At 44.2% G+C, this 72,089-nt stretch overlaps 1 protein-coding gene across 1 annotated transcript; it reads right to left on the bottom strand.

Moving 5' to 3' along the window:
• Nucleotides 1–17,797: 17,797 nt before the first annotated feature.
• On the bottom strand, nt 17,798–32,686 carry LOC123410073 (monothiol glutaredoxin-S10-like). The gene is made up of 5 exons (XM_045102961.1): nt 32,307–32,686; nt 32,106–32,179; nt 19,886–19,960; nt 19,596–19,622; nt 17,798–18,178 (listed from the first exon to the last, which is right to left on the bottom strand). The coding sequence occupies exons 1-5, from the start codon at nt 32,546–32,548 to the stop codon at nt 18,099–18,101; spliced, it is 498 nt and encodes a 165-aa protein (XP_044958896.1). The 5' UTR covers nt 32,549–32,686; the 3' UTR covers nt 17,798–18,098.
• Between the last annotated feature and the right edge of the window lie 39,403 nt (nt 32,687–72,089).

A 72,089-nucleotide genomic window follows, 5' to 3' on the forward strand; every position in this document is an offset into this window, starting at 1 on the left:
AAATTAGCTAAGTATTTATTTTTGTAGCTAAATGGGCTAATTATGTCATTCTAGAGGAAAACAAGCTAAGTATATAATATTAATGAGCTAACCAAGGTTCTTATCTATTTTGAGCTTATTATGTCTTTTAGGAGCTTAATTAGTCATTTTAATGAGCTAACCAAGGTTCTTATGATGTTTTTACCTAACTAAGCTAATTATGTCATTTTGGAGGATAATTAGCTAAGTATGTCTTTGTTGGGGAAAATAAGCTAAATTGAAGAAGAAAGAGAAGAAGCAAGAATAGAAGAAGGAGAAGAAAACAAAGAAGGAGAAGGAGAAGGAGGAAGAGAAGAAGAAGAAAAGAAGAAGAAAAGAAGAATAAAAGAAGAAGAAAAGAAGAAGAGAAGAAAAAGGAGAAGAAGGAGGAGAGAAGAAGGAGGAGAAGAAGGAGAATAAGGAGGGCTCCTTCTCCTTCTTCTCCTCCTTCTCCTCCTTCTCCTTCCTCTCTTCTTCTTCTCCTCCTTCTTCTTCTTCTCCTTCTCCTTATCTTCTTCTTCTTCCCTTCTTCTTCCTTCTTTTAATTTCTCCTATTCTCCTCTTCTTGGAGCTAAATTAGCTAAGTATGTATTTTTGGAGCTTAATGGGCTAATTATGTCATTCTAGAGGAAAACAAGCTAAGTATATAATATTATTGAGCTAACCAAGGTTCTTCTGCCATTTTGAGCTTATTATGTCTTTTAGCAGTTTAATTAGTCATTTTAATGAGCTAACCAAGGTTCTTATGATGTTTTTACCTAACTAAGCTAATTATGCATTTTGGAGGATAATTAGCTAAGTATGTCTTTGTTGGGGAAAATAACCTAAATTGAAGAAGAAAGAGAAGAAGCAAGAAGAGAAGAAGGAGCAGAAAAAGAAGAAGAAGGAGAGAAGATGAAAAAGAAGAAGAGAAGAAGAAGAAGGAGAAGAAGGAGAAGAGAAGAAGAAGGAGGAGAAGAATGAGGGCTCCTTCTCCTTATTTTCCTCCTTCTCCTTCTTCTTCTCCTTATTCTTCTCTTCTTCTTCTTATTCCTTCTTTACATTTTTCCTATTTCAATTGAGCTTATTATGTCATTTTAGAGCTAAATTAGCTAAGTTATGAAACTAGTGGTTTCACTAACCATTTTGGAGCGAAATTAGCTAAGTTATGAAACTAGTGGTTTCACTAACCATTTTTCCTAGTAGAAATCAAGTAGGAGCTTATTATGTCATTTTGGAGAAAACTTACCACAGTGGTCATCAAGGAGGAGAAACACCACGTTTGCTCGCGTCGGCTTTGTTTGGAGACGGTTGCCATGGAGAAGGGTCGTGCGGTGCCGCTTGGGAGTTATTCTGCAGAAAAGATAGTTTGCAATGTCTCAGTTAGCATCATGACACTCAATTGTCAATACTAGTTTATAATGACCATTGAAATGAAACTCACCGTGCCAATCACAGAGAAGACGGGCATCGATGGAGGGGCTTGACCTGTCTTCTTGCACATAGACTGCACATTCAGTTTTGAAGAGGCAGTCGTATTAGTTAGTAATGAAACATACATTACACACATGATTTGGCTAATGTAAAAAAAGAAGCTTACCACAATAAGCTCGTACATGGCCACGTGAGCCGCCTCATTTCGGGACCTCTCCTCCTCAATCAACTGAGCCGTGGTCCGGTCCCTCTCCTCAAGAGCAGCCTGAAGAGTAGCCTGGCTTGCCAATCATCCTTTCTCAAGAGCAGCCTGGTTTGCATCTCTCTCTTTCTGAAGAGCAACCTGCAACACCATTCCTCGTTACCAGAGTAATGATCGATGGCCACACACACAATGAAATGGATGAAAGTTTTCTGAGTCCGTACAACTAACCTCGATGGCAAGATCGACTGGTCGTGGACGAGGCGTTATTTCAAGACAGGAGCTCGACTGGCGCACCTTGATCTCCGGGAGAGTGAGTGGACAACGTATTATCCCATCTCCAATGGCTATCGAGCCATGGGGCCTCCCACCAACAGATATCATCACCGGCTCTGGATCCAAAGGTTCCTGGCTCGGGTTAAAGTACTCCCCTTTCCAAGCCTTCCCCGTGTCCTTGTATTTCACGAGCTTGTGGTAGGATGAGATGTTGGTGAAGTTATTTGGATCATCCAGGTCAGACTGAGAGAATGCCTTCGCCTTCTTGTACAAGGCGGTATGGGCCATGCCATAAAGGTCGTACAACTCTGGCATCTCCGTCTTATTGTGATGCACCTAAAAGAGAGGAACAAAGTATTAGTAAGGGGCTCAAGCTAGCATGAAGAATGAATTGCATGAATCATGAAGCAAACCACATACCCAGTTTTGTCCGAACTGAAGTAAGTTGGTGCTGCCTTGATGGTGTGGCACACCAACCATTTGGCTACGATGATCCTTCGCATTGTCGAGGACGGCTCGCCAGTTGATTGTGCACCACTCATCCACCAACGCGTCCCAACAATCCATCTTATCCGCACACCATCTTGGGGGCACCTATAAGTTATTAGAAATAATTTTGAGTGCTACACCTATGAATCAAACCAACAAAACTACGTACAAGGCCTAAGAATAGGTAATTACCTTCATGTACTGCTCCTTCTTCAGATACTTTCCGCGGCACTCCTTCTTCTGCTTCTTAATACCACGCGTGGCGTAGTAGTCTCGAATGGCCTACGGCCGAGCCTCGTGGCGTAAGCTCTGTAATAACCGCCTACACTCGGCCTCGATAACCTTGGTCGCCTCCTCCTCATATCCCTCCTCACACCTATAAAAGGTCTGCAATCAAACGAGACAACACCGATTAGTACAATAATTAGCTATATTGTTAATTTTAGATTGTGTAAAAGGATAATTTACCCAAAAGTTGTTGATCACCATCTCGGCCCTCGTGTGGCAGAAGACACCATCTATAATCTCCTCCGACGGGGCCTACGCAGCCTGGTAGTGCTCCTAGGTAAATCCTAGTGTAGGAACCTAACCCTCACCAGGCAACGTAACAAACCCTGAGAAATTTGTCCGGCAAAGCACACCAAGGACGTTGTTCGGCTTGCGGACTCCACCATGGTGTTTCCATCCCCTGCAGTATGATAAGGTCAACGCACTAAATATTTGAAGAAACTTGAAGGCAGAAGCTAAAAAAATAGTAAATGTACTTACCTATCCCCTTCAGGCTTAATCACCGGCCTCTACTCGCGGGTAGCCGGTGCGACCGGGAGACGTGTACTACCACGCTTGTACACGGTGGCCCCGTCCACCTGCACGTCGCCCTCACTATCCGTAGACTCATCCCTGCCATCAACAGAACAGCCACCCGGACCCTAGGTCCAATCCGGCACCTCGGTCCGATCCGGCCACGCACCCCATCCGGACGTCTCCACGTCGGTCGAAGCGTGTATGGCAGGAGTCTTCTAGGACGTAGCCTCAGGAACCGGAGTCTCGTGGGTCAAAGGCACCTCGACCAGAGGCTGATCCTGGACCGGAGTCTCATGGGTCGAATGCCCATCCACCCGAGGATCCTGGACCGGAGTCCCCATAGCCTCCTCCGCAAACGGGTCCACAATAGTAGTCATGTGCTCGGATTAATGAGATGGTGGTGGTGGCGAGGACGACGCAACGGTCTGCCTACCTCTTCCGCGGCCACCACCTCTCCCTGTACCCTTCTCCTTCTTCCCTACCCGACCAGCAACTCTCCTAGTGGGCAATTCCGCCGACGAAGAAGCACCCGCAGGTGGTGTCCTCAGACTGTCTGCCAAGGCTCTACGGAGAGATAGGGGTGGAATGGAAGTACCACCCCTCGTGCGGGCCACCGAAGAAGAACTCGTCGAGCGATCTGGACCCGCGCCCACCATCTTTCAACACCTGCTGACCTGCCATGATAAGGACTAAAAGAAATTAGTACAACATAAAAAAATTGAATAACTGACATGAATAATAATATGTACATATATAATTTAAGTTGGGAATCTTACAAACTAATAATCATCGTCAATAAATGCATCATCATCATCACTATCACGCATGTCTTCATGAATGACGTGCTCATCGGGTTCAATGACATGAAGTTGTGGAAGGCCTTTCTGTAATCGGTCAAGCATTGACAGGTCATCCGCATCGGTAACCTCTTCTAGTTCCAGCTCTGCTGGTTCCGGCTCAGGGGTGAAGTCGGATTCATTGTCGTTGTCTACTTCCATGTTCTGGGGTGAAGCACGGCGGTTCTTGAAACGTTTCTTGGAAAGACATGTTTCTTGGAAGAATTCTCCATCATATGTGTCTGGGTTAATGTGAGGTTCATAATCATCTTCATTTGGGGGAGGTGGTCTAACACGTGGTGGCACTTCATAAACAACATACCAACCTTCCAGATTCTTATCAATTTGGCATGCCCACGATAGATAGAAAACTTGGGTCGCTTGTTGAGCCGTAATATAGACATCGGGAACATCTAAATGGCTGTTTGGATTGATTTCGACTAGTCTTATATGTTCATGAGTCCTTCTAGTCTCCTTCGGCTGGAACCAATAACATTTGAAGACTACGACGTTCGGTGGGTTTTCACCATAGAATTGAAGTTCATAAATTGCTTCAACTCTTCCATAATACTCGATACCACCTTCGCCGATAGCAGAGACACAACAATTTGTAGATTTCCGGTCGGCATAGATAGCTCTTTGCCAAAGGTACGAAAGAGATACCCGTTGATGTTGTATTTCTCAAATGAACGGACCTTATAGTCAAAACCATTAGCGGCTTGTCTCAATTTGGCGTCCATAGACTTTGAATTAGCCTACAAGTTTAATACGAAACGATTATTGCATTAGCCGAAAGTTAGACCAAGAAATGTAATGGTCCATTATTGATAATTACCGTTTGTTTGAACCAAGAGATGAAACCGGAATAGCCGCCTCCATGCTTTGCCAGAAGCTCATACTCTTCGATGGAATCATTTTGGATCACCGCTCCATCCGAGAATTTGGCGCCGTGTTGGCTGTATGAAATATCCGGGAATAAGAGCAGTTCAAAGGAATTAGAAGTTACAGAAAAATGTGCTGAGAACTTACTCAATGTACGGCCGCACTTCTGTTAGGTTGTTGAAGATATACAATGAAATGTTTCGCCATTCTTCGACATCGAACGTTATTGGTTTCGAAGCACAGGCTGGTGTGAGCTATCCTTTGAATAGGCAGAGGTTGGATCCACCATTTTTAGGGTCTCCATCATTGTACCAAGGCTCCGGATTATGCAAATGATGATTTTTGGCTTCGTAATGAATGCCTCAGCCATCGATGCTTCAATTCTCCTCAAGATGGCCTTGCGGATGCTAATAATCGTTGGAGCGATGTGGAGACACAATGCTCCCCAAGATGCCACTAAGGCCACCGTAATCTCCTCACGCCCTCACACAATGCAAGATGTCGTGATTCCACTAAGGGACCCTTGAGGGCGGTCACCGAACCCTTACAAACAAGGTTGTGGCAATCTCCAAAACTTAATTGGAGGCTCCCAACAACACCATGAAGCTTCACCACAATGGCATATGGCTTCGAGGTGACCACAAATGCTTGCGGCAATCTCCACAACTTAATTGGAGACCCCGACGCTTGCCCGGAGCTTTACACCACAATGATTGAGCTCTGAGGCACCACCAAGCTTCTAGGGGTACCAAGTACCCAAGGGTAATAAGCTTCTCAACTTCTGACTTCCATGTATTACCGTGGAGAACTCAAACCGATGCACCAAATACAATGGCAAGGGCACACGGAGTGCCCAAGTCCTTTTCTCCCAAATCCCACCAAAGCAACTAATGCTAAGGAGGAAAATGAGAGGAAGAACGAAGAAGAACACGAAGAACTCCAAGATCTAGACCCAAGGGGTTCACCTCACTTAGAGGAGAAAGTGATTGGTAGAAATGTGGATCAAGATCTCCTCTCTCTTTTCCTAAAGAACTAGCAAGAATCATTGGAGGGATTGAGAGTTAGCAAGCTTGAAGAAGGTCAACAATGGGGGAAGAACACGAGCTAAAGATATAAGGTTCAATGGGGAAGAAGACTCCCTTTTATAGGTGGGGAAAAATCCAACCGTTATGCTTCACAGCCCGCACAAAGCGGTACTACCGCTCATGGGAGCGGTACTACCGCTCGGTAGGTTCACCAACCATGCTGAGGCCAAAAAGGATGCGCAAAAACAGTCCGACGGAGCGGTACTACCGCTCTAGCGGTAGTACCGCTAGGGAGCGGTAGTAAAAAATTACTACCGCTCTCGGGGCGGTACTACCGCTCCGGGGGCGGTACTACCGCTACACGAGCGGTACTATCGTTGGCACCATGAGCGGTACTACCGCTGGATACTCAAACTGCTCTAACTTTCGCATACAGACTCGGACTTCGACGAAACCAAGTTTGTTGGAAAGCTAAAAACATGGTCTAACACAATCTTGATAGAAATATCAATAAGAAGCAAGTAAGAAAAGGCCCACAAGAGAATGGTGAGAACCCTTCTTCGAATAAGACCGGTAAAAACTCCCAACATCGAAAACATCATAGAAGATGCATATGGACTCCCTTTTCGATGAACTCGAGCTTGTCATGAAGAAGACCATAAGCTCTAAAATTAACAAAGAGAAACACCAAATAAGAACCAAGAACTATGATGCAAGGATGCAAATGGTTTGATCTCTCAACGAACGATACGATCAAGCTACTCACTTGAGAGTCCCCCTTGACAGTACGGCAATCTATCCTAAAACAGAAAACCTATCAAGGGCAAACCTATACCTTGCACCTCGTCCTCTTGAGCTAGATGACGATGATCTTGGCTTCCTCAAGATGGACCACCTTTATTGATTGCGTTGGCTTGATGAAGACTAATTGATTGCTCCCCCATACACACAACGGGTGAGCCGCTCTTCAGCATATCTTCACAAGTCCATTGCCACCATCCTCCACCACTTGACGTCATCCTCCATTGGTTGTATGAGATCTTCCTCTTGACGCAAGCCCATGGAAACACACTGAACCCCACATAGAACTCTCACGAAGACCATGGGTTAGTACACAAATACGTAATGGACAATGATTACCATACCATGGGATCACTTGATCCCTCTTGGTACATCTTGTACACTTTGTGTGTTGATCATATTGATTTACTCTTTGTCTGGCGATCTTGATCAACCTTGTGTCTCTGTGACCATTCTTTGGATAATACCTTGAATACCACCTTGGTCATCATATAAACTCCTTGAACCCAACAGATGGACTTCAAGAAGTGCCTATGGACAAATCCTATAAATATAACTTACGGCAACCATTAGTCCATAGGAATTGTCATCAATTAACAAAACCACATATGGAGAGATATGCTCTAAGAATCTCCCCCATTTTGGTAATTGATGACAACCACTTCAAGAGAGTTTATATAAGGAAATAAGCATAACCAAGCGCACACATACAAAGCAATAATGCATGCGTGCAAGATGTAAATGCTTACGCAATAAAAGCAAAACCCTCTGAACATATCCAAAGTAAAGTCTCTAAACTTCTCCTCCATTGGCATCGATTGCCAAAATGGATGAAAAGTTTAGAAAGCCAATATAGTAGGTGGTCCTCCCAAAAGTGTGTACTTCTCAGCAAATGAGTGCAAAGAAATACACAAATACAATGATAAGTAGTTGAGGGAAAACAAACTATATTGAGGACCCAAAGATTGCAAAAAGAAGGATCGTATGGCACAAAGACATACAAAATAGAAGCAAGCAATCAAAAGATACCATATGGAACAAACAATCACATGGTCCTTCGAACCACATGAATAAAAGATACTATGATAAAGGCAAAGGAGTGTTTTATCAAAACTAGAGAAGCTCCCCATGATTTGTGCACTAATAAGAGATTTTTGTATTTGATACAAGTGCACAAAATAGGATAGTTGCTCCCCCAAAATTAATAAAAACACACAACGAGTGCAAGAAATAGATGAGACAATAAACATATCACTTGCACAAAACAAATGGTTGACCAACATGTAAAAGAAGCAACTTAAGATAGGCTCAACCAAAATAATGGGTGTGAGTCATGGCAAAGCACTTGAGAAGACTAAGATAAGGATGAGCATTACTCATCAACATAGTCTTGATGAAATGAGAAACAAAGTGCAAGACATATCCTTCCCACACACACACACTGCTAGAAAATGGGTTCACAAGCTTACTAAAAAACAAATCGAGAACCAATGCTTGTGACATCCCATGGTGAAGATAGGAAATAATAACCTGGTCAAGAGGAGGGATACCAATCGAAATGGCAAAACCCTCATCAAGACAAGCATGAGGAAAAATAATCTTCATCACCAAAGAGTGCATCAAGATGCAAGAATATAAGATACGCACTCAAGACAAATCCTTTCACGAAGCCACCAAAAACGGAAAAAGGAAATGCAATGGTGGACGTGAAAGAAAAGAGGATATCAGTTAGAGAAGTAACTTCTCTCATGTGTAAAAGATTCTAGGTAGAAGGCAATCATGATGATATATATCCACAAAGAAGGATGTACACATGAAATGGTTTCAAGAAGGAACAAACAAGATATCGAAAAGGAAGTCATAAATATATCAATAAGGTATTTGCTTGGAAGCATAGCACATGGCCTAATATTTTCTTATTGTACAATATGAACTTCCAACATACGAATATTAAAGACATCCCAACTAGCAATAAGACATCATCGTTTGGATGCTTTGAGAAAGGAAACAAGTACCACAAGAACGAATCAAGAGATTCATGCCAAGATGCAACCTAGAGAGAGAGAGAGAGAACCACGAGAAGAGGGTATAACCCCTCGTGGTCCCGAAGGCGCGGTAGTGCCGCACGTCATCACGGTAGTACCGCCTGGCCAGCAGTTGTAAAATTTTACTCCCGCTCGCTGGGCGGTAGTACCGTTCGTCCAACGGCAGCAGAAAAATACTGACGTGCTGGATGCGATAGTACTGTGTCGGTGCTGCTACTGCATGAGTGCAGAGTAACACATCTCTAGCGGTAGTAGCGTGGCTGCCCACGGTAGTACCGCTCAGCCAAGAGAAGACATGTTCGGGCCTTGCAAGGAATGTATGCATGAAGTAGATACTTGTTACCGAGACATCATTGGATTGATGTAGTAGATGGTTGTTCATTGATCATCCTAACTAGGCTCCATTAAGCACACGGTGTCAACACCTTCCTTGTAGGTGAGCCGAGCATCCAATGCATCTCCAATTGTGCCTAGAACAACAAACAAACAAAATGGTGCCCAAACTCATTGGGGCCAAAGAGTTAGAAAACCAACAATACATAGGACAAACTCCACATAAATATGTGCATATAGATATGAAATTGAATTTCATGCACGGTTTAGCCAATTTATGACAAGGTGGAGTTTCCCCTATATATCGGGTCAAGGAAAGAAAGCATGCAAAAGAAGCTATATATAGTAAATATGCATGCTCAAGGCTCTCAAGAATCAACTCAACACAAAGTTGATAAGTCACCAAAAGACAAGGTATCAAGTGATAATAAGATCCCAAATGAAAAACTATCACTTGAAGGATATCAATTAAAAGATACCTCAAGGAATGAGATATCCATTGACACGTGCCAAATAAAAGGAAACAAGATACCAATTGAAGGAAAACAAACATGAGGTATCTAGTTTCCAAAAGTGAACTAGGTTCCAAACAAACCAAACCCTCGAAAAAAATTCATAATGGCACAAAGCATCATAAAGATCAATACTTGCCTTCCATCAACACAGTTGATGGGGATTAAAAGATTTTATGATGGACGAATAAAGAGAGTGTTCTAAACAAAATAGGATTACTCCCCCAAGGGATGTACATTATATAGAATTTGCATTTAAATACAAAATGCACAAGATGGGATCATCACTTTCTCTATATCTATAAAAACACTAGACATGTTAAAGTAGATCCACAAGACGCAAGGAAGACAAACGAAACACAAAATCCAATGTAAAGACGATTAGCAATTTCTACCACATGATGGGAATACCAATTGTCAAGGACAAAAAGTATTTTGGGAATAATACTCATTGGTAGATCACAAATATATCCAACATCATCTTTTACCCCTAAAACGCAAGCAAATGACACTTGTAGAGATAACATGCCACCTAGGAACAAGATAATTTACAATATCAACACTAAGTGGCAATACCTGAAATGTAAACATTTTCTAGGCTTGTAATATGCACATAGCATATTACTCCCCCATAATGTGATAACCCAACAATATTAACAAGTGGCAAATTAAAACCAACAAGAGATAATTAATGGACCATATAGAATTTGAATTTCTCATGAGTAAGACATACCACATAGAAACTAGATAATCCTGAAATATCAATACTAAGTGGTATTCCCCGTGTATACACATTTATAGGATTGTGAGGTGTGCAAAGCACATCACTCCCCCACAATGGGATAATCCATTAATCTCTCACAAGAGCCAACAAAGATACAAACAAGATGCGAAAAGGCTCAATACAAGACTCACATCTACATGATGTGCAAACCAACATACACATACTCGATTACTCAAGATAAGCAAGTTGGAAGCACAACATATACAAACACATGCAAGGTACAAAACCACAACATGCAAAGGGGCAAGTAACTAACAATGTAAACAGTTTAAGTACAAGTTACCGTAAGGATGCACATTGGATATAAGATAGAAACTCGATAATCCAAATGACTTGGCTTGAGATAATATGAATGATAAAGACCCCTTAATTCTTAATTATGTATCAAAGTCTCCAATGTCCTCCACAATCACCTATTGATCAAGTGTGAGCTTGTTGGTCCCCAACCATGTTGTGTCCTAAGAGGTTAGTCACAATAGGCTAGCTTGGCAACCCAAATGGTACTTTTCTCGACACCACTTTGAGTACCAACAAACTTGGCAAACACATTGCCAACCTTATCCTTCCCAAGAGAATAGATATCATCAATAATGATTGGGTTGGATAAATTACCTCTCGTGCAAGAAGAAGCGAAGTGACCCTTCTCACAACATAAGTAGCAACATCTACCCTTTAATTTCTTCCCTGTTCATTTCTCAACATGAGGAGTGTTGGCTTGGGTCTTCTTGGGAAGAGGCCTTTCTTCAACTTGTAGTTGAGTATGTGATTGAACTTGTGGTTGCTTCCCTTGTTGCTTGTGACTTTGGGACTTCTTCTTTAGTGGGCAAGATCTAACATGGTGCCCTTCAATTTTGCACTTGAAGCAAATAATCTTGGACGAATTCTTGACTTGTTCTTGGCCCTTCTTCTTGAAGTTTTTGGACTTCTTCTTGTTGGAGTTGAATCCAAGTCCATCTTTGTCATTCGGGGATTTTTGCCCGCACAAGACATTGTTGAGTGTGGACATCCCTTCATGACTCTTTTCCAAGTATTTCTTCAAAGAAGTGACTTGGGCCTTGAGCTCTTCGATTTCCTCTGCATGGTTAGTATCAACACAAGTACTAGAGGAAGTATCAGATTCATTGTTAGAGCAACAAGGAAAGGAAAGTAATTCATCACAAGATGTAGCAACATTATGAGTAGAAGAATTACGAGGACTAGCACATGGCAATATAGCATTTTGACTAGAAGTAGTGCCATTGTCCACATGAGGCTCACTTGATGTTACCTTGGTAGTAATAGCCTCACGAGCTAATTTTAGCGCATTACGGGATGCTAGAAGATCATCATGAGAGCTTGTGAGCATTACATGACTTTCTTCCAATTTCCCATAATTGCTAGATAGCAACTCAAGTTGAGCCCTTAGCTCAACATTCTCCTTTACAATGGATGCTTCACACGAACTAGAGTTAGTAGCACAAGCATCATCATTAGCAATAAGAGGAGAAGGCACCTTGGCAAGCTCTTTAGCATATGAAGCTTCAAGTCGAGCATGAGACTTGGTAAGTTCGATGAGCGAACTCTTAATAGCCCTTGAGCCATTTTCGAGGTGCTCATTGTCCTCAAGGAGTTTAGCATGTGCAACTTCAAGCTTATCATTTTTAGTTCTAAAATCATTAGCCACCTCGAGAGCTCTATCATGGGATTCCTTTAATCTAGATAATTCTAGAGCAAAGGTTTCCTCAAGAGATTCCTTGGTGGTTTGTTCATTTTCAAGAGCTTGAGATAGCTCTGCGGTCTCATTAGCGTAATCACGCTCATGACCTTCCATTATCTTAATGGTGGCCTCATGCTCCTCAAGATGAGCTTCCAACTCCTCAATGTATTTCTTGCCCTTAGTGGCAATAGACATGATTTCCAAGAAGTTTGAACAAGCAAGTTTATTCTTATAAAGGGATTTAAAAATCATTTCACCCTTAATTTTTAAGGATGCAATATTATCACTCTCTTCATCATTATCCTCATCCCCATTATCATCAACATCATCATCATGAGATATATTGGGATTCAAAGTAGGAGATACCTTTGAAGCCTTAGCCATAAGGCAAAAGTGAGTAACAATAGATGATGATGTAGGATCCCTTGAAGCATCATTCAAGGCCACATCTTGTTCCATGGAGTGATGAATTTCCTCTACATTGTTAGCACAACAACTCGAGGAAATAGATACATTTTTATCATGGCAACAAGATATAGGAAGCATATCATCATGAGATTTAGTCAAGCAGTTTTTACATGATATGCAAGGACTATAACCACAAGCATGTAAAACACTTAGAGTGCTCGAAGTGTTAACTCCCAAAGAGGAAGCAAAATAATATAGTGATGAAGGATCATCAACAATAAGCCCACTATCATCATTGCAATGATCTCCACTACTCACCATATCATTACCTTGTGGCGATCCACATGTATGTGAAGTAGATGAAGTTGAGAAGACCACACGACCGGAGGTGGAGGGAGAACAATCATTCCCACAAATCTTGGAGATACCATATTTGTCTTGAAGCTTTGTCCACAACTCATGAGCATCCCAGAATGGCATGAGTTGAAATATAACTACATTGCTCAAAGCATCAAAAAGCACATTAGAAGCTTGAGCATTGAGATAAGAGTTTTTATCATCCTCTAAAGATATATTTTGAGAATCCTTTGTAGGAGAAAAAGCTATATCTACAATTCGCTCCAAGTTTGGGTCCATGACCCTAAAGTTAAGCATGTGAATTACCCAAACATCAAAATTTATGCCATCGAATCTAAGAGTGTTAGAGAATCTTAAACCCCTAGTCGACATCCTTACTCTCTAGGTGGTTAAACCTAATAAAGAGAGACCTAGCTCTGATACCAATTGAAAGGACGTGGATGTCGCCTACAGGGGGTGAATAGGCGCTTTAAAATAATTACAGTTTAGGCTTGAACAAATGCGGAATAAAACTAACGTTTAATTTGTCAAGCACAAAACCTAAAACAACTAGGCTCAACTATGTGCACCAACAACTTATGCTAAGCAAGATTAACAACTAAGTGATAGCAAGATATATGACAAGAAACAATATGGCTATCACAAAGTAAAGTGCATAAGTAAAGGGTTCGGGTAAAAGATAACCGAGGCACGCGGAGACGATGATGTATCCCGAAGTTCACACCCTTGCGGATGCTAATCTTCGTTGGAGCGGTGTGGAGGCACAATGCTCCCCTAGATGCCACTAAGGCCACCGTAATCTCCTCACGCCCTCACACAATACAAGATGTCGTGATTCCACTAAGGGACCCTTAAGGGCGGTCACCGAACCCGGACAAACAAGGTTGGGGCAATCTCCACAACTTAATTGGAGGCTCCCAACAACACCACGAAACTTCACCACAATGGCACATGGCTTCAAGGTGACCATAAATGCTCGCGACAATCTCCACAACTTAATTGGAGACCCCGACGCTTGCCTGGAGCTTTGAACCACAATGATTGAGCTCTGAGGCACCACCAAGCTTCTAGGGGTACCAAGTACCCAAGGATAATAAGCTTCTCAACTTCTCACTTCCACGTATTACTGTGGAGAACTCAACCCGATGCACGAAATGCAATGACAAGGGCACACGGAGTGCCCAAGTCCTTTTCTCCCAAATCCCACCAAAGCAACTAATGCTAGGGAGGAAAATGAGAGGAAGAACGAAGAAGAACACGAAGAACTCCAAGATCTAGACCCAAGGGGTTCCCCTCACTTAGAGGAGAAAGCGGTTGGTAGAAAGGTGGATCTAGATCTCCTCTCTCTTTTCCTCAAGAACTAGCAAGAATCATTGGAGGGATTGAGAGTTAGCAAGCTCGAAGGAGGTAAACAATGGGGGAAGAACACGAGCTAAAGATATAAGGTTCAGTGGGGAAGAAGACCCCCTTTTATAGGTGGGTAAAAATCCAACCTTATGCTTCACAGCCCGCACAGAGCGGTACTACCGCTCATGGGAGCGGTACTACCGCTCGGTAGGTTCACCAACCATGTTGAGGCCAAAAAGGATGCGCAAAAATAGTCCGACAAAGCGGTACTACTGCTCCTAGAGCGGTACTACCGCTAGGGAGCGGTAGTAAAAAATTACTACCGCTCTGGGGGCGGTACTACCGCTCCGGGGTCGGTACTACCGCTACACGAGCGGTACTACCGCTGGCACGAGGAGCGGTACTACCGCTCGATACTCAAGCTGCTCTAACTTTCGCATACGGACTCAGAATTCAACGAAACCAAGTTTGTTGGAAAGCTAACGACATGGTACAACACAATATTGATAGAAATATCAATAAGAAGCAAGTGAGAAAAGGCCCATAAGAGAATGGTGAGAACCCTTCTTCGAATAAGACCGGTAAAAACTTCCAACATTGAAAACATCATCGAAGATGCATATGGACTCCGTTTTCGATGAACTCGAGCTTGTCATGAAGATGATCATAAGCTCTAAAACTCACAAAGAGAAACACCAAACAAGAACCAAGAACTATGATGCAAGGATGCAAATGGTTTGATCTTTCAACGAACATACGATCAAGCTACTCACTTGAGAGCCCCCCTTGACAGTACGGCAATCTATCCTAATACAGAAAACCTATCAAGGGCAAACCTATACCTTGCACCTCGTCCTCTTGTGCTAGATGACGATGATCTTGGCTTCCTCAAGATGGACCACCTTTCTAGATTGTGTTGGCTTGATGAAGACTAATTGATTGCTCCCCCATACACACTATGGGTGAGCCGCTCTTTAGCATATCTTCACAAGTCCATTGCCACCATCCTCCATCGCTTGACACCATCCTCCATGGGTTGTATGAGATCTTCCTCTTGACGCAAGCCCATGTAAACACACCTAACCCCACATAGAACTCTTACGAGGACCATGGGTTAGTACAAAAATACGTAATGGACAATGCTTACCATACCATGGGATCACTTGATCCCTCTTGGTACATCTTGTACGCTTTGTGTGTTGATCATCTTGATTTTCTCTTTGTCTGACGATCTTGATCAACCTTGTGTCTCTGTGACCATTCTTTGGATAATACCTTGAATACCACCTTGGTCATCATATAAACTCCTTGAACCCAACAGATGGACTTCAAGAAGTGCCTATGGAAAAATCTTTATAAATATAACTTAAGGCAACCATTAGTCCATAGGAATTATCATCAATTACCAAAGAGAGCTGCTATACATACGACTGTTTCTGTACGATTTTCGTACGACAATGCACGGGAGCCGTCCGTTCAATTCAATGGAGGATTAGTATAGCGTCGGGCAGGAATCGTACACAGATTCATCGTACGCAGATCAATTCCGATTACCAAAACCACATATGGAGAGATATGGTCTAATAGTGGGGCGCGACGAGCGTTAGGGGAGAGAGGCGCGTGGGGGTGGGGAGCGACGACCGTTAGGGCGCATCCTCTTTGCCGTCTGCCCCCCGACGGCACAGAGGAGAAAAGCAGACGGCAAAGAGAGAGGCCGTTAGGGAGGAGAGAGGGGGTGTGGGGTGGGTCGCCCGTGCTCTTTGCCGTCGGCCTAAATGCTCTTTGCCGTCAGCTCGCGGACGACAAAGAGCTAGCTGATGGCAAATAGTATCTTTGCCATTAGCCAGCTCTTTGTCGTCTGGTTTTTGGTAGCTGATGGCGAAGAGGGTCTTTGCCATCAGTCAGCAGACGGCAAAGAAGCAGCAGATGGCAAAATCTCTGATTCCAATAGTGACTTCAAGAAGTGCATATGGATAAATCCTTCGAATATAACTTAAGGCAACCATTAGTTCATAGGGATTGTCATCAATTACCAAAACCATATACGGGGAAATATGCTCTAACATGGTCTCGTCAAGATGCTGCCCCTCTTGAGCCCAGCTAGTTATTTAGAATGCTCAACATCAGGTCCATCAGCAACATAGAGAAGCTAACGGAAAAAGGTTTGATTGTACTATCCAACTTCATTTAAGATGCCAAGCCACCAAGTATTCCCTCCATTCCTAAATATAAGGTGTATTATTATTTTTTAAAGTCAAACTTCCTTAAGTTTGACCAAGTCTATAGAGAAAAATGTTAATGTATGGAATACCAAATCATTGTCCCTAGATTCACCATGCAATATATTTTTATATTTTACATATTTAGTATGGAAAATGTCATCACTCAACCAGCGGAACCTCCTTCGTAGCCGTCGGATTTGATTTCGACCACATCGTACGTCCATGTCTGCTTCAAGTTTCCGCAACACCATTGTTGCGGAACAACGGCAAAAAAACGACTGTGTTAGTAGTGCCCGCATGCAAATATTGTTTTATTTGTAATAAGTATCTTGTTACAGAAAATTAGATGCATTGGGAGATGTGTTTGCAGTTTTTGCAACAAGTGTCTTGTTGTAGAAAATTAAAGAAAAGAGATTAAACAACAAAGGACTTGTTACAGGAAATTAAAGAAGAGATAGTTTCGCAACAATGATGTTGTAGAAAAATAGAGAAAAGGAGGTTCCACAACAAGAGTATTATTGCAGAAAAATAGAGAAAAGGACCTTGATAGCTCACGTCACACAGAATCAGATGGCTCGCGATGCGGTGGATCTTTCTAAAAAGATGAAAGATCCACCGGCCAACGCATAGCAGGCCCTTTTACATCTTTCTCTATTTTTTATAAAGTTGGTCAAACATAATCAATGACTTTTTAAAAAACTAATACACCTTATATTTAAAAAAAGAGGAAGTAATATACACGTATTTGCTGAATTAACCTACCGTATCGTATTTGCTGAATTAACCTACTGTATCGTGTAGCATATTAAGTGTCAGGTATTCATTTAATCATTATATTAAGGTATTTGCTGAATTAACCTACCGTATCGTATTTGCTGAATTAACCTACTGTATCGTGTAGCATATTAAGTATCAGGTATTCATTTAATCATTATATTAAGGCGTCGTTCGGTATCACTCCGCTCCACAGCTCCCGGAGCAGAGTTGGCGGAGCTGCACTTTCCCCGCTCTGTAGATTTTGGGAGTGGATGATTAGCAAACAGGGCCTGAGTACTAATCTCACAGCAAGCATGAACTGACGAGATTTCATCCTGTCATGGCACCATATCCCAAATATCCACAGGTTATAAAATATTAATACGTTGAACTAAGACAAAGTTAATTATTTATGAACGGAGGGAGTAGTATACATCGGGAAGATTCCAGGATTCCCCTTTTCTTCCCTTGATGGGTGCCCACCAGCCCAGCCGAGCATACCACAGGATAGATAGAAACGCCGCACACATGCCACCACAACAATCATCCATGGAAGAGCTGCTTTTCATACTGTCATGTTGTATTTGAGTGTAGAAATCAAATCAGAATATGCATTGATACTTAGACAGTATAGGAACTCAGATTTGCGACGGGACTACATCAACTCAGAATTATTTTTGTCGAATTCACAGGGTTTTCTTCCTTTACTGCTTCAGCAACAGTAACAGATATACACGACACAAAATTAACTTGCTGGTAACGCAAATGGGAACACAAATCATCAATTTTGCACAAGTCAAGATGGATATGCAAAATAATCTTGGTACATAACGGCTCAAATCAATAAACCAACTGCTCCGGTACTTTAGAAATCTAGTCACGCTCAATCTTGTCATGATGAGTTATTCACTTTGATGTCCAATTCCGTCAGCATCGTTGCTAGCTCCCCTTTGCGATAAAGTTTCACTGTATCTACAAAAAGGACAAAGCCAATGTGAGCACCAAAGGATTTACTTCTTTTTTCTCGAGAGTACGCCAATGACGTACCATACTTGTATAGAAGGAAGCAACAATATTTAAAAGAGAACCAAGCACCTTGCGAACAAGAGCTTGGTCAAACACCAACACCCACACCTATGAAAAACTAAAGCCTACTCTCTCGCTAATCTATCTAGACTTCCAGCTCCGGCCTTCCTCCACTCATCAATCTCGTCGATTATCATCATCTTGAGCTGAGCGGGATCCACCTGTTGTGCCGTCCTCCCGAACACCCTAGCGTTGCGCTGCTTCCATAGGGCCCCATGTGTCGGACTGCATGGTGGGCGCCGGCTGCGGTGACGACCCGGCCAACCAGGCCGGAAGCGGTGACGGCGAAGGCGGGAACCGGACCTGGTGGATCGGGACTCCCACCGTCGCGGTCGTAGCTATCGGCGGGGGCGCCTGCAGGGGGGAAACGGGCGCGGCGGAGGTCGCGAGGGTCGGCGACGGCCACTGGGGCCAGGGCGGGTTGGAGGCGGGAGACGGCCGCAGTGGCCCAGCAAGCGCCGCGGAGGCCGCCGGGTGCGGCGGTTGCCACGGCAGGAGCAGCGGCCTGGTGGCAACGGCGGGTGGCGCGGCCGGCGGCGGCCCGTAGGGCCCAGCCAAGTAGAGGCGGATGCCCTGGACCGCTGTGGCGAGATCGCGAAGCGCTGCAGTGACTTCCTCCGGAGTCAAGACGGTGGGAACCGGCGCGGCGGAGGTGACCGACACCGGCAGAGAAGGGGTGTCGGCCGTGGTGGCCAGCGGGCGATGGTGGCGGTCGGCAGCAGGAGGAGGTTGAGGTGGGCGGCGGCGAAGACATGATCACACCGAAGCTACCTGATACCAAACTGCTAGAAACTAGGGTTCTACCAGCCCTCTGCCTTAGGTTATAAAGGTAGGAGGAGACGAGGGCGCCGCGGCCGGCGCGACGGCACCGTCTCGACGCAGGGAGGAGGCGGCGGCGAGTAGAGGAGGCGTCTAGGGTTAGGGCACCAGTTGGAGCCGATCAAAATAGATTGATCTTTGCTTAATCTTAAAAGTGTTGATTACATGACTATATATAAGTTCCCTAGGCTATAATAAACTGTAAGCCCCTAATATTATTAAGATAACTAGGCTAGTTTGGCTAACTGGGCCTCTGGTCATAACAGAAACTGTGACTGAATCAATCGCAAAAGCAAGAAAGAAAAGGAACCATGTTTTTTTCACATAACACAAAAATGTCTTAGGAGCATCAGAACATATCATGAAATTAGCATGCACGATACAATCCAAACTATTTACAGAGGCACACAGATATCACTTGACATATTCGCGGTATGACTGTAAAGACTGATCAGAATTCAACACAGAGCACATGCATAAGTACCTGTACAGCCGCCAATGTGCTTTCCACCTGAAACAACATAAAACAATTGGTCAGAAATCTGCACGCAACATATGAACTGAAATCACAGCATATATGTACGTGAATTCCAGCAGAGACAAATTGTAACAGGCAAGGCACAGGGCAAATGTGCATATGTCTATCTACGCTTATTGAACACATGCAGTAGAGATATTGCTTGTTAATTTGGGGAGAAACCATAAAGTATTACGATACTAAGATGATAAATGAAGGAGAAAAACACAAGTTCGATTTTCCTCTTCTTTACATACCAATGAAAACATTAGGAACAGTGGACTGTCCAGTCAACCTCTCTAACACCTTTTGCAGTTGTGGTCCCTGAGCACCTGAAAGGAGAAAGAATGTCAGTTGCACGAGAATACCAAGGTGCACATAGAAATCCAAAACCATTGCCTTCTAAAATCTACACACTGCATTTCCTGGTGCTAGATGATTAGGAAAGATCATAGTTGCAACTTCCTGAAGTACAAAGACACAAAATGAGTGATGATGCGTGCCAGTTTTAATATGCTAACATGAGCAGCTAAGTTTGCACCACCAAAATCATGGAAGGACCAAGTCCTCACAAAATAGAGCACGTATTTTGTCCAATAAAATTCAGAAACACATGCAGATATTTAAGTAGTTATTTGAGAGGTGGTGTATCTGTGTGCGCATGTCAACTGAACTTCCAAAATCCATGCATGGTGCGGCTGGCAGAGTTCTTAGTTCAGGTGACTCTGGAGAAGGCTACCAATGTAGTTCAGGCATCTTTTGCAAGTTAGTACAATTATTAAGGTTCAGAGTAGAATGAAAATCTTGGCCAACATAAGAAGAGTAAAGGTGGAATATGTGGTAGGGAAGCCAAACGTGGTGTATAGCTGCAGCGAGGGAACATGTGTCATGCTAATTCTCTAAACCTGTTAAAGGAATACCGATTGAGTATAGCAGGAGCATAGCATACAGAACTTTCAAATAGTTTGGAAAGTAGAAACTTATAGTTAGAAAGTATTAGTATTAGTCTAGGAGTCCTTATTAGTCTATTAGTATTAGTCTAGGAGTCCTTATTAGTCCATGTTTACTTTCCTTGCACCTCAAGTCATGTGTAATATATATATGCCCCTTGGGCCTTTAATATAGATAAGTTGCTTTCCTAACATGGTATTAGAGCTTAGGTTAATTTTTTAGCACGCGCAACTCGTGCAGATGCAATCTCGCGCCGCCACCAACCTCCTCTCGTACGGACGCTCCCTCCCCTCGCGATGCCGCCATCGTCCTCTGGCCGTCTCGCGCTGTTCTCCCTCCCCCTTCACGCGCCCTGCCCAGGCAACGCTCTCTCCAGGTCAGGAGATTGGGCCGCCCCAGTCAAGGCTGGCTCCAGATCTTGCGGAGGGAGGCGAGAGGCTTCTTCTTCCTGCTCCCGTCGGATCCCGCTGCAGTCACTGCCATCGGTCTTCAGGATCCCGCCGAAGGCCCGCTCTCTCCTGGATCCAGCTGCTCCAGGTCGCGCCGCCTCCACTGCAGGTTGCGCCGCCTCATCTCCCGCCGCTCCAGGTCACGCCGCCGGACGATGGCCCTGCTCCTGGACTCTCCATCTCCTGCCGCTGGACCAGGATTGTCCCGATCCCGATTGGATCCGGATCTCGCCGGATTCTGATTCTCCAGGATGCTCACCACCACCGTGATCTGCTCGGCGGGTTACAGCCGCGTGGGCGCGTGACTGCTCATGCATCTGCCTTCGGCATGGGCAGCAGTTCCTGCTGCTACGTGGTGCTACTCCCGCTACTACGTGGTGCTCCTCTTGGCCACCGCTGCCTCTGCTCCGCACGTTGCTGCTGCGTGCTACCTTGGCACGACGTGTCTGCTTTGCTTCCGTGTGCGTACCTGCTGCTACCTGGTTCCTCTTGCTGTGTGGTGTTGCGTTCGCGATCTTCGTCCGGTGTACCTGCTGCTACCTGGTTCCCCTTGCTGCGTGGTGCTGCGTTCGCTCATGCATGCTAGCTGCTGCGTTCCCTCATGCATGCTAGCTGCTGCCTTTCCGTCACGTACGTGGCTGGCGGCGTTCTAGCTTCTGCTCCGTTCCTATTTTGATTTCAACAACAATAAAAAAAAAAGTACAATGTCTTCTGCATACACGATGGATTTTGCATCTTTGTGTCGTGTATGCTTCCTAGCTTTTAGCTTCCTTGTTTTCCGCTGCGTCCACCAAATCCGTTGATATTTTATGTTTTCTCATGCCATGCGAGTCCACCATACCTTTATCCGTCAGCCTTTTCTTTGGTCCTGATCCTTTCTATGCAACTTTTGTGGCCTATTTGCCCTTGTTGTTTTCTATAGGATTTTCTGGACTTCTTTTGCATTGTCGATCTACGTCCATCGTGCCTTATCCGCCGAGCTTCTTTCGCCGACGGTTGTCGTGGACTATGATTTTCCGTGCAATGCTTTATTCTCTTGATGTGCCATCTTCTTTTGACAACCCATCTTCTCTTGATACTTATCTTGTATCTTCAAGTGATGCGTTGTCTACCTCTGATGTGCCATCTCTTCGTTATCGCCTTCGGCGACTCGACAAGTTTTGAAGACTCTTCATGCTACGACGACACTCTCAAGACGCGGATTTGGATTATCATTGTTTTTTTTAGTATTACACTTCTTCAAATGCAATGCTATTGCATACGCTTTGCATTTGAGGAGGGGTGTTAGGAAGTATTGGTATTAGTCTAGGAGTCCTTATTAGTCTATTAGTATTAGTCTAGGAGTCCTTATTAGTCTATGTTTACTTTCCTTGCACCTCAAGTCATGTGTAATATATATGCCCCTTGGGCCTTCAATATAGATAAGTTGCTTTCCTAACACTTATATCCGTCTAGAATCCCAAAACTGTTGACACACTTGAGTGGAATTGCACTGTAACATGCCAAAAATTTCAAAATTTGGGAAGTTAGTTATTTAATAGGATTAATTAAAACTCGCTTGTGTTGCTTGCTTTTAGTTAATTTTGACTAGGATTTGAATTTTTTGGAGTTAAATGAATATTCAAATTAGAGGGAATAAAAGGACTTACCCAAAAAAGTGGATTTAAAATTGGGTCTTTAAAAATATTCAAAGCAACCACGAGAGACCATCCCGCATCGCCAATCTCAAGGATAGAGATACCAACACTAGCTTCTTCCACCGGCAGTGTTCCTATCGCCGGCAGAAGAACCGCATGCACAGCATCACCGTCGACATGAATGTGCTCACCGGGCACGAGGAGATGGCTCAAGCGGCATTCACGCACTTTAACGGCTTGCTTGGCACCACCGTCGACAAGGACCGCACGCTGGACCGGTCGCAGCTCATTGAGCACAGTGATCTGGCATGCCTTGGCGCGCCATTCAGCCCGGACAAGATTTGGGATGTGATAAAGCGCCCGTCAGCATGCAAGGCACCCGGGCGGCCGGCCAGATGGATTCACCATCGAATTCCTCCGGGCGTGTTGGAGCGTTATCAAGTAAGACATCCTCAACGTCTTTCAGCTGTTGTTCGAGCTACGGGGCGCAGTTTTAGCAAGCTTAACCAAGCACGCCAGACACTTCTGCCCAAGCGCGGGGATGCCCACCAGCTCGGTGAATACCGGCCGATATGCCTCATTCACCTCGTGGCTAAGATCTTTGGCAAGGCCCTACCGTTGTGCCTCGCCCCCAAGCTAGATAGTCTGGTGAGCCGGCCGGCCGGAACCTCCACGACAATTTTGTCCTCGTCAGACAATCACTAAGGCTGTTGCACCAGCTTGGGGCTCCGAGGATTATGCTCAAGCTCGACCTAACGTGCGCCTTTCACTACATATCTTGGCCATTCCTCTTCGAGGTCGTGTGCCAATACGGATTTGTGACCGCTTCAGGGAATGGATCGCAATCCTCCTGTCCATGGCCAGCACTCGCGTCATGCTCAATGGGGAGCCCGGCCCACCGATTTGGCACCGTTGTGGACTACGCCAAAGAGACCCTATGTCCCTGCAGCTTTTCACGCTTGCCTTCGACACCCTTGGACGCCCGATGTGTCGTGCCTTCCAAGACAGCATCCTGCAACAACTACACCCCTGCCGCGCCATCTCGGTGATCTCATTATGCCGACGACGTGTTGCTCTTTTGCCACGCCACGCCGGGAGACATCGACGCTTCAAAGGGATCCTCGCCCTGTTCAGCATGGCCTCTAGCCTCCATGTGAACTACGAAAAGAGTTCGGTCACGATCCTCCATGGTAACGACGTGACCATCACGCTGATGGAGCAACTAGGATGTCCGGTTGTGAACCTCCTCATCAAGTATCTCGCATCTTGTTGACGACACGCCGCCCCTCTACTGCCATGCTACAACCCCTCGTCGACTCGGTGGCATGGCGGCTACCAGTGTGGAAGGTGTGGCTGATGAATAAAGTCGTGCGGTTGGCTATGGTGAGATCCGTTCTCAACGCATCCCCGTCCATCAAATGCTGGCGCTCGCACCCCCAAAGAAAACTCTCCGACAAATCAAGAGGATCCAACGAGGGTTCCTCTGGGCGGGGCACACTGTCGCCAACAGAGAACACTACCACATCAACTGGCGCCATGTTTGCCGCCCAATCGAGTATGGTGGACTCGAAGTTCGCGACCTGGAGCGCGCCTGGCTGGCACTGCGCCTGCGTTGGCTTTGGTTTGCTCGCAGGGACCGTAAGCACGCAAGGCAGGGACTAGACCTACAGTTCATCGCCGAGCAAGCCCTATTCTTCGCCTCCACGACTATGCTGATTGGGGTGGCTCCACTACCATGTTCTAGGAGGACCTAAAGTTCGGTCTCGGTCTTTTCGGCTCCGGTCCCGGTTTTCTCGGTTCGGTAGTTCGGTCCTCGGTTAATATGCCCACGCCTACATGGGCAGTCCGTTCACGAGATCGCGCTATACACAAGCGACGCCGCAAGTCAGCATCACCAGGAACGCGCGGGCGCATGACATCCACGGTACCCTCAGCGTCCAAGAGATCAGGCAATACGTGCTGCTATGGAGGGACGTACAGCACACAGCGCTCTCCAACAACCCGGACAAGTTGTGCTGGAAATGGTCTGCAAATGGAATCTATTCCGCACAGTCCTGCTACTTGGCCACTTTCCAAGGATCAACGGCCTGCCACTCCTGGAAGTTCATATGGAAGAGCTAGGCACCACCGCGGGTGAAATTTTTCCATTGGCTGGCTAACCAAGACCGTTGTTGGGCCGCTGACAGGCTTGTTCCCCGAGGACTGCAGCACCACACCTGCTGCCTCCTTTGCGACCAGGTACCCGGGATGATCCAACACGTACTGCCCGCATGCCCCTTTGCTCGTCAAACCTAGCACCCGACCTTGGCATGGCTGCGCATCCTGACCAATCTCATGGACTGGTGGCTGCGCCCAAAGGAGGCCGTTGTGCAAAGCCCTGCAATCTGTCGCGCTACTCGTGCCATGAATACTTTGAAAGCACAGGAACAATTGTGTCTCTGAACACGTGACACAATCGATCAAATGGCTGCTAGACAAGAGCAAGGAAGAATTCATTATGGATTGGTTATTGTGCTACCCTAGTTTTTGTTATACCAACGTTACCCTAGTAGCAGCTGTTTGCGGGAGCTGCTGCCGACTACAACAAAGACGGCGGCTCAGGGGCGAGACGTTGCTGCGGGGACCTCCTCTCATGTCCGGTTCGGGCGTGAGGGGATCAGGAGGTGGAGGAGGCGTGCGAGTGCGAGGCCTCCTACTCAGGCGCTCAAACGGATGCTCTATCCTGGAGGAAGAATTCAGATATAATGATGGTAATATGGAAGGTTCTAGGAAGCGAGAAGACAAGGAGGTCACTAGCCCGCTTAAGCTGCAGTAAAAAAAAAAAAAAGATGAATGTCGGCAGGAGGAAACTCAACTTTGAAATGGTGGCTGGGGATAACATGACAGACAAATGGTGCAAACTCGTCCCAGTTTACTCCAATGGCACTGGACTTGAAAGCTTATAATGAGCAGGGAAGTGGGACTTCAAAGAGTGTTCAAAAGGATGATGTTGGATAAAGGGCTAAAATTGACAACCTGGAAAAGGACAAGTTATGAAGGGAAAGGAGGAGCTCGGAGATAAGAAGAAGGGAGGGGTTGAAGGTGAACAATAACATGTACTTAAACAGACAGGTAAGCGAACCACCTTCAAGCGTCAGGAGAGAACCAAGTGAGCCCAGCAAAGATTAGTTAGCGAAGTAGAATCAAGAAAGAGAGGGCTGATGGATATGAACATATGGGTATAGAGGTGGGTTTGGTAATTTTCAAGAAAGGATGGATGGAGATTGACACGGTAGCCGGAGAATAGTTGGTTGAAAATAATGGTGAAAAGGAACGGGAGAAGGAGAACCAGGAAAACACAAACGCAGCTACAGAGCTCAAACCAGAGTTGAACGCGAGGTAGCGGATCAATCCCGAGGGTCAAACAGCATGGAACTGCCAGGGTTTGTGAAATGGCCTAGCAGTAATAGGATTTTTGGATCTTGAGAAGCAGGTGGACCCCGACGTTCTTTTTTTGTCGAAACAAAACTAGATAAAAGGAGAATGGAGAAGTTCAAATGGATGCTTGGAATGAGCAACATCTATACCAATATAAGAAGAGTGAGTTGAGGAGATCCAACAAATCTCACTCATTCAACCGCATCTATCCAACGGTCTACGTCACTCCGGTGTTTAACGTTGAACATGTTTAGCACTGAACGTTTAGCACCATCCACTAATTAATATCATGCCTAATATCGACATAAACATTAACCAAGGAATTATATCTTACGTAATATTAACATGCAAACTATATCTTGCCTAATATTAATGTGCAATACAATTAATACCTTGCCTAATATTAACGTGCATAATTACCAGTGGTAGAAAGAGATTGTGCAGATAAGAGTGGAGGCTTGGCTTTATTTTGGAAGAAATAGATAAATTTGGAGTTGCATAATTACTCTCAAGATACCATAACGATGTCGAAGTGGTCGAAAGGGATGGTTTAGATGGTGATTTTTTGGTATTATGGGGAATCACCTAGTAACAAGAGAAGAATTACTTGGAAATTACTACACCTTCTCAATAATCAACTGAATCTTCCTTGGTTGTGTGTAGGGGACTTTAATGAGATACAGTACAACCATGAAAAGAAAGGGGGAGCTAGAGCTCAGAGCCAGATGGAGGGGTTTAGGATGGCTCTCTCTGATTGTGGCGTAAGAGATATGGGCTATGTAGGAGATAAGTACACCTAGCACAACAATAATTGGTAAACGAGCCAATATATATTAAAGAGAGACTAGACAGAGTTGTAAGTTCGATGAGCTGGTGTCCGAGGTTTCCCTTTTTCACGGTGCTTATGGTGGATCCACGACACTCTGGTCATAGGCATGTAACCTTCCAAATAGAAGGATCGAGTGGTACGCAAAGCTATAGGCGAAGAGGTCATGTCTTCAAGTTTGAAGCTAGATGGTTACAGGAAGAAGATTGTGAAGCTATTGTTAACAGCGGCCAGGGGCACTACAAAACTGAGGGCCTGTTCGGAAAACTCTCCCAATTCCAAAGATTTAGCTTCCCAACATAGCTTCTTACTCCACGCAGCGGCCCCCATCTCGTTCGGTGACATAATCAGCCCTTGATCCGAGTTAAACGGCACCCAGAACCCTAGAGGGAGAAGAGCAGGTTTGGTGGCATAGGGCAAACATGGCCATGGCGGCTCGAGGCAAGGCAAAGGAGGATACCCATTGCTATGGCGGTGCGAGGCAAGGCAGAGGAGGATACAGATGGACATGGCGGTGCTAGGCAAGGCAGAGGAGAAAACGGATGGCCATGGCGGTGCTAGGCGGGGAGGTGGAGGCCCAAGGGCGAGGCGGGTGAGGGTGGCCACGGTGGAAGAAGACAAAGGAGGGCGTGGGAGCGAGGCAAAGGAGAGAACTGTAGGAGGAGAGCCAATCACGGCATGCCGTTAGGGATCAAGTATTGAAGGAAGTGTTGAACACTCTCAGAGGAGGAGGTGACTGACGTGCCTAAAGGATGGAATAACACTCTCAATGTGTTAATCCCCAAGAACTCCGATCCAATCTATACCTACTAATAAAAGAAATAAGTATTCTTAGTCCGTCTTGCTATTTTATAGAAAAAACCCTGATGTATTTAACATTAAACACGCAGTACATATTAAATATTTTTTGAAATACTCATATCTTCTAAACCGTAACTCCAAATTTAACATGTTATATATGGAATTTGATTAGAAAAATATGTAGAGTTTGAATATGATGTTATTTTACATGTTAAACATTTAATAAAAAATTATCAAGGGTGCAATTTTAATAAATAATTCGTTATTTGTCTTTCTTTCATACCGGTACTAATCCGGATTGGGGATGAAAGGGCCCGTGAGTTGCAACGGGAGAAAGAAATACCACACGCTCTTAATTTTTAAAAAATAGTCTACAATTTGAGAATTTGTAGTTACGACACAAACAAAGATGGTCTTATCCTACAAAAGTGCAGTTCAAAATTTCACAGGTCTTCTATTTTAACACGGCTTGCATGTAGATTTAATACGTACAAAGAATCAGGCAAGTGACCTTCAGTTTCATCTCCAATCCTGATTATGCTGACGTGTTCATCCCCAATCCGGATGAGTAAAGGTATGAAAGAAAAACGAATAATGACTTATTTATTAAGATCGCATCCTAGATAGTATTTTTATTAAATGTTTAACAATAAGTGTTTGTTTCTAGAAACGGGTCCTTTCTCGAGGAAAGGTTTCTCTCGAAAGAATTGAGTGGGAGGGTGGTGAAACTTGATGAAGTTATTGAACCATCACTTCAACCAGTGTATAGCAGGGCGCAGGACGTTGTTCCTGTGACGCCTACACCAATTAAAGTGGAAAACTGATGATGGTGATCATTGAGCTTCGGATCAAGTTACTACAAACCTCGTAGGTCGACAAGGTCGCGTACTACTACAGAGTGGTACGTAACCCTGTCTTGGAGGTCATGTTGTTGAACAACAATGAACTTACGACCTATGGAGAAGGATGGTGGGCCCGGATTCCGACAAATGGCTGGAGGCCATGAAATCCGAGAGAGGATCCATGTATGAAGACAAAGTGTAGACTTTGGAAGAAAACTACTTGATGGTCGTTGGACTATTAAGTAAAGATGGATCTTTAAAATAAAGACAGACAATGATGGTGAAAAGTCACCATTAAGAAAAGCTCGACTTGTCGCAAAGATGTTTCCGACAAAGTTCAAAGAGTTGACTATGATAAGACTTTCTCACTCGTAGCGATGCTAAAAGTCTGTTGGAATTATGTTAGCAGTTGATGCATTGTTTATGAAAATATTGCACATAGGATGTCAAAACATTGTTTCCTCGATGGTTTACTTGAGGAAAGGTTGTATGTGATACAACCAGAAGGTTTTGTTGATCCTAAGGATACTAACAAGTATGCAAGCTCCAGCGATCCTTCAATGGACTGGTGCAAGCATCTCGGAGTTGGAATATACACTTTGATGAGATGATCGAAGCTTTTGGGTTTGTACAAGGTTTGTGAGAAACTTGTATTTCCAAAGTGAGTGGGAGCATTATAGAATTTCTGATAAGTATATGTGGTTGACATGTTGTAGATCGGAAGTAATGTAGAATTTCTGTGAAGCATAAAGGGTTGTTTGAAAAGAGTTTTTAAAGGAAAACCTGGATAGAGCTACTTGAACGTTGAGCATCAAAATCTATAGAGATAGATCAAAACGCTTAATAGAACTTTCAATGAAATACATGCCTTGACAAGTTTTTGAAGGAGTTCAAAATAGATCAGCAAAGAAGGAGTTCTTGGTTGTGTTGTAAGGTGTGAATTTGAGTAAAAGACTCAAAACCCGACCACGGCAGAAGAAAGAGAAAGGACGAAGGTCGTCTCCTATGCCTTAGCCATAGACTCTAAAGTATGTCATCTTGTGTGCCGCACCTGATGTGTGCCTTGCCACAAGTCTGTTAAGAGGTACAGCAAGTTATACAGGATTGAATCACTGAACAGCGGTCAAAGTTATCCTTAGTAACTAATGGACTAAGGAATTTTTTATCGATTATGGAGGTGGTTAAAGAGTTCGTCGTAAAGGGTTACGTCGATGCAAGCTTTCACACTAATCCGAATAACTATGAGTAGTAAAACAGATTCGTATAGTAGAGTAGATATTTGCAGTATTTTCAAATAGCACGTAGTAGCAGCATCTATAAGATGACATAAAGATTTGTAAAGCACACACGGATCTGAAAGATTCAGAACCGTTGACTAAAACCTCTCTCACGAGCAAAGACGTGATCAAACCCCAGAACTATATGGGTGTTGGATTCGTTAAAATCACATGGTGATGTGAACTAGATTATTGACTCTAGTGCAAGTGGGAGACTATTGGAAATATGCCCTAGAGGCAATAATAAATTAGTTATTATTATATTTCTTTGTTCGTGATAATCGTTTATTATCCATGCTATAATTGTATTGATTGGAAACTCAAATACATGTGTGGATACATAGACAAAACACTGACAGAGTTGTAAGTTCGATGAGCTAGTGTCCGAGGTTCCCCTTTTTCACGGTGCTTATGGTGGATCCACGACACTCTGGTCATAGGCATGTAACCTTCCAAATGAAGGATCGAGTGGTACGCAAAGCTATAGCGAAGAGGTCATGTCTTCAAGTTTGAAGCTAGATGGTTACAGGAAGAAGATTGTGAAGCTATTGTTAACAGCGGCCAGGGGCACTACAAAACTGAGGGCCTGTTCAAAAAACTCTCCCAATTCCAAAGATTCACCTTCCCAACATAGCTTCTTACTCCACGCAGCGGCCCCCATCTCGTTCGGTGACATAATCAGCCCTTGATCCGAGTTAAACGGCACCCAGAACCCTAGAGGGAGAAGAGCAGGTTTGGTGGCACAGGGCAAACATGGCCATGGCGGCTCGAGGCAAGGCAAAGGAGGATACCCATTGCTATGGCGGTGCGAGGCAAGGCAGAGGAGGATACACATGGACATGGCGATGCTAGGCAAGGCAGAGGAGGAAACGGATGGCCATGGCGGTGCGAGGCGGGGAGGTGGAGGCCCAAGGGCGAGGCGGATGAGGGTGGCCACGGTGGAAGAAGACAAAGGAGGGCGTGGGAGCGAGGCAAATGAGAGAATTGTAGGAGGAGAGCCAGTCACGGCATTGCTGTTAGGGATCAAGTATTGAAGGAAGTGTTGAACACTCTCAGAGGAGGTGACGTGCCTAAAGGATGGAATAACACTCTCAATGTGTTAATCCCCAAGAACTCGATCCAATCTATACCTACTAATAAAAGAAATAGGTATTCTTAGTCCGTCTTGCTATTTTATAGAAAAAAACCCTGATGTATTTAACATTAAACCCGCAGTACATATTAAATATTTTTTGAAATACTCATATCTTCTAAACCGTAACTCTAAATTTAACATGTTATATATGGAATTTGATTAGAAAAATATGTAGAGTTTGAATATGATGTTATTTTACATGTTAAACATTTAATATAAAAAATATCAAGGATGCAACTTTTATAAATAATTCGTTATTTGTCTTTCTTTCATACCAGTACTAATCCGGATTGGGGATGAACACGTCAACAAAATTAGGATTGGAGATGAAATTGAAGGTCACTTGCCCGTTTCTTTATACTCCCTCCGTCCCAAAATAACTGTCTCAAGCTTAGTACAATTTTATACTAGAGCTAGTACAAAGTTGAGACACTTATTTTGGGACGGAGGGAGTATGTATTAAATCTACATGCAAGCCGTGTTAAAATAGAAGACCTGTGGAATCTTGAACTGAACTTTTGTAGGGTAAGACCATATCTATTTGTGCCGTAACTACGAAGTCTCAGATTATAGACCATTTTTTTATAAATTAAGAGCGTATGATCTTTTTCTCCCGTTGCAACGCACGGGCCCTTTTGCCAGTGAAGATAAAAGACCTCAAGCCAATAAGCCTTTTGAACGTTATATCCCGAGAGCGCATTTGTGTCCGGGCGCCTAATTTCTGATAATATTTTATTGCTGCAGAAGCAAGGGAATATCGACGAAGATGTGAACCATTGAATCAAAGCCGGATGGATAAAATGGCGCCAAGCTTCTATTCTCTGTGACAAGAAAGTACCACAAAAGCTAAAAGGCAAGTTCTATAGAAAGGCGGTTCGACCCGCAATGTTGTATGGCGCTGAGTGTTGGCCGACTAAAAGACAACATGTGCAGCAGTTAGATGTGGCGGGGATGTGCATATTGAGATGATGTGTGGTGCCGCTGTTATGGAAAGCCCAATCTCCCCGATGGTTCTCGGAGCATGATCAAAAGAGAAGATGGAGATCACTCCTCCGCGGGCGAAGAAAAGAGAAGATGGTTCGTGGAGCATGATCAAAATCAATTCTCCTATAGATACGAGTAGAAGAAGAAGAGGGACGAACCGAGATGGTCGAGCTCGATGACATGTGGATCCACGCCAATCCGCTTGAAGAGACCCTTGACCTCCATTGAATACCTACGGTGTAGTGTAAGCACCAGAGCGCATATGACGAAGGGAACACACGAGTGGCTCGAATGAATTAGTCGCAGAAAACAAATCGTGCAACGAATTGGTTGTGTTGGACTTCAGGTGAGGTTCTTACGAGCACCACGACTTGGAGTAGATGACGACGGGGTTGTCGGCGAGCGTCTTCTTGACAGAGTCCTCCATCCGCGAGCCGAAGGAGGAGTCCGGCGAGGAAGAGGATGACGAGGCCCTGGCAGCGACGGCCCTGGCGCGGCGCGCGGCGAGAGCGAGGCGAGGGAGAGGTATGGACCGGGGGCACCAAGGGAGACCGAGGTTAGTCGCGGGGAGGCGGCAGAGGGTCGGGCACGGCGGCGGCATTTGCGGCGACGGGACGATGAAATCGCGATGGCGATGGGGATGGCAATGGCGATGGCGATGGCGATGGCGAGACTCCTTCACCACCACGATTCTCTTCCCTTTTTTTTTAGGGCTTATTCTCGTTCTTGTTCTGCGTGAAGAGAACGCAATCCCAAGCCACAGCCCAATAATGTCGGTAACCGCCCTTCCCAATTGAACGCCCCTATATCTCGCCTTCAATGGGGCGTCTCTATATCTCGCCTACAGCGAGAGGAAGGAACCCTCGCTGAAGGGGAGACCGAGAGGCACTGGCCCAGAAGCGCGGGAGGCCGACGCCTCATTTCTCTGTTTTTCCTTTTACATTTTCTGTTTATTGTTTTCTTTGTTTTTTCACATTGCTTTATACTTTAAAACTCTCTCTCTCTCTCTCTCTCAACTGTATAAACAATGTGTATAAATATTTAATCATGTTTTAAAAAAAAATCAAGCATTTGAATTTTTTAACAAGTTTTAAAAAATGTTGATCAAGCATTTGAAAAAGTTAAAAGTGTATAGAAAAATGTTTACCATGTATAAAAAAATAATGAATTACTTTACACTGTATATAAAAATGTTAATCAAGCATTTGAAAAAATATTGGACCAGTATTTAATAAATGTTCATCAATAGTTTCAAAAATGTTAAATTTGTACTCAGACGATGTTGACCATATATTAAAAAATTAAGAATTTTTTCGATCAACTATATAAAAATGTTAATCAAGGATTTGATAAAAAAAATTGAACAAGTATTTGAAAATGTTGATCAAGCATTTGAACAATGTTAAATGTGTACAGAAAAATCGTTGACCATGTATTAAAAAATGATAAAAAGTTTGATCATTTATATAAAAAATGTTAATCAAGCACTTGTAAAAATATTGAACAAGTATTTCAAAAATGTTAATCTACCATTTCAAAAAATGTTGAACAAGTATTTGAAAACTATTAATCAAGCATTTGAAAAAATGTTGAACAAGTATTTAGGAAATGTTAATAAAGCATTTGAAAAAAGTTAGATGTGTATAGAAAAAATATTGACCATCTGATATTGCATTTAGAAAATATTAGTCAAGCATTTGACAAAAATATTAAATGTGAAAAAAAATATTGATGGTGTATTAGGAAATTTTAATCTTTTTTCTGAAAAAAATAATCAAGCATTTGAAAAGTTTAAAAGTGTATATAGGAAAATGTTCAACATGTACTAAAAAAAATTAAGCAAGCATTTAAAAAATGTTAAAGATATGTATTGAAATATAGACAATGTAATAAATTCTAATTGAAAATTGTTAGATATGTATTAGAAAAATGTTTTTGACATATGCAAAAAATGTAGAATGAAATCCAAAAGAAACAAAGAAAACCAAAAGATGAATACAAAAAAGAAACAAAAGAAAATGAAAAATAAAACTGAAGAAACGAATGCAAAAAGATTGAGAAATGGTGAAAACAAAACAAAAAACAGAGAAGAAAAAGAAAAGAAACAAAATAACCGAAAAGGCATTGAAAACCAAGAAAGAAATAAAAAAGGAAAATAAGTAAGGAAAGAAAAGCTGATAAAGGTTTGTAATTGTAAGGATCCCTAAGGTTAACGCTCCGAAAAAAATTACTCAATATAGACCAATTAGCTTATGCAATGTGATGTATAAGGTTATTTCAAAAATGATTGCGGCACGTTTGAAGGTAATTCTTTCTAATTGTCTATGAGTGTTTTCACAAAATTAAAAAGAAAAGAGCAGGGAAGGAGGGGTTATGTTCCATCAAACTGGACATGCATAAAGCATATGACCGAGTGGAGTGATCTTTTCTAAAAGCAATATTGTTGAAACTCGGGTTTCGAGAAAGTTGGGTGAATTTGATAATGCATTGTGTGTCCTTTGTGGAATATAGAGTGTGTTTCAATGGTGACGAGACTCGCAATTTCAAATCCTCTAGAGGGCTAAGGCAGGGGGACTGTGACACCTTCAATGCATTCCTTCCCCCTCTTGTAATATATTTTCTAGTATGGCACCATGCTGTGTTGGTCAAAGTGGTATGAGCTCAATTGTGTCTTCATTTTATGTTGCATCATGGCATCATGCATAGCATCATTTCTTTTTGTTCTTGTCTGTGTTGCTTGTGTTGCACCTTGGTATGAAGTGTGTGTGCAAGGTGTGAAAGTGGCATGTGATTGGGTGCAACAAGATTCATCTCAAACCCATTTGTTGCACCATACCCTTTTAAAAAACCTTCTTCCAATTTAATTAGTGGTTGAGTTCAAGTTTCTAATTTGGGTCAAATAAAATGTTCCTCCCATCTAAAATTCTTCTTACTATTTGTGGAGTGCAACACCCTCTGGTTTGGATGTATTTCCTCTGGGTTTTTATTTAAAACATAGCCTCATTTTAATAATAGGGAATTATTTTTACTCTTCTAAAAATGCCCAACTTATTTTTATTAAGTGTGACATGTTTTTAGAAGACCAAAGATATTTTTGTTTTGCTAACTCTTTTCCTTTTAACCCCTGGGATTTAACCAAAATTTGTTATGTATTATTTGGAAAACCCTTTTAAGCAGAGAGGGAGAGCACATGCCCATGACACGTAGCAATCGCCCCAGGCCTGCCTGGCGACCCCTTCTCCCACCTCTCGTGCGTCACCTCCTGTACGACGCCATGGCAGCCACCGATGGGATGTTTCCCTCGATCAAATGGCTCCAAGCGCGCGGCTCGAGGAATAAAGCCCCCCCCCTCCCGCGCCTCTCCAACCCTAGCATTCCATTTCTCCCCCTCATTCTCCCCTCGCGCCGTCAGGGCCGCCTCTAGTGCAACCACCGACGCCATGGCCGGCTCTTGCTCAAGCTCATCGTGGGCGAAGTTCGGCTCCACCTTCTTCCCGAGCTACACCCGGAGGACGCGGACGCCAAGATGATCTGTTCCTGCAAAGATGGGACGTCGGGGTCTTCTTCCTCGACGTCCACGACGACCGGTGCTTCGGCACCTCCGGAGACCTCTCCTGCAGCAGAACCACAACGTCGTCGTTGTTCCTCTCCTTTGCTAGGCGCCCTCTTCCCTGCCCCCTCGGTGAGCCTCGCCTCTCTTCTCCCATCTGTGTCAGCAGCCACTCGCCGTCGCCCGCTCTAGCTCGAGCCGTTGCATCATCGTAGTTTCACCAGTGCTGATGCACGCGTGCACTCCACCGTGTTCATGCATGCATGGGCTTGAAGTTCCCCTCTGCATCATAGATGCGTAGCATAGCCCGCAATGCCCGTGCGTAGCGCCCCGTGCGACTGATGCAAGGGTGCATCTACGAGGTTTGTCGCAGGCGCCTCTGTGTTGAACACACAAGGTGTTCCATTTTCTTTGCATTTCGTCTAGGGTGGATCCCCTCTCTGAGCAGATCCACCGCCCCTGGCCAAGTGGCAACCGAGCCGCCCATGCACCACAGCGTTCGGGTTCAACCCCCCCCCCCCCCCGCGCGCGCGCTTTAAACCCCCCTTTTTTTACCTTGCATGTTTTCCTCGCTGTGGTAGCTAGTAGTAGGAGTATAACCTTGTTTAATCCCCTGAACTAACAGACGCTGCAGCGGCGCAATATAAGCCCCTTTTATTCCTCATTGTTAGAGCATATATCTCCATATGTGGTTTTGGTAATTGATGACAATTCCTATGGACTAATGGTTACCTTAAGTTATATTTATAGGATTTGTCCATAGGCACTTCTTGAAGTCCATCTGTTGGGTTCAAGGAGTTTATATGATGACCAAGGTGGTATTCAAGGTATTATCCAAAGAATGGTCATAGAGACACATGGTTGATCAAGATCTCAGACAAAGAGTAAATCAAGATGATCAACACACAAAGCGTACAAGATGTACCGAGAGGGATCAAGTGATCCCATGGTATGGTAAGCATTGTCCATTACGTGTTTGTGTACTAACCCATGGTCTTCGTGAGAGTTCTATGTGGGGGTTAGGTGTGTTTACATGGGCTTGTGTCAAAGGGAAGATCTCATACAACCCATGAAGTATGACGTCAAGTTGTGATCGTATTATCCAAAGAATGGTCATCGAGACACATGGTTGATCAAGATCTCAGACAAAGAGTAAATCAAGATGATCAACACACAAAGCGTACAAGATGTACCGAGAGGGATCAAGTGATCCCATGGTATGGTAAGCATTGTCCATTACGTGTTTGTGTACTAACCCATGGTCTTCGTGAGAGTTCTATGTAGGGGTTAGGTGTGTTTCCATGGGCTTGCGTCAAAGGGAAGATCTCATACAACCCATGAAGTATGACGTCAAGTTGTGATCGTCATCAAGATTGCGATGTGCAAGTTCAAGTGGATCAGCATGAAGATATCATGCTTGAAGCTTGCTGTCCATTGTGGTGGCAATGGACTTGTGAAGATATGCTGAAGAGTGGCTCACCCATAGTGAGTATGGGGGAGCAATCAATTAGTCTTCATCAAGCCAACGCAATCAAGAAAGGTGGTCCATCTTGAGGAAGCCAAGATCATCATCATCTAGCTCAAGAGGACGAGGTGCAAGGTATAGGTTTGCCCTTGATAGGTTTTCTGGTTAGGATAGATTGATGTACTATCAAGGGGGGCTCTCAAGTGAGTAGCTTGATCGTATCGTTCGTTGAGAGCTCAAACCATTTGCATCCTTGCATCATACTTCTTGGTTCTTGTTTGGTGTTTCTCTTTGTGAGTTTTAGAGCTTATGGTCATCTTCGTGACAAGCTCGAGTTCATCGAAAACGGAGTCCATATGCATCGACTATGATGTTTTCGATGTTGGAGTTTTTGCCGGTTCTTCATTCATAGAGATCTCACATCTCTATATCATTGGCATTTTCATATCTGCTGTTTGGATAGCTCTTGTCGTCCTGAATCCAACAAGCTTGGGTTTGCTCGATTCGGAGCTCGTATGCGAAAGTTATGGCTGTTTCACTGGCGAGCGGTAGTACCGCTAGACCTAGCGGTAGTACCGCTAGAGTTGGCGGTAGTACCGCTGGCTGGCGGTAGTACCGCCCCTGGTCAGCAGTAGTACCACTCCAGGAGCTTAGTACCGCCTGCCTAGCGTTTGTTCGTGGACGGACCTTTTTGCGAAGACTTTCTTGGCAGTGGTAGTGCCTTTGCACTACTAGGGGCCCAACGGTAGTACCGCTGGGGCCAGCGGTAGTACCGCTGGAGTGCCAGCGGTAGTACCGCTGCAGCCAGCGGTAGTACCGCTGGAGCTCGGGTAGAGAGTGGGGGTAACGGTCTGATTCCTTCCCCCACTATATAAAGGGGGTCTTCTTCCCCCTTGGCCTTATCCATCTGTTGAGCTCTTGTTCTACCTCCATTGTTGACATTCTTAAAGCTTGCTTACTCTCAATCCCTCCAATGATTCTTGCTTGTTCTTGAGGGAGAAGAGAGAGGAGATCTAGATCCACATCTCCACCAATCACTTTCTCCTCTATGTGAGGGGAACCCCTTGGATCTTGATCTTGGAGTTCTTTGTGAGCTCCTTGTTCTTCCTCTCATATTTCTCCATAGCTTTTGTTGTTGTGGAGGGATTTGAGTGTGAGGGACTTGACCACTTCGTGTGTTCTTGCCATTGCATTAGTTGCATCGGTTTGAGTTCTCCACGGTGATACGTGGAAGTGAGAAGTTGAGAAGCTTACTACCTTTGGTACTTAGTACCCTAGATATTGTTCTTCATGGATGCTTTGCCATCCTAGAAGCTTGGTGGTGTCTCGGAGCTCAATCATTGTGGTGTGAAGCTCCGGGCAAGCGTCGAGGCCTCCAATTAGGTTGTGGAGATAGCCCCGAGCAATTTGTACGGGTACCGGTAACCGCCCCCAAGGGTTGCCACGTGTACGGGTTCGGTGACCGCCCCCAAGGTTTGCCATTTGTACGGGTTCGGTGACCGCCCTCAAGGGTCCCTTAGTGGAATCACGGCATCTTGCATTGTGCGAGGGCGTGAGGAGATTACGGTGGCCTTAGTGGCATCTTGGGGAGCATTGTGCCTCCACACCGCTCTAACGGAGATTAGCATCTGCAAGGGTGTGAACTTCGGGATACATCATCGTCTCCCCGTGCCTCGGTTATCTCTTACCCGAACCCTTTACTTGTGCACTTTACTTTGTGATAGACATATTGTTTATTGTAATATATCTTGCTATCACTTAGTTGTTTATCTTGCTTAGCATAAGTTGTTGGTGCACATAGGTGAGCCTTGTTGTTTGTAGGTTTTGTGCTTGACATATTAAACGTTAGTTTTATTCCGCATTTGTTCAAGCCTAAACCTTAATTATTTTAAAGCGCCTATTCACCCCCCCCTCTAGGCGACATCCACGTCCTTTCACTCATGTAGCAATGCCACTAACACTGGGCCACAAAGGCCCACCTGTCATGCACTAGGGCCCCTTGTTGGGGAACGTTGCATGGGAAACAAAAAAAATCCTATGCACACGAAGACCTATCATGGTGATGTTCATCTACGAGGGGAGATTAGATCCACATACCCTTGTAGATCGCTAAGCGGGAAGCGTTAAGAAACGCGGTTGATGTAGTGGTACAGCTTCATGATTCAAATCACCATCGTCCCACGATCCGTCCCACGATCCATTCCGATCTAGCGCCGAATGGACGGCACCTCCGCGTTTAGCACATGTACAACTTGATGACGATCTCGTCCTTCTTGATTCAACAAGAGAGACGGAGAAGTAGATGAGTTCTCTGGCAGCGTGATGGCGCACCGGTGGTGGTGATGATCTACTCCTGCACGGCTCCTCCCGAGCTCCGCAGAAATCCAATCTAGGGGAAGAACTACGTGGTATAGGTTTGAGTTGCACGTGGCAAAGTTGTAACAACCAAGATGCGGTCCTTTCCATTCTGGGGATCGAGGCCCCGAATTGGAAAGGAGCGCATCTAAGCGTCTCGCAAACAAGTTGGTAATTAGAGCCTTACGACCATAGGAGCCTTTATGTGATCGTACTTGACCGAGTCGAGTCTAGAAAATGTTTTGAGTCTTAGTTATATAGGAGAGTAGGATTCTTTTTTCTCCTCTTCTATGCTCTGGTGAGGTTCCCGGCTTAGGAAATCTTTAACTCTACTCCTTTTCTCGCTCAATTTTTTTTTTAGGATCACGCGGGTATTTGTGAAATCTATATGATTTCGATGTGATGGAGTCCTGTCCTGGTGCCTCCTATCTGCTTTGAGTTTCACGGGAGTTGAGCTCGAGGGGGTTCTTGCACACATCGCCATCATTCAGATTTCTGAGTATATAAGAACGAAGGATGTTCGTTATTGCTTCAATACTGGTAGTGGCGAGATAACCCCGATGTCCCCAGTACTGGTGCAGATTGTTCGGGAGTACTGCCATACTTAGTATCATTGTGATCACGAGGGTCTATTGTAGATGAAGATCCGAGATGCTGGTTGTGTGTTGACGGATGTGATACAGGTGACGGGTTAGTTTAGGAGTTGTGTGATATACTCCTTGTATCCGTGTACCAGATTGCATGACCAGTTATTTCGGGAATTCATAGGTGGGATATCAAGTAGTATATTATAGGACTATCTTCCTACAGACGCATGATTGAGGTTGGGGAAATCTCGATCATATGTCTGTTCCAAGCAATTCTAGCTCACACTTGTTTGCAGTGGTCCTTATCGGAATTTTGTCGTCCGTCACTTTGAGGATGCATTCTTGCTATGTTGTTCAAGTACAATTGCTAAATTCTGTTCAGATATTCCTGTCTTCTGATTCAGCAATATCTTCAATTATTCTGTGGACTAATATGTTGTCCGTCTTGAGGATGGCTCCACCGACTCGTCAGAACCCAGGGCGTGAGGATATGCCGCCTCCACCTCCTCCTCCGGAGAACCCTCCGCCGCCGCCGCCTCCTCCTGCAGAGGCCTGGCAAGCAATGATGGCAGCTACTAATGCAAACACCCAGATGCTGATACAGTTGCTGCAAGAGAGAGCCAACCAACAGCCAGGCAATTTTCAGTATGGTGGAAATCAGTTTGCGAGTCTGAGTCAGTTCCTGTCAAACTAGCCAAAGACGTTCACTTCATGCGACCAGCCATTTGATGCAGAAGATTGGATCCGTGATATGAACAAACATTTCGAGTGTAGCAATGTGCGTCCGGAGGATTATGTGAAGTTTGCAATGTTTCAGTTGAAGGGGCAGGCTTCTATATGGTGGCAGCAACTGAAGGACTCCAGAGGCGCCAGGGTAATGTCTTGGGATGAGTTCTGTCGTGACTTCAGGTCCCACTACATCCCTTCCAGTTTTGTGGAGGAGATGCGTGAGAAGTTCAGGCGTTTGAAGCAGGGTGGAAATTCCGTGTACAAGTACAACGTTGAGTTTCACGAGCTGGCCCGTTACGCGCTGCAGGATATCCCTGACCAGAAGAGCAAGATTTATCAGTTCCGAGGTGGCTTGAAAGAAGACTTGCAGTTAGCTCTTGCCTTGCACGATCCTGAGGAGTTCGACAAGTTCTACAGCCTAGCTCTCAGAGCAGAGGCAACCTTGCTCAGGGTGGAAAATTCTAAGAAGCGCTTCAAAGATTCCAGCTCTTCCTCGACTCAGGTGGTTCAGAAGGAACAAAAGTTTTGGGTTTCTCCTCCTCCTCCTCGGCACTCGCATCAGCTTAAGCACTCAGGTGGTCGTGGTTCTTCCCACCCACCCAACCCTGTCTTCCAACAGAGATACCAGCATCAGAAGCAAGGGCCTCCTCAGACACAGTACCGGTAGCCAGCAGATGTCACTTGTCACAAGTGTGGGCAGAAGGGTCACTATGCCAACAAATGTACTTCTCAGCTCCGACCGCCTCCTCCTCCTCCAGGCAAACCTCCAAGCAACGCTCTTGTCAAGTTCAACCCCAGATCAGCTCAAGTCAACATGGTGAACGCAGCTGAAGCAGAGAACTCGTCAGATGTGATCATGGGTAATATCCTCGTCAATGATATTCCTGCTAAAGTGTTATTTGATTCTGGTGCATCGCATTGCTTCATCTCCAAGCCTTTCATAGCTAAGCATGATATTCCTGCAATTCATTTGGATAGTCCCTTCCATGTGGTTTCTCCGGGCATGCGCATGAGTTCGCACATGAGGGTTCTGGATGCTTCTGTCAAGATAGGCAGTTATTCCTTTCTGGCGTCTCCTATTGTCTTAGGCAATTCCGACATCGACTTGATTCTTGGTATGGACTGGCTGGCCATGAACAAGGCATCAATTGATTGTGAAGCCAAAGAAGTGAAGCTTACCCACTCTTCGGAAGACGTGATTATATTCGCGGCGCGCGATGATACAATCCGTCTATTCTCCTTGAATGAAAAGGGTGAGATCAATCCTATTGAGCAAGTCCCAGTGGTCTGCGAATATGAAGATGTGTTTCCTGAAGAGCTGCCAGGCATGCCTCCGCACCGTGAAGTTGAGTTTGTCATTGAGCTTGAGCCAGGCACAGAGCTAGTGTGCAAACGGCCGTACAAGCTGGGTCCAGAAGAATTGAAGGAACTTAAGAGGCAACTCGATGAGCAGGAGCGTTTGGGTTTGATCAGACCGAGCTCGTCTCCGTGGGGCTATGGTGTTCTGTTTGTCAAGAAAAAGGATGGCACGGACCGGTTGTGTGTCGATTACCGTCCATTGAATAAGAAGACAATCAGGAACAAATATCCACTTCCGAACATAACTGAGTTGTTCGAACAGTTGAAAGGTGCTAAGGTATTCTCGAAGCTTGATCTCAGAATGGGCTATCATCAAATTCGCATTCGCGAAGAAGATATTCCGAAGACTGCCTTCGGGACTAGTTTTGGCTCGTATGAGTATACGGTCATGTCTTTTGGTCTGGCAAATGCTCCTCCGACATTCTGTCGATTGATGAACTATATATTCTCTCCGTTCAAGAATGACTTTGTCTTGCTCTATCTCGACGACATTCTGGTCTTTTCTAAAACTGAGGAAGAACATGAAGAACATCTCAGGTTGGTGCTTGATAAACTGAGAGAGTACAAGCTGTATGCTAAGTTTTCCAAGTGCGAGTTCTGGCTGAAAGAAGTGGTTTATCTTGGGCACATTATCTCTGCCGAGGGCATTAAAGTTGATCCGTCCAAGGTTCAGGCCATTGTTGAATGGGAGCCTCCGCAGAATGTGAAGCAGCTTCGAAGCTTTCTCGGGCTTGCTGGCTATTGCAGAAGGTTCGTTGAGAACTTCTCCAAGATGGCCAAGCCGCTCTCAAGTCTTCTTCAGAAGGGTGTTAAGTATGCTTGGTCTCCAGAGTGTCAACTGGCATTCGATACACTCAAAGAGAAGCTTACCTCCACTCCAGTCTTGGTCCCTCCGGATGATTCCAAGCCGTACCAGGCCTTTTGCGACGCTTCTCTCCAGGGTCTTGGTGCAGTCCTGATGCAAGATAAGAAGGTGGTTGCTTATACCTCCAGGCAGTTGAAGCCTGCGGAGAAGAACTATCCTGTGCATGATCTTGAGCTAGCAGCTGTGGTTCACGCTTTGATGACTTGGAGACATCTCTTGTTGTAGCGTAAGGTTGAAGTTTTTACCGATCACAAGAGTCTCAAGTACATCTTCACTCAGCCTAACTTGAATCTTCGGCAAACACGTGGGGTAGAAATGCTCCAGGATTTTAATCCGAGTGTTGAGTACACGCCAGGCAAAGCTAATGTCGTGGCAGATGCTTTGAGCAGGAAGTCATATTGCAATAGTCTGATTCTGCAACCTCTCCAGTCGGGTCTTTGTGAGTCTTTCAGGAAGCTCAACCTTCAGCTAGTACCTCAGGGATTCCTTACAAACCTTCAGATCTCTCCTACCTTGGAAGATCAGGTTAGAGCAGCTCAGCTTCTTGACGCTATGGTGAAGAAGGTCAAGATTGGCGTGGGAAAGAGTCTCCCCAAGTATAAGTGCTTCACTCTTGATGCCAGAGACACGTTGTTTTTCGAGGATCGCCTTGTCGTCCCGAAAGGTGATCTCAGGAAGGCAATCATGGAGGAAGCTCATAACTCTCTGCTCTCTATTCATCCTGGAAGCTCCAAAATGTACCACGACTTGAAGCAAACCTTCTGGTGGACTCGTATGAAGCGTGAGATTGCTCAATTCGTAAATGAATGTGATGTATGTCAAAGGGTGAAAGCAGAACATCAACGCCCAGCAGGCCTTTTGCAGCCTTTGCCGATTCCCGAGTGGAAGTTCGATCACATTGAGATGGATTTCGTCACCGGGTTTCCGAAGTCCAAGAAAGGTAATGATGCTATCTTCGTCGTCATCGAAAAGTTGAGTAAAGTGGCTCATTTTCTTCCAGTCAAGGAGTCCATTTCAGCAGCTCAGCTGGCAGAGTTGTACACCTCCAGGATTGTCTCTTTGCACGGCGTGCCTATGATGATCTCTTCAGATCACGGAAGTATCTTCACTTCCAAGTTCTGGGATTCCTTTCAGTCTGCTATGGGCACGAAGATCCGCTTCAGCACAACGTTCCATCCTCAGACTAGTGGTCAAGTGGAGAGAGTGAATCAAGTTCTTGAGGATATGCTGAGAGCCTCTGTTATCTCTTTTGGCATGAAGTGGGAAGATTGTGTGCCTTTCGCGGAGTTCTCGTATAACAACAGTTATCAAGCTAGTTCTGGCAAGGCTCCGTTTGAAATTCTTTATGGCGGGAAGTGTCGTACTCCGCTCAACTGGTCCGAGACCGGCGAGCGTCAGATCCTTGGGAATGATATGATAGAAGAAGGTGAGGAGATGTGTCGGATCATTAGCGACAACCTCAGAGCAGCTCAGTCCCGTCAGAAGAGCTATTATGATAGCAAGCACCGTGACATGTCTTATGAGCTTGATGACTTTGTCTATCTCAAGGTGTCGCCTATGAAGGGTATGCAACGCTTTGGCATCAAAGGCATGCTTGCGCCTCGTTTCGTTGGTCCGTTCAGAGTGGTTGGAAAGAGAGGCGACCTTGCGTACCAGCTCGAGCTTCCGTCAACCTTTGCAAATGTCCATGATGTGTTCCATGTTGCTCAGCTTCGGAGGTGTTTCAAGAACCCCGAGCGCACTGTGCATCTTCAAGACATCAACCTTCAGCCTGACCTTTCTTATCGTGAGCATCCAGTTGCGGTTCTCGAGGCGACTGAGCGCAAGACCCGTAACAAGACTGTCAAATTTCTCAAAGTGCAGTGGTCACACCATTCTGATAAAGAGGCTACGTGGGAACGCGAGGATCACCTTCGTTCCGAATTTCCCGATTTCTTTCAGTCTTAGATCTCGAGGGCGAGATCTTCTTTGTAGTGTGGGAGAGTTTGTAATGCCCCAAGTGTGTAATTGCCATATTTGGAACCTATTGCGAGTGGGTCCACCTTGTCATGGTTATGATGATATCATTTGTGCCATGACTTCATGTGATGTTCCTTTTTGTTTCCTTCTCTTGCATGCATGCATAACATATCATTCCATGCCATGTCTTGTCTTGAGTTTGCATTGTGTTCTCATGTGGTGTGGTTACCTTGTGATTTCATGTGGCTAGTAGTAATAGTATTGTGGTGGCACTAGTTTTTCAAAAGAAGACCCTTTCTCTCAACTTATCTCTAGCTCCTTACTCCAACTATTCCTTCCCTGATTTTAAAATGTCCAATGTTTAGGGAATATAGTGGGTGTTAAGTTGTGCAAGTTTGGTGATTTTAAAAGTGTTTTAAACAGTGCAATAAATACAAAACAGAGGTATTAATTCTGTTTTGTGAAATATTGCTTGCTCCTAAAAATCTTGTTCTTATTTTATTTAGATAGGTCATATTTTTCTATGACCAGGGGGTATTTTATTTTGATTTTATCCCCACTAGTTCGCTTTGCTTATTTCTTTTCCTTCTAGCATTTTCTTTAAATAGAAAAGCACATGTTTTCTTTTCTGCCTGAGTGGCGCCAGTGGGTTCCTCCCACCTAGGCCGGCCCATCTTCTCCTCCTCTTCGCCCCAGGAGCCCACCTCACCGTCGCTCGTCTTCCTCCTGGCGATGTCACGCCTGTACGAACAACCCTCAGCCTCCCGATCGCCCTTGCCTTGATCTTGCGGCTCCAGCTCGCCCCCCGAGGTGTTATAAGATGTGGCTCGTCTCCCCCTGCAGCTAGGGTTCCATCTTCCCCCTCCTATCCTCCTTCCAGCGCCGCCAGGAAGTTCCTCGTCGTCTCCAACGCCATGGCCGGGTCCAGGTGAGCTCGACGCCGGCGGATCGTTGCTCCTCCTCCTGCTCCAACCAGTGCAAGAGGGTGCGGTGGTCAAGGGGGGCCCATTCCCGTCAAGAGCGAGCAACGGGAGCGACCACGTCGTCGGCCTCGTCGTCCTCCTCTTCCTCCTCTACGGTGGCCGTCCCTGCTGCACCTCGTCGCCGCTTCTTCTTCTTCCATGATGTGTCGCCCTCCTCTCTCGTCTTCCCCTCGGTGAGCAGCTTAGACCAGCTCCTTCCTCTCTAGCGCATAGACTCGAGCTCCTTGTCGTTGGGTCACTCGGGTGCAGTAGCAGGGTGCAACGCTTGCAAACGATAGCAGCTTCTGCTCGTTGATAGCTGCGGCTCAAGGGTGGTTTTGAGGCGGGAATGGTTCCCCTGCGGATCCTACTTCCCCCTCCGCAGCGTAGTTTGGCCGTTGGTGGTCGTGGTAGTCGCCGCCGTTCACCTCTGTTTCGGTCGCCGGCGAAGTGTTTAGTAGCACAGAGGTGCTCGTGGTGCATGTGTGTGCTTGGGGTGCAGAGATTGTGTGTGGTGTGGTGCTCGCAGGTTTCGGCAGCAGAGAGGGGTGTCCTCCTCGTAGCCCTAGTGCCTCCCATCGTAGCGCAGCAGCAGCAGCAGAGTAGCGCAGGCGAGACCCCTCCTCTGTTCCGGCAAGCTGTGGGCAGCAGATAAGCAGAGAGGGGTTCCTTTTCTTCTTTTCTGCACCTTCTCTGTCAGTTGTCGAGCCGTAGCGTAGCGGTAGTGGTGCTGTGTGCCTGATGAGTAGGGCGTGGGTTCGAATCCCCCTCGGCACCTTTTTGGTTTGATTATTTTCGGCACAGTAATCTACAGGGAAGCCTTACCATGTTCAATCCCATCTCTCTGTCAAAGGCAGTAGCAGTAGCGAGTGGTTGTGCTGTGGTGTGTTTGTGATAGCCTGGCTTATTAGGGATGATAGACTACTCATATCAATAAGGAATTCCTTCTTTTCCGGGAGCCCATTCGAACAGAACTCACAAGTTAAGCATGCTCGGCTTGGAGTAGTTCTAGGATGGGTGACCGACCGGGAAGTTCATCCCGGGTGCGCATGAGTGAGGACAAAGTACACAGAAAAGACTAGTATTGATATGTGGGGCCAGTCTAGATCTCGCTAGGAGTAACGACCACCGATGGGTGTGTTCGGGGTGTTACAAGTTTGGTATCAGAGTCGACCCTTGCGGTTACATGGATGTTTGCGGACAGGTGCGCAGTCATGTTGTTCATGACGTTTGTGACCTGTTCGGGGTGTTACAAGTTTGGTATCAGAGCCGACCCTTGCGGTTACACGGATGTTTGCGGACAGGTGCGCAGTCATGTTGTTCATGACGTTTGTGACCCGTCGTGGCACACGGCATGGTACATGTACTGGACTGGATGCACAGACGTTTGCACCAGGGGCTCTGTGGTTCGAAACCCAGAGAGACCCCATTTTGTTTTTCCTTCTTTCTATTTTCCCCTTGCCTTTGTTTGCTATACTTGTGCCTAATTCAATAGGAGACAAGTGGCATTGTATTTTATTTACTCTTTTGCTGGCTAGCGAAGTGGTAGATTGTATGTGTGTTCATGTGGGATGTGTAGGTGTATGTGGGTGCACATACATGTGGTGATGCTCACATAAGTAGTGTGTGTGGTGCTTCCCCTTGTAGATGATGCATGTGTAGGTGGCTTGTTTCATTGTGCTTATTTGGCTAGTTATATGGCAGTAGGTGTGTGCATTTTCTTTTTCCTTCTTTCTATTTTTTCCCCTTGCCTTTGTTTGCTATACTTGTGCCTAATTCAATAGGAGACAAGTGGCATTGTATTTTATTTACTCTTTTGCTGGCTAGCGAAGTGGCAGATTGTATGTGTGTTCATGTGGGATGTGTAGGTGTATGTGGGTGCACATACATGTGGTGATGCTCACATAAGTAGTGTGTGTGGTGCTTCCCCTTGTAGATGATGCATGTGTAGGTGGCTTGTTTCATTGTGCTTATTTGGCTAGTTATATGGCAGTAGGTGTGTGCATGTGTGTGTGTGTGTGTTGCACACACATGTGGTGATGCTAGTGTATGCATGTATGTGTGTGTTTGTGTCATATGCATGTGATAGTAATATTTTGCTTTGCTAGCATGTGCAGGTGGTTTGGTGGCTACTAGATGGTATGCATATGAGTAGGTGTGTGTGTGTGTTGAGGTGATGTGTGTGTAGGTGGTGCACACACATGTGTGATTCCTAGTAAGTGCATGTAAGTGAAGCTTCCATATGACTTGCGTGGTAGTTTTCCCCCTCATGTTGTTCTTGGGGTTTTAGAGCTTGTGATGAGATTGTGTTGTTGTTATGTATGTGGTGAAAACAGCCCCATATGCAATTTGTGCACCTCCTCATGTTTAATATGAGAGAGGGCATGATGTGTGTGTGTGTGGGTGATTTAGTGAGAGAAGTGTTTGTGTTGTTGATGTGCATGACACCAACATGGGGTCCAAACCCTCATGTCCATATTGTCTTTGTGCACATGAGCATAGCTATGTGATAGTTGTTCTAGTGAGATTGCATGAAATGTTGCACTATTCACTATGTTGGATTCTATGTAGTTTTTCCTTCCTAGTTTGAGCTCACTTGCTCCAAGCAAGTGCATATATTTTATATATGGTTTTGGGTTAGAAAGATCCCAGGAATCCATTGGTGAAATCATTTTTGCCATTGGAACATTTTTCTGGAGATGGCATATTTGCATTTTCTTCTAAGTTTAGAGCTTGGTTCCATGAATTGTGATGAGCTCTTGTATTTGTTTCTTGGTTGTGGTAGTAGAGGGTGACCCCCTCTACCACATGTTGGTTTCAATTCATGATTTGGAATCCATGTGTGCAAGTTGTGCCCATCCAAAGTAGGCATGTGGCTGAAATTCCAGATTAGTGAAGTCTGAGAATCTGTTTATATTTTCTTCTCCTGTAGATGAGGTTGTTCTGGTCATTATGTTGTGATCTAGCCTTAGCTTTCAACTACAAAGTTGGACCTGATATGTTTGTCTAGCTCCCTGTAAAATTTCATGTCATTTGGAGTCCTATAGATATTGTTTTGGCTGCTGTCAAAAGGCTTTAGAGCAAAGACAGAAAGTTAGGTGCAGGAATTTTCACTAAGTCTGTGTGATCTAATGGTTTTGGGCAAGTTTGCAGCCTTGTATCTTCATGTGTTTAATTCCTTTTTGTGTGATTCTTGCTTTTGCTGGTAGTATTCTTGGCTAGCTACAACCACATATTTTTTTTGTCATAGTTGGGTGGCTATAGGTGCTTTGCATGTAGCTCACAAAGTGCTATGATGCAGTTTATGGCAGATTGTGTAGTTTTGTCATTTTGATGATTGTGAGTGCTTAGTTGATGTTGTGGTGTTCTTGTTTGCTCCACCCCATCCATGATGGGTTGTTTTATGTCTTGGCAACCTGGGAATACCAGATTTGTGCCATTTGAGTGTGTGGTGAAGATTTTGACACGTAGGGCTTCATATCTTGTTTCGTTGATTCGTGTTGATCCGTAGCTCCGATTGTAATGTTCCTTATATAGTTTTGCTTCGTTTTCTCGAGACACATCTGATCATGTTATTCTCATGCATGTCAAAATAGGTTAGCATGCATTTCTTTCCAGGAACATGTTTTAGCTTCTTTTGCTTGTGCTAGTGATAGAAATAGTGATGCATGCTCATTTTCATCTCATGCATCATGTGCTTGTTGCATCTTGAGGTGCTGTTGTTCATTGGATGTTATTCTTATGTTGGGTAGCATCGGGATCGGAGTACGAATACGTGGAGTCAGGAGAGAACCTGCAGGACGATCAAGAACCATTCCAAGCTGAGGATATCACAGGAAAGATGATATGACCTTGATTCCATCTCTAGACTTGTTATGCTAGATTGCGTTTCCTTTGTCATATGCTCGCTGCCTACCACTGAAATATTTGCCTCTTGATATGCCATGAACCCAAACACTGATCTCTTCCTAGCAAACTTGAATGTCTAAGTAGGCTTTGCTCAGCTACTAATGTTAGCGTTGCTAGATGCAGGTGCTTTGACTCATGTGATAACATGAGCTCGATATCATTATCTTAAATTCTGTTATTTAATTAATGCACCTATATACTTGGTAAATAACGGAAGGCCTAGCCTTTTGCCAGGTGCTTTGTTCCGTTATTGCCGCCATAGTTACCGGCTACCGGTGTTTGATTCCATATTGATCGCTCCTAACACGTTCGGGGTAGTTATGGGGACCCCCTTGATAAATCGCGTAGTGCTAAGACTTGTCTGGCAGGACCCAACATTGGTGTTAATTTTCTAATCACTTAATAATCTGCATAGGGAATAGCTACCCCGAGGAATTTAATCAACAACCCGGGCCAGTGCTCCTCATGAGTGTTGGTCCAACCCAGGGCAGCTTATTACGCTCCCCGGGGCAACTCGGTGTTTTGGCGTGGTAACCATCGCTCATCCGGCGTGTCCTGAGACTGAGATACGCGGCTCTTATCAGGGTCTTCGACACGTCGGGAGGTCCTGCTAGCCTTGCCTTACCTTAGCGATATATCTTGCGTATAGGAATCCCAGTGAAGCTTTGGTTCTCCCCAGAGTTGAGGTTTTCCTCTAAGGAATCCGACGAGATCACGAGATTCGCGATAGAGGATTACTTTGCGGCCTGTGTACGTTTGTGATGGACTAGTTGGAGCACCCCTGTAGGGTTTAATCTTTCGGAAAGCCGTACCCGCGGTTATGTGGCAACTTGGAATATTTTGTTAACATCCGGTTCTAGATAACTTAAACATAAGCTAATAAAATTGCCAACCGTGTGCGTAACCGTGACTGTCCCCTCGAAGATCTCTCTTCAATCGGAAACACGGTGGGGTTATGATTGACGTAGGTAGGTGTTCAGGGTCACTTAGTGATCAAGTATTTGTCGACCGCTAGTATAGTCCACCTTCATAAATGTTCTGCGTAAGTTAGCCACCATATCAAGCTTAGGATGGTGCAACCTTAAACACTTCACCTTATCCTACCTAATAACTTGACTAGTTGTGGCACCAAGGTCTTAGATTGCTGAGTCCACGTGGCTCACGGATTCCTCCACAATACCAACAGGTTCAGGTACACCAGAGACAGATGATCCCGACGGCACGCAGCTGGCGTGGCAGTACGATGAGGAGACCGACCGCCTGTATGTGAACTATCCAGAAGATTGAGGCGTGGTCGTGATCGTGGGCCAGCAGGCAGGGTAGCATAGCCTTTTCTCTTATTTTGTAGTCTGTAGCGGAACTACTTTGGTTGTATGCGTGATGTACTCTGATATATTTATGAGAAGGCAATTGAACCCCTGATTGTCTATCTTTTATTATTATGTATGTGCTATGTTACCTGTTTGCGAGACGCTTAGATGCGCTCCTTTCCAATTCGGGGCCTCGATCCCCAGAACGGAAAGGACCGCATCTTGGTCGTTACAAAAGTTGTGTCTCAAAAGCCCTAAAACCACCAATATATATAGGATGAGGGGAGGGTATAGCCTTGGGGATCAAGGGAGCCCCAAGGGCGCCGACCAATTAGGAGTAGGTGGACTCCCACCCCAATTCGGTTTGGGGAAAGGAGTCCACACCTTCCTTCCCTCCCCCTTTCCTTGTTTTTTCTTTTCCTTTGGTTTTTTCCACTTGTGGCGCCATAGCCCTCTTGGGCTGGACTCACCAGCCCACTAAGGGCTGGTGCGCCACTCTAGGGTTACTGGGCTCACTCCCGGGTGGGTGGGCCCCTCCCGGTGAATACCCGGAACCCATTCGTTACTCCCGGTACACTGCCGGTAAGGCCCGAAAACTTTCTGGTAACCAAATGAAACCATCCTATATATCAATCTTCGTTACCGGACCATTCGGGAAACCCTCGTGACGTCCGTGATCTCATCCGGGACTCCGAACAACCTTCGGTCACCAACACATATAACTCAACTATACTAAAACATCATCGAACCTTAAGTGTGCAGTCCCTGCGGGTTCGAGAACTATGTAGACATGACCCGATACACTCCTCGGTCAATATCCAATAGCGGGACCTGGATGTCCATATTGTATCCTACATATTCTACGAAGATCTTATCGGTTGAACCTCTGTGCCAAGGATTCATATAATCCCGTATATCATTCCCTTTGTCCTTCGGTATGTTACTTGCCCGAGATTTGATTGTCGGTATCCCTATACCTATTTCAATCTCGTTACCGGCGAGTCTCTTTAATCGTTCCGTAATACAAGATCCTGTGACTTACACTTGAGACACATTGCTTGCAAGGCATGTTTGTGATGTTGTATTACCGAGTGGCCCCCGAGATACCTCTCCGTCACACGGAGTGACAAATCCCAATCTTGATCCATGCTAACTCAATGGACACCTTCGGAGATACCCATAGAGCACCTTTATAGTCACCCAGTAATGTTGTGAAGTTTGATACACACAAGGTATTCCTCCGGAGTTAGTGAGTTACATGATCTCATGGTCATAGGAATGAATACTTGACACGCAGAAAACAGTAGCAACAAAATGACACGATCACATGCTACGATTATAATTTGGGTCTTGTCCATCACATGATTCTCTTAATGATGTGATCTAGTTATCAAGTGACAACACTTGCATATGGTTAGAAAACCTTAACCATCCTTGATCAACTGGCTAGCCAACTAGAGGCTTGCTAGGGATATTGTTTTGTCTATATATCCACACATGTATCTATGCTTTCATTCAATACAATTATAGCATGGATAATAAACGATGATCTTGAAAGAGGAAATATAATAATAACTATTTTATCATTGCCTCTAGGGCATATTTCCAACAGTCTCCCACTTGCACTAGAGTCAGTAATCTAGTCTCACATCGCTATGCAATTTACATTGAAATGAATCTAACACCCATATAGTTCTGGTGTTGATCATGCTTCGCTCGTGGAAGAGGTTTAGTCAGCGGGTCTGCTAAATTCATATCCGCGTGCACTTTGCAAATATATACGTCCTCTCCTTCGACGTAGTCGCGGATGAGGTTGAAACGTCGTTTGATGTGTGTGGTCTTCTTGTGAAACCTTGGTTCCTTTGCTAAAGAAATGGCACGAGTGTTGTCACATAACAGAGTTATTGGTTTAATGCGCTCGGCACAGTTCCAAGATCCGTTATGAACTGCTTCATCCAGACACCCTCCTTAGCTGCCTCCGAGGCAGCCATGTACTCCGCTTCACATGTAGAATCCGCTACGACGCTTTGCTTGGAACTGCACCAGCTTACCACACCCCCATTAAGAATAAATACGTATCCGGTTTGAGACATAGAGTCATCCGGATCAGTGTCAAAGCTTGCATCTACGTAACCCTTTACGACGAGCTCTTCATCACCTCCATAAACGAGAAACATTTCCTTAGTCCTTTTTAGGTACTTCAGAATATTCTTGACCGTCGTCCAGTGATCCACTCATGGATTACTTTGAAACCTTCCTACCATACTTATGGCCAGGCTGACGTCCGATCTAGTGCACAACATTTCATACATGATAGACCCTATGGCTGAAGCATAGGGGACGGTACTCATCTTTTCTCTATCTTCCGCAGTTACTGGACACTGAGTCTTACTCAACTTTATACCTTGTAATACTGGCAAAGACCCCTTCTTGGACTGTTCCATTTTGAACTTCTTCAAAACTTTATCAAGGTATGTGCTTTGTGAAAGTCCTATCAGGCGCCTCGATCTATCCCTATAGATCTTAATGCCTAGAATGTAAGCAGCTTCTCCTAGGTCCTTCATAGAAAAACATTTGTTCAAGTAATCTTTTACGCTCTCTAAAAACTCCACATTGTTTCCAATCAGCAATATGTCATCCCCATATAATATTAGAAACGCCACAGAGCTCCCACTCACTTTCTTGTAAATACAAGATTCTCCAACAACTTGTATAAACCCAAATGCTTTGATCACCTCGTCAAAGCGCTTATTCCAACTCCGAGATGCTTGCACCAGTCCATAAATGGATCGCTGGAGCTTGCATACTTTGTTAGCATTCTTTGGATTGACAAAACCTTCGGGTTGCATCGTATACAACTCTTCCTTAAGAAAACCGTTAAGGAACGCCGTTTTGACATCCATCTGCGAGATTTCATAATCTAAAATGCAGCTATTGCTAACATGATTCAGACGGACTTAAGCATCGCTACCGGTGAGAACGTCTCATTGTAGTCAACTCCTTGAACTTGTGAAAAACCCTTTGCCACAAGTCGAGCTTTATAAACGGTCACATTACCGTCCGCGTCCATCTTCTTCTTAAAGATCCATTTGTTCTGAATAGCCTTGCGACCTTCAGGTAATACTTCCAAAGTCCACACTTTGTTTGCATACATAGATCCTATCTCAGACTTCATGGCCTCCAGCCATTTGTTGGAATCAGGGCCCACCATTTCTTCTTCATAATTCGCAGGTTCATTGTTGTCTAACAACATGATCGATAAGACAGGATTACCGTACCACTCATGAGCAGTATGTGATCTCGTCGACCTGCGAGGTCTGATAGCAACTTGATCTGAAGCTTCATGATCATCATCATCAGCTTCCTCCTTAACCGGTGTCGCTTCGACAGAGGTTTCCCCCTGCCCTGCGCCACCATCTAGAGGGAGCAGAGGTTCTACAACCTCATCAAGTTCTATCTTCCTCCCACTCAAGTCTTTCGAGAGAAACTCATTCTCAAGAAAATCTCCGTTTTTAGCAACAAACACTTTGCCCTCGGATCTGAGATAGAAGGTGTACCCAACTGTCTCCTTTGGGTAACCTATGAAGACGCCCTTTCCGCTTTGGGTTCCAGCTTTTCAGGCTGAAACTTTTTGACATAAGCATCACATCCCCAAACTTTAAGAAATGACGGCTTTGGCCTCTTGCCATACCATAGCTCATATGGTGTCGTCTCAACGGATTTTGACGGTGCCCTATTTAAAGTGAATACAACTGTCTCTAATGCATAACCCCAAAACAATAACGACAAATCGGTAAGAGACATCATAGATCGCACCATATCTAACAAAGTATGATTACGACGTTCGGACACACCATTGCACTGTGGTGTTCCACGCGGTGTCAACTGTGAAACAATTCCACATTGTCTTAAGTGAGCAGCAAACTCGAAACTCACATATTCGCCCCCACGATCAGAACGTAGGAACTTGATCTTCTTGTTACGATGATTTTCAACTTCACTCTGAAATTGCTTGAACTTCTCAAATGTTTCAGACTTGTGCTTCATCAAGTAGATATATCCATACTACTCAAATCGTCAGTGAAGGTGAGAAAATAATGATATCCGCCGCGCGCCTCCACACTCATCGGACCGCATGCATCGGTATGTATGATCTCCAACAAGTCACTTGCACGCTCCATTATTCCAGAGAACGGAGTCTTAGACATCTTGCCCATGAGGCATGGTTCGCACATGTCAAGTGATTCAAAATCAAGTGACTCCAAAAGTCCATAGGAATGGAGTTTCTTCATGCGCTTTACTCCAATATGACCTAAGCGGCAGTGCCACAAAAACGTGGCGCTATCATTGTTAACTCTACATCTTTTGGTCTCAATGTTATGTATATGTGTGTCATCACAATCAAGATTCAATATGAACAATCCTCTCACATTGGGTGCATGACCATAAAAGATATTACTCATATAAATAGAACAACCATTATTCTCTGACTTAAACGAGTAACTGTCTCGCAATAAACAAGATCCACATATAATGTTCATGATTAACGCAGGCACTAAATAACAATTATTTAAGTTCATAAGTAATCCTGATGGTAACTGAAGTGAGACTGTGCTGACGGCGATTGCATCAATCTTGGAACCATTTCCCACGCGCATCGTCACTTCATCCTTCGTCAGCCTTCATTTATTCCGCAATTCCTCCTCCGAGTTGCAAATATGAGCAACAGAACCGGTATCAAATACCCAGGCACTACTACGAGAGTTGGTTAAGTACACATCAATAACATGTATATCACATATACCTGATTTTTCTTTGGCCGCCTTCTTATCAGCCAAATAGTTGGGGTAGTTGCGCTTCCACTGACCCATCCCCTTGCAATAATAACACTCTGTTTCCGGCTTAGGTCCAGCCTTGGGTTCCTTCGTCGGATTGGCGACAGGCTTGCCGCTCTTCTTTGGAGTTACCCTTCTTGCCTTTGCCGTTTCTCTTGAAACCAGTGGTCTTATTGACCATCAACACTTGATGCTCTTTCCGAAGTTCCGACTCTGCGACTTTCAGCATCGCGAATAACTCGCCGGGTGACTTGTTCATACCTTGCATGTTATAGTTCAACACAAAGCTCTTATAGCTAGGTGGCAGTGATTGAAGAATTCTGTCAGTGATAGCCTCTTGCGGGAGTTCAATCCCCAGCTCAGCTAGATGGTTTGAGTACCCAGACATTTTGAGCACATGTTAATTGACAGACGAATTCTCCTCCATCTTGCAAGCATAGAATTTATCGGAGGTCTCATACTTCTCGATCCGTGCATTCTTCTGAAAGATAAACTTCAACTCCTGGAACATCTCACATGCTCCATGACGCTCCAAATTTCGTCGAAGTCCCGGTTCTAAGCCATACAAGACTGCACATTGAACTACTCGGTAGTCCTCCTTACGCGATTGCCAAGCGTTCAAAACATCTTGGTCAGACGTAGCGGGTGGTTCATCTCCTAGCGCAGCATCAAGGACATAATTCTTTTTCCCAGCTTGTAGGATGAGCCTAAGATTACGTGCCCAGTCTACAAAGTTGCTTCCATCATCTTTCAACTTAGCTTTCTCTAGGAACATATTGAAATTCAGGGTTGCTACTGTGTGAGCCATTGATCTACAACATAAAATATTGCAAAGTGGACTTAGACTATGTTCAAGACAATTAGAGTTTAACTAATCAAATTACTAATAAACTCCCACTCAAAAAATACATCCCTCTAGTCATTTGAGTGGTGCATGATCCAAATCCACTAACTCAAGTCCGATCATCACGTGAGTTGAGTATAGTTTCAGTGGTAAACATCTCTATGCTAATCATATCAACTATACGATTCATGCTCGACCTTTCGATCTCATGTGTTCCGAGGCCATGTCTGCACATGCTAGGCTCGTTAAGTTTAACCCGAGTATTCCGCGTGTGCAAGTGTTTTGCACCCGTTGTATGTGAACGTTGAGTCTATCACACCCAATCATCACGTGGTGTCTCGAAACGACGAACTGTCGCAACGATGAATAGTCGGGGAGAACACAATTTTATCTTGAAATTTTAGTGAGGGATCACCTTATAATGCTACCGTCGTTCTAAGCAAGATAAGGTGCATAAAAGGATCAACATCACATGCAATTCATAAGTGACATGATATGGCCATGATCTTGTGCTTATTGATCTCCATCACCAATGCACCGACATGATCTTCTTGTCACCGGCGCCACACCATGGTCTCCATCATCGTGCCGCCATCGAGGTTGTCGTGCTATCTATGCTATTACTACTAAAGCTACAACCTCACAATATAGTAAACGCATCTGCAAACACAAACATTAGTTTAAAGACAACCATATGGCTCCTGCCGGTTGCCGCAGCATCGACGTGCAAGTCGATATTAACTATTACAACATGATCATCTCATACATCCAATATATCACATCATGTCTTTGGCCATATCACATCACAAGCATACCCTGCAAAAACAAGTTAAACGACTTCTAATTTGTTGTTGCATGTTTTACGTGGCTGCTATGGGTATCTAGTATGATCGCATCTTACTTACGCAAAAACCACAATGGAGATGTGCAAATTGCTATTTAACCTCTCTCCAAGGACCGCCTCGGTCAAATCCAATTCAACTAAAGTTGAAGAAACAGGCACCCGCTAGTCATCTTTATGTAATGAGTTGCATGTTGGTCGATGAAACCAGTCTCTCGTAAGCGTACGGGTAATGTCGGTCCGGGACGCTTCAATCCAACAATACCGCCGAATCGAGAAAATACTAAGGAGGGCAGCAAATCGAAAGTCAACGCACACAAAAAATTTTGTGTTCTACTCGAGATTACATCTACACATGAACCTAGCTCATGATGCCACTTTTGGGGAACGTTGCACGAGAAACAAAATTTTTCCTACGCACACGAAGACCTATCATGGTGATGTTCATCTACGAGGGGAGATTAGATCCACATACCCTTGTAGATTGCTAAGCGGGAAGTGTTAAGAAACACGGTTGATGTAGTGGTACAACTTCGTGATTCAAATCACCGTTGTCCCACGATCCGTTCCGATCTAGCGTCGAACGGACGACACCTCCGCTTTCAGCACACGTACAACTCGATGACGATCTCGGCCTTCTTGATCCAGCAAGAGAGATGGAGAAGTAGATGAGTTCCCCGGCAGCGTGACGGCGCGCCGGTGGTGGTGATGATCTACTCCTGCAGGGCTCCGCCCGAGCTCCGCAGAAATCCGATCTAGCGGAAGAACTATGTGGTATAGGTTCGTGTTGCACGTGGAAAAGTTGTGCCTCAAAAGCCCTAAAACCACCAATATATATAGGAGGAGGGGAGGGGCTAGCCTTGGGGCTAAAGGGATCCCCAAGAGCACCGGCCGATTGGGAGGAGGTGGACTCCCACCCCAATTCGGTTTGGGGAAAGGAGTCCACTCCTTCCTTCCCACCTCCCTCTTTCCTTGTTTTTTCTTTTCCTTTGGTTTTTTCCACTTGTGGCGCCATAGCCCTCTTGGTCTGGACTCACCAGTCCACTAAGGGCTGGTGCTCCACCCTAGGGTTACTGGGATCACTCCCGGGTGGGTGGTCCGCTCCCGGTGAATACCCAGAACCCATTCGTCACTCCCGGTACACTGCCACTAATGCCCGAAAACTTTCCTGTAACCAAATGAAACCATCCTATATATCAATCTTCGTTTCCGGACCATTACGGAAACCCCCGTGACGTTCGTGATCCCATCCGGGACTCCGAACAACCTTCGGTCACCAACACATATAACTCAACTATACTAAAACATCATCGAACCTTAAGTGTGCAGACCCCGCGGGTTCGAGAACTATGCAGACATGACCTGAGACACTCCTCGATCAATATACAATAGCGGGACCTGGATGTCCATATTGGATCCTACATATTCTACGAAGATCTTATCGGTTGAACCTCTGTCCCAAGGATTCATATAATCCTGTATATCATTCCCTTTGTCCTTCGGTATGTTACTTGCCCGAGATTTGATCGTCGGTATCCCTATACCTATTTCAATCTCGTTACCGGCAAGTATCTTTACTCGTTCCTTAATACAAGATCCTGTGACTTACACTTGAGTCACATTGCTTGTAAGGCTTGTTTGTGATGTTGTATTACCGAGTGGGCCCTGAGATACCTCTCCGTCACACGGAGTGACAAATCCCTGTCTTGATCCATGCTAACTCAACGGACACCTTCAGAGATACCTATAGAGCACCTTTATAGTCACCCAGTAACGTTGTGACGTTTGATACACACAAGGTATTCCTCCAGAGTCAATGAGTTACATGATCTCATGGTCATAGGAATGAATACTTGACACGCAGAAAACAGTAGCAACAAAATGACACGATCACATGCTACGTTTATAATTTGGGTCTTATCCATCACATGATTCTCCTAACGATGTGATCCAATTATCAAGTGACAACACTTGCATATGGTCAGAAAACCTTAGCCATCCTTGATAAACTGGCTAGCCAACTAGAGGATTTCTAGGGACATTGTTTTGTATATATATCCACACATGTATCTATGCTTTCATTCAATAGAATTATAGCATGGATAATAAATGATTATCTTGAAACAGGAAATATAATAATAACTATTTTATCATTGCCTCTAGGGCATATTTCCAACACCCCTAGTGTCTATGCTAGTGGGACCCCTGTCAGAATTATGTGTTTAGTGTTATTTTTTTGAGAGAATATTCCATATTTGGAATATGTCCGGATATGGACACTGCCATTTTTGGCATATACTGTTTTGGGTGTTGATGTGACATATAAGTCAAATATGATTTGAAGTGGATTTTTCCTTTCCTGTTTGTGTAGTTTTATACATGCAATTATATGAGTGTGATATATGAAAATGGGGTAGAAAAACCCAGGAATCCAATGGTGTCATTGGATTTCACTTTAGAGGAAGTTTGTGGAAATGTCATTTTGTGATGAGGTGGCATTTTGTCATTTTTGTAGTATTAATTCTATGCATGCTATGAAGTTTGTGCCAACATGAAAGTCCTAACTTTTTTATGTTTACTAGGGCCTGGTATTTTTGTGTAGCATGATACTCTTGTGAATTAGTGGATCCTTTGCAGTTTTCAAGAGGTGAAAATGTTGTTGTTTGGGTAGCTAGAAATATTTCTAAGTGTGGGAATCATTATATTCTTCCCCTATTGTGAGCATGGTTTCCATGAGTGTGTTGATCTTTGGTGGTTGCACCAATGGCATGAAATGTAGTGGTTGAACCCCTCTACACATTGATGCCTCCAGTTTGTTCATAGGACTTTGCATCGTAGTTTATTTCCCTCTCAAAGTTGACACTTTGTTGAAAATGGCAGAAAGTGAAAATCTGAGATTTTCACGAAGTCTAAGTTTCTGCTATTATTTTCATGCCCTGTAGATCTGTTCATATTAAGTTTTCTATGGGGTTTTAGCCCAAGCAATGAACTAGTGGTCGCTAGCATTTGTGTTCCTCTACAGCTCTGTTAAATTTCATGCCCTAGGATTGTTGTAGATACTTTAATTCTTGTGAGTAAAGTGGTAACATGCTCGATGTGGACAGATTGTGTGTTATAATGTTTTGGGCTTTGGGTGAGCTATGGTTGATGGATTTGTGTGTTCTTTAGCTCTATTCAACCTGGAATTTGATGCTTGTTCCAGTGGCAACCTTGGAATGCCAAGTGGGTGCCATAGATACTAGTGATTTTGTTGTTATATCTTCGTAGCCCTCGTAACTTGTTTTGTAGTTTCCGAGAGCTACATAAATCCGTTCGCGACGTTATTTATATGCTTTTGCATCGTCTTCGTGTGTTGCATCCAGTCCTGCCATATTAATGCATGCCTAAATAAAATAACTTGGGGTTCTGTCCAGAATAGTAATAACTCAAATAATGCCTGAAAGATGACTAGTGTAGAAATGCCATGCTTCCTTTCATGCCACACATGCATCATATTGCTTGTAGCATGGTCATTTGCTGGTGTTTATTGGTTGTTCATTTCTTTTGGGTAGCATCGGGAGCTGAGAATGAGTTCGAGGATTCTGTTGAGTACGTTCAGGAAGATCAAAAGAAGTTCCAGTCTGAAGATCTCACACGCAAGATGATCGTGACATTGACACCGTTTCTAGCTTTGTCATGCCTAGTTGAATCGTTTCCATCATTATTCACCGCTACCTACCACTTGATATTAAAGCCTCCAAATATTGCCATGAAACCTCTAACTCTTCACCTCCTAGCAAATATTGTTTGGCTAAGTTAGCACTTGCTCAACCACTTGTTAGTTTGCTAGTTGCACGTGCAAGTTGGTCCATGTGATAACATGGCAATTTGATTGTCATCTTATTTAACAAATGAACCTATATACTTGGTATGAGGCGGAAGGCCTAGACTTTTGCCGGGTGATTTGTTCCGCTTTTGCCGCCTTAGTTTCGGCTACCGGTGTTTTATTCCATAACTCAGTGCTCGTAACACGTTCAAGGTTGTTATGGGGACCCCCTTGGTAAATCGTTTAGTGATAAGGCTTGTCTGGCAAGACCCAACTTTGGTGTTAATTTTCTAACAACTTAATAAAAAACATAGGGAATAGCTACCCCGAGGAAATTAATCAACCCCGGGCCAGTGCTCCTCATGAGTGTTGGTACAAAACGGGCAAACTATGGGGCCACCGCGGGGCAACTCAAGGTTTAGTTTAACTCGTAGTGTGACTCATCCGTCATGTCCTCAGAACGAGATACGCGGCTCCTATCGGGTTCTTCGACACGTCAGGCGGTCCTACTGGACTTGTCTTACCTTAATGATATATCTTGTGCATTGGGATACCGGTGAGACTTTGGGTCTTTTGAGAGTTGAGGTTTTCCACTAAGGAATCCGACAAGATCACGGGTTTTGTGATCGAGGATTTCTATGCGGCCTGTGATAATTTGTGATGGATTAGTTGGAGCACCCCTGCAGGGTTAAATCTTTCGAGAAGTCATGCCCGCGGTTATGTGGCAATCATGGATACTTTGTTAACATCCGGTTCTAGATAACTTGAAGTAACTTAATTAAAACCTGCCAAATGTGTGCGTAACCATGATTGTTTCCTTCAGGGTTCCTTCTCTGATCGAGAACATGGTGGGGTTATGAATGACGTAATTAGGTGTTCAGGATCACTTAGTGATTATTCTTAGTTCATGACCGTCATGAGCAGTCCACTATATCTTTAATTCTTGTTCAACGTAAGTTAGCTACCATCAAAGCTTAGGTTGCCGCAAACTCAAACACATACCCCATCCTTTCCCAACAACTTAGTTAGATTCGCTGCCATGGTCATGAGATTGTTGTGTCCTTGTGGCTCACAGATTACTACAACCACCCACACGTACAGGTACCCCAGATATAGATGCTTCCGAGGATACCCAGCTGAAGTAGGAGTTTGACGAGGATAGTGGCAGGTGATGACCCGCAAGTGTAGGGGATCCATCGTAATCCTTTCGATAAGTAAGAGTGTCGAACCCAACAAGGAGTAGAAGGAAATGACAAGCGGTTTTTAGTAAGGTATTCTATGCAAGCACTGAAATTATCGGTAACAAATAGTTTTGTGATAACGTAATTCATAACGGGTAGCAAGTAACAAATGTAACAATGGTGCAGCAAGGTGGCCCAATCCTTTTTTGTAGCAAAGGACAAGCTTGTACAGACTCTTATATGAAGAAAAGCGCTCCCGAGGACACATGGGAATTTATGTTAAGCTAGTTTTCATCATGCTCATATGATTTAGGTTTGTTACTTTGATAATTTGATATGTGGGTGGACCGGTGCTTGGGTGCTGACCTTACTCATACAAACATCCCACTTATGATTATCCTCTCCCTCAAGCATCCGCAACTACAAAAGAAGAATTAAGATAAATCTAACCATAGCATTAAACATATGGATCCAAATCAGCCCCTTATGAAACAACACATAAACTAGGATTTAAGCTTCTGTCACTCTAGCAACCCATCGTCTACTTATTACTTCTTAATGCCTTCCTCTGGGCCCAAATAATGGTGAAGTGTCACGTAGTCGACATTCACAAGACACCACTAGATGAGAGACAACATATATCTTATCAAAATATCGAACGAATACCAAATTCATATGATTACTTATAACAAGACTTATCCCGTGTCCTCAGGAACAAACGTAACTACTCACAGCATATTCATGTTCATAATCAGAGGAGTATTAATAATCATTAAGGATCTGAACATATAATCTTCCACCAAATAAACCGACTAGCATCAACTACAAGGAGTAATCAACACTACTAGCAACCCATAGGTACCAATCTGAGGTTTTGAGACAAAGATCGGATACAAGAGATGAACTAGGGTTTGGAGAGGAGATGGTGCTGATGAAGATGTTGATGGAGATTGACCCCCTCTTGATGAGAGGATCGTTGATGATGACGATGGCTTTGATTTCCCCCTCGGGGAGGGAAGATTCACCGACAGAATAGCTCCGCCGGAGCTCTAGATTGGTTCTGTCGAAGTTCCGCCTCGAGATGGCGGAGCCTCGTCCCAAAAGGTCTAATATGAGTTTTTCCATATCAAAACCCTTCACATAGCAGAAGATGGGCACCGGAGGCCTGCCAGGGGGCCCACAAGCCTGCAGGGTGCGGCCACGGGGTAGGTCGCGCCCCTGGCTTGTGACCTCCTGGCGGGTCCCCTCCGGTATTTCTTTCGCCCTTTATTTTTTATATATTCCAAAACGACTCTCCGTAACTTTTCAAGACTTTTGGAGCTGTGCAGAATAGGTCTCTCAGATTTGCTCCTTTTCAAGACCAGAATTCCAGTTGCGTGCATTCTCCCTCTTCATGTAAACGTTGTAAAATAAGAGAGAAAAGACATAAGTATTGTACCATAATGTGTATTAACAACCCATAATGCAATAAATATTGATATAAAAGCATGATGCAAAATGGATGTATCAGCAGGTTGTACGTGACGTGCCCCGAGGACTAGAGGCACTTGGTCGTGATCGTGGGCCTAACAAGGCGGGATAACATTAGCTTTTGTCATTTATCTTGTCCATAGACGGACCCTGTTTTCTATTTGAATAATCAATGACTGTGTGGATCTGTAATTTAGCTTGTGGCAAATGTAAGCCAAATCTTATTACTCTTCCATCTATTATGTATTGCAATGTTTATCCTGCTTGTGAAACGCTTAGATGCGACTCTTTCCCCTTTTGAGGCCTCGCCCCCAAATAAGGAAAGTGTTGCATATTAGTCGTTACAAGTTTGCAATCAGAGCCTTACGGCCATAGAAGGCTTTGGTTGATCGAACTTGGCCGAGTCGAGTCCACTGAAAAACTATTTTGAGTCTTAGTTATATCGGAGAGTGGGTTTCTTTTTTATCCTCTTCTATGATGTGGTGAGGATCACGACTTAGGAAATTTTAATTCTAATCCTCTTCTCGCTTAAAAATATAGGATCACGCAGATATTTTGGAATCTGTATGATACCGATGTGACGGAGTTGTGACTTGATTTCTTCCGGGGAGTTGAGCTCCAGGGGATTCTTGAGCACATCGTTATCGTTCAGATTTCTTAGTATCTTAGGACGGAGGATGTTCGAAATTATTTCAATACTAGTAGTGGCGAGAGGAGTCTGGCATCCCTAGTACTGGTGCAGAGAGTTCGGATGTATCGCCATGCTTGGTATCGTTGTGATTATGAGGATCTGAGATAGATGAGTTTTCGATATTCTGGTTATGTGTTGACGGATGTGATACACTGGACGGGTTAGTGTTATTGCTAGGACTTGAGTGAAATTTTTTCCTTGTATCCGTGGACCCGATTGCATGACCAGATATTTCGGAAGTTCTTAGGTGGGAATTCCATTAGTAACTTAGGAATTATTTCATCAAATGTATGTTGGGAATATACATTTGTTCTGAGCAATTCTAGATCATACCTGACAATTGCAAGTGGCTTTGAATCAGATGTTGTCGACAGTAATTTGTGGAAGCATTCTTACTAATTTTAGTTCGAGTGTAGTTGCTAAGAATTCTTTTTCAGATATTTCTGTCCATTGAATCAGCTTCATCTTTGAATTTTTATCTCTGGTCTAATGTTGTTGTCCGTCTCCAGGATGGCTCCACCAACTCGCCAGAATCTCGGTCGTGAGGGTGAGCAGTCAAACCCTCCACCACGCCCTCTGCCCCCGCCTCCTCCTGAAGAGGCATGGCTAGCTGTGATGACGGCAACCAATGCAAACACTCAGATGTTGCTCCAGTTGTTGCAAGAGAGGAACCAAGGACACGAGGGTAATTTCAACAATGGTGGTCAACAGTTTGCATCCTTGAATCAATTCTTGGCAAACCAGCCGAAGTCCTTCACCTCGTGTGACCGGCCATTTGATGTGGATGACTGGATACATGGTATGAACAAGCACTTTGAGTGCAGTAATGTCAGACCAGAGGACTTTGTCAAGTTTGCAACATTCCAGCACAAGGGACACACAACAGAATGGTGACAGCAATTGAAGGATTCCAGAGGCGACAGAGTGATCAGCTGGGATGATTTCTACAGGGATTTCAAGGCTCACTATATTCCAGAAAGTTTTGTGGAAGAGACGTGTGAGAAATTCATGCGCTTGAAGCAAGGGAGTTTGTCTGTGTACAACTACAATGTGGAGTTCCAGGAGCTGACTCGTTGTGCTAAACAAGGCATTCCAGATCATAAGAGCAAGATTTATCAGTTCCGTGGTGGTATGAAGGAAGACTTGCAGTTGGCCCTTGCCTTGCATGATCCCACTGAGTTCGACTAGTTCTACAATTTGGCTCTCAAGGCTGAGTCGACCTTGCTCAAAGTTGAGAACTCAAGGAAGCGTTTCAGAGACTCCAGTTCCTCTTCCTCAACTCAGGTTGTTCCGAAGCAACAGAAATACTAGGTTTCTCCTCCTCCTCAGCAGCCTCAACAGTTCAAGCAGTCTGGTGGTCGTGGTTCTTCCCATCCACCCAACCCAGCTTTCCAGCAAAAGTATCAGTAGCAGAAGCAAGGGAATCCTCAAGTGCAATTATGTCCGCTGTCAGAGGTGACTTGTCACAAGTGTGGTCAGAAGGGTAGTTACTCTAACAAGTACACCAACCAACGGTGTCTTCCGCCTCCTACAATCAAGCCTCCAAGCAATGCAATGGTGAAGTTTAATCCCATGTCAGCAAGGGTGAACATGGTGAATGCAGCTGAAGCACAGAACTCCTCAGATGTGATCATGGGTAATCTCTCAGTTAATTCTATTCCTGCAAAGATTTTATTTGACACTTGTGCATCACATTCTTTCACATCATATCCTTTTGCAGTACAGCATGATTTGCGTCATGAAGAGTTGCCAAAGGCTTTAGATGTTGTTTCTCAGGGGAAGCTCATGAGATCTCGTTGGTTTGTTCCAAATGCTTCTGTCAAGATGGGCAACTATTCCTTTCTGGCTTCTCCAATTTTCCTTGGCCAATCAGATATTGATCTGATCCTTGGGATGGATTTTCTGGTGATTAACAAGGCATTTGTCAATTGTGAAGCCAAAGAAGTCAAGTTGACTCATCCTTCGGAGGATGTGGTCATTTTCGCTGCTCGCGATACACGATCCGACTCTTTTCCCTCAATGAGAAGGGTGAAATCTCTCCCATTTATCAAGTTCCAGTGGTCTGTGAGTATGAAGGTGTCTTTCCAGAAGAATTGCCAGGAATGCCTCTGCACCGCCTAGTTGAGTTTGTAATTGAACTTGAACTCGGGATGGAACCGGTCTGCAAGCGTCCGTATAAGCTTGGTCCCAAAGAGTTGAAAGAGTTGAAGAAGTAGCTTGATGATCAAGAACGTCTGGGTCTGATCAGACCAAGTTCATCTCCTTGGGGTTGTGGTGTTTTGTTTGTCAAGAAGAAGGATGGAACAGACCGACTGTGTATCGATTACCATCCATTAAATAAGAAGATAAACAGAAACAAGTATGCACTTCCTAACATCAATGAATTGTTCGAGCAATTGAAAGGGGCAAGATTTTCTCTAAGCTTGATCTTAGGATGGGCTATCATCAGATCCACATTCGCGAACAAGATATTCCAAAGACTGCATTCACGACAAGCTTTCGCTCTTATGAGTACACAGTGATGTCTTTTGGTCTCACCAATTCTCCTCCAACCTTCTCACGGATGATGAATTATATCTTCTCTCAATTCAAAAATGAATTTGTCTTGGTGTATCTTGATGACATTCTGATCTTTTCTGAAACTGAGGAAGAGCATGAAGAACATCTCCGGCTTGTGCTTGATAATATAAGAGAGCATAAGTTCTATGCTAAATTTTCCAAATGTGAATTCTGGTTGAACGAAGTTGTGTACCTTGGGCACATCATTTGTGCCGAGGGAATCAAAGTTGATCCTACAAAGGTTCAGGCCATTGTTTAGTGGGAACTGATAACCCACAAGTGTAGGGGATCTATCGTAGTCCTTTCGATAAGTAAGAGTGTTGAACCCAATGAGGAGCAAAAGGAAATGGCAAGCGGTTTTCAGTAAGGTATTCTCTGCAAGCACTGAAACTATTGGTAACATATAGTTTTACGATAAGGTAATTTGTAATGGGTGACAAGTAACAATTGTAACTAAGATGCATCAAGGTGGACGAATCCTTTTTGTATAAAAGGACAAGCTTGGACAAACTCTTATATAAAGAAAAGCGCTCCCGAGGACACATGGGAATTTCTGTCAAGCTAGTTTTCATCATGCTCATATGACTGGCGTTCGTTACTTTGCTAATTTGATATGTGGGTCGACCGGTGCTTGGGTGCTACCCTTACTTGGAAAAATCTCCCACTTATGATTAACCTCTCTCGCAAGCATCCACAACTATGAAATAGTAATTAAGATAAATCTAACCATAGCATTAAACATATAGATCCAAAACAGCCCCTTACGAAGCAACACATAAACTAGGGTTTAAGCTTCTGTCACTCTAGCAACCCATCATATACTTATCACGTCCCAATGCCTTCCTCTAGGCCCAAATAATGGTGATGTGTCATGTAGTCGACGTTCACATGACACCACTAGAGGAGAGACAACATATAACTTATCAAAATATTGCACGAATACCAAATTCACATGATTACTTATAACAAGACTTATCCCATGTCCTCAGGAACAAACGTAACTACTCACAAAGCATATTCATATTCATGATCATATGAGTATTAATAATCATTAAGGATCTGAACATATAATCTTCCACCAAATAAACCAACTAGCATCAACTACAAGGAGTAATCAACACTACTAGCAACCCAGGGTACTAATCTGAGGTTTTGAGACAAAGATTGGATACAAGAGATGAACTAGGGTTTGGAGAGGAGATGGTGTTGATGAATATGTTGATGGATATTGACCCCCTCTCGATGAGAGGATCGTTGGTGATTATGATGGCTTCGATTTCTCCCTCCTGGAAGGAAGTTTCCCCGGCGAAATCGCTCCGTCGGAGCTATAGATTGGTTATGTCGAAGTTCCGCCTCGAGACGGCGGCTTCACGTCCCGAAAGGTTTGATACCATTTTTTCCAGGTCAAAACCCTTCATATAGGAGAAGATGGGCACCAGAGGCCTGTCAGGGGGCCCACAAGCCTGCAGGGCTTGGCCAAGGGGTAGGTCGCGCGCCTTGGGCTTGTGGCCACCTGGTGAGTCTCCTCCGGTATTTCTTTTGCCCATTATTTTTTATAAATTCTAAAACTGTTCTCCGTAACTTTTCAGGACTTTTGGAGCTGTGCAGAATAGGTATCTCAGATTTGCTCCTTTTCCGTTCCAGAATTCCAGCTGTCGGCATTCTCCCTCTTCATGTAAATCTTGTAAAATAAGAGAGAAAAGGCATAAGTATTGTACCATAATGTGTAATAACAACGCTCAATGCAATAAATAATGATATAAAAGCATGATGCAAAATTGACATATCAAATCCCCCAAGCTTAGACCTCGCTTGTCCTCAAGCGAAAGCCGAGATCAATAAATATGCCCACATGTTTAGAGACAGAGCTGTCGATAAAATAAAATACGGACATGAGGGAATCATGATTATCTTTAGAACAACAATACACATTGACATAGAGTATCTTATACTGAAGTAACAATTCATTCACAAGGTAAAGTATGAATCAAGAACTCTATTGAGAACTAAGAAACTATGATTTCAGTCATTGAAGCAACTCCAATTTATCCAACATAGGAAAGAGTCAATATAAGAGCCTGTAAAGAAAATCCACATACTCAATCATCTTATAGTCTTTCATAACTGCTAACACTCACGCGGTACCTATGAGGTCAAAGCTTCAATTGGACAGAGAGAAAGATAGGGGCTTATATTTTTGCCTCCCAACTATTTACCTCAAGGGTAATGTCAGCAACAATAAATCATGATCACCAACATCCAAGTCGATATATTTGTTTAGATCATTCCCCAACACATGATGCTTGCCAGAAGATAAAGGCGAAATAAAGGAAATGGTGAAGATCACCACGACTCTTACATAAAAGTAAATACTTAGAAAGTAAACGTAAAATATAGGCCCTTCACAGAGGGAAGCACGGGTTGTCATGTGCTTTTATAGTTGGATGCACAATCTCTTAATGCAAAAGAATGTCACTTTATATTGCCCCTTGTGATAAAGAACTATGTAGTCTGTCGCTTTTATGTCTTCTATAACACAAGTTCGTATAAAGTTTATTTTCCTCGCACTAATAAACTACACATATTTAAGGAGCAATTTTTATTGCTTGCACCGATGACAACTTACTTGAAGGATCTTACTCAATCCATAGGTAGGTGTGGTGGACTCTCCAGGCAAAACTGGGTTAAAGGTTTTTGGATGCACAAGTATTATCTCTACTTGGTGCGGGAGTTTATTTTGGCTAATATGAGGTGGAAGCAAGTGACACATGTTGAAGGACCTATAACCATATAACTTCTATCTGGAAATAAGAAATCATAACAAATTATGTTGTATTCCTTGTCCAACATCAACATCAACCTTTTGGCAGATAATATATTTATATGTAAACCTCTCTTTCTTTATTACTTACTTTTAATTGCAACAATGACCAATAGCTTTGTTTGTCCACTCACAACAAATTTCAATCAACATGCTTTTTATATGTGAAGCCATCACTCCTCATAAGATCATTATGCATGTTCTTTTGCTTTTATTCTAAACTTCTTTATATTTCTTTTTCTTAAGATCATATGGCAAGCAAGCAAAGCCCTTGACTCAAAACTACTCTTTATTATATAACTCTCAAAACTAGATCACACTAAAACTTTATTCTACTAGATCAAGATATAACTAAAAAGATCGAACGAAGAAAAACAAAAGAAAACGAAAAAGTAAAAAGGTGTGATGGTGATACGATATAGGGGCACCTCCCCCAAGCTTGGCACAAGCCAAGGGGAGTGCCCATACCCATATGTTCAGTTATCTTCCTTCGGAGGCAGTGGTTTTATATTCTTGGTGATGATGCCCCTCAAAATGCGATTCTCCTCCTCAAGCTTATTATTTCGCCGTCTCACATCCATTATTTCCTTATGGAGTTTTCCAGTGACGGTTAGAGCTCCTGGATGTTCCATTGTTGCGGGGGAAAAGGCAACACTCTTTTTCATATTTTCATAAGTGAGAAATTTAGCATTAGAAGGGATAATCGAATTCGGAATTGCTGAGCCCTGAACTTCTTCCAACATGGCTTCAGGTTGCAAGCGATAGGTAACTTCTTGGTCTTCCTTCATAGCATCTATCCTTTTCAAGCCAGCTTCCACCTTTTCTTCTGTGACCTGCCCGACATGGTTCTCCCCAATAGATTCTTGCAAAGACATATTGCTCTGAATCTGTGCACAAACAGCTCAAAACGAAAACAGGTGATATTGTCGAGATAGAGAGATCAAAATCTTCGTGAGATTATATAATGAGTTTTTGCCGACCGTAGGAGTGTTCCACAAGAAAACAAAGTCTGGAGGGTACACGGGGTGGCCACAAGCCTGCAGGGCACGTTCGGGGGGGGGGGGGGGTAGGCGGCACCCCCCGGGCTTGTCGCCTCCTCGTGCATGCTTCAAACTGCTTTAATGTTTCCTAATTTTTTAAATATTCCAAAACTGGTAAAAATTGCCATTGAAATCGTTTTGGAGTCGGTTTGCTTATCGTAGCATGTACCTATTCCTTCTCTGGGTCCGAGGCGTTCTGATAGGTCTCCCTAATGTACTCTTCCGGAGTTAAGGTATTGATAACATTAGTTTCAACATTTATGGGAGTACGTGAGATATAATGTTTGATTCTTTGCCCATTTACCACCTTCCGATTTGTGCCTCCAGCATTGTTGATCTTGATGGCACCGGAACGATATAATTCCTCAATAATTTAAGGCCCTTCCTATTTAGAGAGAAGTTTTCTTGCAAAAAATCTTAAACGAGAGTTGTATAGCAGGACATCATCACCTACATAAGTTCACGCTTTTGTATCCTTCTATCATGCCATCTCTTAACTTTTTCTTTAAGCAACTTAGCATTCTCATAGGCCTGGATTCTCCATTCATCAGGTGAGCTAATGTCAAATAAACTCTTCTCATTGGCAAGTTTAAAATCATGATTAAGCTATTTAATTGTCCAATAGGCTTTATGTTCTAGCTATAGAGGTAAGTGGCATGCTTTACCATAAACCATTTTGTAAGGAGACATACCCATAGGGTTTTTGTAAGCGGTTCTATAAGCCCATAATGCATCATCAAGTTTCTTAAACCAGTTGTTTCTAGATCTATTATCTGTCTTTTGCAAGATCAACTTAATTTCTCTATTGCTCAATTCTACTTGCCAACTAGAGTGAGGATGATAAGGAGATGCAACTCTATGATTAACATCATACCTAGCAAGCAATTTATGGAAAGCACCATGAATAAAATGTGAACCACCATCACTCATTAAATATCCAGGGACTCCAAATCTAGGGAAAATAACTTCTTTCAGTATTTTAATAGAAGTGTTATGATCAACACT

The sequence above is a fragment of the Hordeum vulgare genome, chromosome 7H (genome assembly GCF_904849725.1).
Source record: "Hordeum vulgare subsp. vulgare chromosome 7H, MorexV3_pseudomolecules_assembly, whole genome shotgun sequence".
NCBI classification, from domain to species: domain Eukaryota; kingdom Viridiplantae; phylum Streptophyta; class Magnoliopsida; order Poales; family Poaceae; genus Hordeum; species Hordeum vulgare.

What these genes read in the sequence shown, in the direction of transcription:
- LOC123410073 (XM_045102961.1), bottom strand. Translation starts at nt 32,548, where the DNA reads ATGCCGCCGCCGTGCCCGACCCTCTGCCGCCTCCCCGCGACTAACCTC. An exon ending in CATCGAGCTCGACCATCTCG is followed by an intron (nt 19,961 to 32,105) that starts GTTCGTCCCTCT and finishes TTCTCCTTTCAG; the next exon opens with GTGCTCAGGGACCACAACTG. An exon ending in GCACATTGGCGGCTGTACAG is followed by an intron (nt 18,179 to 19,595) that starts GTACTTATGCAT and finishes TCCTTTTTGTAG; the next exon opens with ATACAGTGAAACTTTATCGC.